This window comes from Cucurbita pepo, unplaced genomic scaffold (assembly GCF_057944985.1).
Source record: "Cucurbita pepo subsp. pepo isolate OVF unplaced genomic scaffold, ASM5794498v1 scafford_48, whole genome shotgun sequence".
NCBI classification, from domain to species: Eukaryota; Viridiplantae; Streptophyta; class Magnoliopsida; order Cucurbitales; family Cucurbitaceae; genus Cucurbita; species Cucurbita pepo.
The window spans coordinates 1-72,089 of record NW_028257953.1 but is presented as its reverse complement, the minus strand read 5'-3'; the positions used below and the strand labels follow the sequence as shown (position 1 = coordinate 72,089).

Sequence of the window (72,089 nt, the reverse complement as noted above, 5' to 3'; positions counted from 1 at the left end):
GAATTAAATTTGAATCATTAAAAATATATCCTAAAGTTATTTTGAAGGTGAGAAAAAAGATTTAAATTATTTTAAAATTATTTTGGATCAAAGTTGTTATTTAATATATTAGGTTGAAGTGAGAAAATTGAACCTCATGAAAAATTTGGTATTTTATTGAATGTATTTGTAGCATTGGGAGCTTGGGGATAAAGGCCGAGGAGGATGGAGTGCATAACGTTACAGTGACATTATCTACTTTCACCGGGACTCAGAATGGAGTAAGGATTAAGTCTTGGGGAAGACCAAGCCGTGGATTTGCTACAAAAGTTTATTTTCAACACATTATTATGGATAATGTGAAAAATCCAATCATAATTGATCAAAATTACTGCCCACATGGGGAAGACTGCCCTGGTCAGGTATATTTTCTCATTAATCTCACACAAGTTAATTGTTTTTCTAATTATATTTAACCTTACATTTGAATAGAACTCAAATTTTTAATTTTATAAACAATCGATTTATTTTATCTTTAATGGCTTGAAATTTGTTTGGTTTAAAATGGGTGCTAAATTATTAGTATTATTTGTTGTTACATTAAATTACACTTATGGGTAATAAATTGTGGACTCGGTTACCCTCACATATCTTAATATGGTACGAAGTTTTTAGGTGGTAAAAAAGTTTATAGATGTCCTTGTTTATCCGTTTTCTTAGCATATTTTGATCGTTATTCTTTATTCTGATTAGGCTTCCGGAGTTAAAGTTAGCGAAGTAACATACGAAGACATCAAGGGAACTTCCGCCACTGAAATAGCAATCAATTTTGATTGTAGCCCAATAAACCATTGCACTGGATTAAGCTTGAAAGACATAAACCTAACTTACGAGAATCAAATCGCTAAAGCTTCATGTAAAAATGCCGAAGGAACGACCTCTGGTGTGGTTGAACCTTCTGGTTGCCTAGCAGACGAATCTAATTTTCCGCTTAACGTGTTGGTACTAAAATTAAAGGATAATAAAAATGCTCTAGAGGGCTTATAAATTAGTTACCAATTCTACCATAAAAATCAAACAACTTTGACAAAATTTTAAACTCAATAAACTTTTTCTTATGGTATGGTATTTAGTGATTTAAAACAATTGCAGTCGTGGAGTAGGTCTAAGTGTTCCCACAAAACGAGAAAATCTCAATGAATTATTTATTCCTATAGTTGTTAAATATTATTCTAGAATAACTCTTATTCCTAGAGTCCTTTTGGTAACTATTAGTTTGCTCAACCACATCATTAACAATCTTAATAAAATCTACCCATTATTTTAGACACAGCAGTTTGTCCTTTTAAGAGTTCAGCTTAATACTGACCCATGCAAATAAATTCCACAGGAGGACAGTCCAAAAGCCACCGCGAGCCTCTATATGAATCTCACATTACGAACCAATGATCGAGACCGTATGATGTATTGTCATGTTTCCTTCTCGCTATTTTGAAAATAGTTCCTACTTATGAAAACTAGGGTAGACTTATTTATTTGCAAGTGAACTCGAACTTAAGACCCACTTTGTTGGCAATAACTTCCCTTTGAGACTTGTGGCCATCTACCCATATTTTTCTTGTTATTTTTAGGGCTTTTCTTAATCATCCGGCATTGGAAAAGACTTCTCTAGAGATGAATTTGGGATTTATGGGCTCAATCTTAGGAACAAAGAAATGAACTATTAAGAAGAGGTGAACCTTTCCTTCATAAAATACTCTCTTTATTGAAATTGACAAACTCTTGATCTTCAGCTTTACGGTGATTGCAACATTTTCATAAAGGACTTAGAATTGAAACACAGTGGATTGATTGATCAAATTTGAATTTCAAATGTCGGTTTTGGGACCACCCCCCCCAAAAAAAAAAAAAAAAAGAGTTTAATCCTAAAAATTTCCTCTCATTTTTGGATAATAAGGTATAAGTCTCGGCTCTTAGTGTTCATAGCAAGGAGGGTGAAATCATAGTGAACTGAGGGATAGAACGTTCAAATGGAAAAAAGTTTCAGTCACCGAAGTTTGGGGTAAGTTTGGTTAACCCCATGATTTTGTGCCTCAATATCTCTTTCTTAGTAATATGTTAATTCTGAAATTGGTACCGACGTGTTCAAGTTCGAGATATCTTGAAGTTTGGTGAAGGAACCAATTCAATCGAGGCCTAGAATGTGCTGATTGAGGGTGATATCAGACTATCTAAGCCTTCCCCACACAAATGTCCGAATGGTCACAAGGTAGAAGATGATCGTGTGGTTAGTTCAGTTGAACTAACAATTAATGGTTGATCTAAACCCCATCCTTTAAACTCTTTAATGTTTTTGTTCAATTTTAACCAAAGGAGGATTGTAAATTGTGGGTTCAACATCCTAGACATGTATATGTCTATCCTAACAACCTGATCACAAAATACCAAACATGTCCAAGTCAATTCATATCAGGATGGTATATATGTATGTTTTTTTTAAAACTTTTTACTGATTTCTCTCTCTTTTCTTTTTTACATGAATTAGGACCTAATTATGATATTTGTAGTGATTTAAGCTTGAGGAATGGGTAAAACCGAGCATGTAAATAGTCAATTCGATTTTTTTTTTTTTTTTAACATTACTGGTAGGAATTGACTTGGGCATGTTTGATATTTTGTGATCAGATTGTTAGGATAGAAATATACATGTCTAGGAAGTTGAATCACAATTTAGGATCCTCCTTTGGTTGAATTAGCGTGATAGGACAAACCAACTATTATTCATGTCTTTATTGAACTGAGCTGCTCAATTCATGTCTTAACATTTATTTCTACACTCCAAAACAACGGGTAAGACTTGATCAACACGTATAAACAAGGTCTCAACAAACAACTTAGGGCTATGTACCAGAAAACTCTACCTTAATTCTTCCAGCCATAGCGAGTAAAATTGTTCTATCATGGCTCGAGGGCGAAAGCTAGTCCAACTTTAGCACTCATATCAACCGCTTGGATGTCTACATCCGCACATACGGTGAAGAATGATTTTGGACGCCACTCGTGCTGGATGAGAGCACTGGCCTTGCCAAAGTTGTTCACTCGAGCCTTCACCGTTGTCAGTGGATCAAGTGAATGCTGGGTGCCAACAGTGATGGTACTCTAAAAAAAGGAGGGTAGCTTCCATAATGTCTTTGTGATATCACTTTGTCCCAAAATCCCACTTTTGGACTCGGGGGGTGTTTTGTAATTGAACCATCGAGGTCGGTGCACATGAGAATGTGTACTCAAGTTATTTGGCTTCATTGGAAGCTGTTATAGTTGGCCACTTGTCAACTTTTTCTCCTTTATAAGACTCGCATTGGATAGTGGCCGCTTTGTCTCTTTTTCACCTGCATCAAAAAGTGGCATTGGTGTTTAGATCTTTCTCTTATTCAACTAGTTGGGGTTATGTTCTTCCCTTTAGAAGTCAATGGGTTGAACTTGTAAGAGTCCCGCTGACCTCTCGGTTGGAAATGAACGTTTAACTAGCGCGCCGAAAGTATTAGAATCGTTCTTGATCCTACTTAGAATTAAACAAAACAAAATGTTAAACAAACTACATTGAAGAAATATGGAGAAACTTCTCGCAGATCTTTAATCTACTTGCTCCAACTTCTCCAATAGATGAATCTCCACCGTAAAGTATTCATCGCTAGGAATCGAACACAAAGTCAAGGCTTGTGGTTGCTTCTTGAAAGAAAATATGCAAGGATGGGAGAATGAGACTTTTAGAGAGAATACTGGAACCGAGGAAACGTGGGATACTTTTTGGGTCAACCCAAGGGTCTTCTCTACCGCTATTTGAGGATATTTACCAAATAATATATTTGAATATCTAACATGGTAGGATATAACATCTTTCCCCAATCATATTTAAATGTCATAAGATATTCTAATATATATTTAACTAATTTAAATCTCGTTCAAATTTCAAATATATATTTTCATTCAATTATCTATATATATGGATTATTTTAACATTTAGTATATCAAAAGCAATAAATATATTTTTCTCCGATTTGAACCGATTAACTTAAATGTATTTTTTTTCTTTATATTTAATATATATAATATATAACTAAATCGATCCTTTTCGTGTTACTATGAGCTGGCAAAGGAACCTTATGACCGTATTGATTATAAGCTGCAATGATGTAAAACTAATTAAATATATTCCTTAATTAATCAACTTTGTTCATTAACTATAGGCCACTCCATTGTAGACCTAGAGTTGCACGCTTATATAGTGTACAACAAGTTTTGACCATTGATATAATCGTTACAAGCTATCACGAGTTGTTCGCAATGTCTTATGCCTTAAGTGCCACTAACTCTCTCATGAACAATTTACTTATGATCAAACCATAAACCAAGTCCTTCCAGGGTCGGTGAGAGAGTGTGACTCCATTGTTCAAGTCCCGAAATCAGCACTGAAGGGAACTACTCGTCTACTTATTCTATATCGGAAAGAGTGAATTTCATCTCGTGAAATTATGTTCCCAGCTCCTTGTTTGGTCAAGTACCCAAAACAGTAGACATATTAAATTTGCTATAAAAGTCATTCTCAACTCCCTTGGGATTGAGATTAAGTCGCATATGGTCAACCTGTAAAATATTAATTTTCTCGATTAATGAATTTGTGAAGCGAGATAAAAAAAATTCGTGGTCCAATCTTATACAAACTCTTTGCAGTATAAGATACACCCACTCACATGTGTCAACATGAACGATTTAGATATAATCATTTGAAACAATTACAGACAGAGTCGTATCAATCATGTTATCAGGATAAGAGACCAAACCTTATCGACATACGATAGACCCTTTAGGTTATTCTTAAACATGATTCTCTTGTATGTCAATCACATGTTGTTTAAGATTACATCAATGATCTAGGACTTTTCATACCATGGATAATGTTAAATTTTAAATAAAATAATCAAATATATTATTAAAATTAAACAATTAATTACAAGACTTTATGGATGAATCTCAATACTCTCCATGTCCAAGATATTCTGACATTGTCCCCACTTTTTTTTTTTTTTTTTTTTTTTTTTTTTTTTTTTGGCCTTTTTGGCCCTTGATCTCACTTTAATTAATTTCAATTAATTAATTGATGTTTTGATGATAACAAACCTACTTTTTAATTATTAACTATTTTCTGTATTTTGAACTGTCCACAGTATAAGGTCGGGAATAACGATTTCAACGACCTTTCAATTACTCAAATCAGAGCTAAAACGAAGAAATTACAATCGAGAAAACATACCCAACGTGATGATGTGTCATCAAAATCAAAATGATGGACAAATCAAAATATATCAAAGTATGACATTTATAATTTTGGGAGAGTAACAAATGGTAGAGTTTTTTTTTTTTTTCTTTTTATTATTATATTTTTAAATAAAGTTATTTTTACAAAATATAAATTTGAATCTAACCGTTACTCACATCGATTATTATTATTATTATATTATTATATTTATAATAAATTTTGAATTTCATTTGATCATTACTCACATTACTTTTTATTATTATTATTATATTATATTACTATTATATTAAAATTTTGAAATAAATGAATTTAGAAAATTTTCTTATTTATTTACTTTTAATCTACACCTTTCATTATTCCTAACACAATCCAGTGGTCAATATTCAATCCTACATTTTGCCACGTTTCTCCTCTATATAAACTCATCTTCCCCACATTTTAAAACACACAACTTACATACATTCTCCAATCCTCATTTGTTCAAAGTCTCCATTGTTTGTTGCTCTCTCCAAGCTTACAAGTTTATTTCGTTTCATCTTATTCTTGGGAGGGATTATTATTGTATGGTGAGGAAATAGTTGTGAGTATCCCAAATTGTAAATCTACTCTTTGAGAGAGTTGTGGTGTGTTATTATCAAACTCAAATACTTGTATCGGTTTGATCCTGCGTCGTGGAAAGGATTGAGTTTGCTCTTGAACTCGTAAAAAGAGCGGTGTAGCGGTTTGGCTCAGATCCGTGGAAAGAGTCGAGAAAATTCTTTATTCAAATTTCCAAGAGGCGCTTGGGGAGTGGAGTAGGTCGAGTTTGACCGAACCACTATAAAACTACAGTGTCATTTTCTCTAATTTTTTCCTATTTAATTTCAAAATTATTATTGTGATTTATTGCATGTTCTACTTGATTATTGTTTTGACTTGAATTACTTTGTTATAGTAATTATCATCTTCTACTTATTTGTAAAAAGTTTCATCATTAGAAAAATTAATCACGTTTAAACACTTTTATCGTTAAAACCCTATTCACCCCCCCTCTAGGGTTGCCATACCGATCCAACAATTGGTATCAGAGCAGGTTGCTCCTATAGATTTTTTATCTAAACTTTATTGTTCGAGCTTATGGCAAACCTACGTGTTAAAAATGGTTTTAGTGAAGGACAATCAACTTCTAGGCTACCTTATTTTGATGGAACAAATTATACATGTTGGAAAGCTAGAATGAAAATTTATTTGCAATCCGTTGATTATCAATTGTGGTTAAATGTTAGTAATGGTCCTTACATTCCAATAAAAATTGTTAATAATATTGAGGTGCCTAAATTAGAAAATGAATTTGATGAGCATGATGTGAAAAAATGTTCTTTGAATGCTAGTGCTATCAATTGTCTGTATTGTGCCTTAAGTAATGATGAATTTAATAGAGTATGTATGTGTTCTTCGGCATATGAAATTTGGAAAACTCTTGAAGTAACTCATGAGGGAACCAATCAAGTTAAAGAAACAAAAATTAGTATGTTAGTTCATAATTATGAACTATTTAAAATGGAGGAAAATGAACCTATCGGTGATATGTTTACTAGATTTACTAATATTTTAAATGATTTTAAAAATCTTGGAAAAGTATATTCTACTTCCGAAAATGTAAGAAAAATTCTTAGGTCTCTGCCTAAAAGTTGGGAGGCAAAAGTGACGGCGATTCAAGAAGTAAAGGATCTCATAAAGCTTCCTTTGGATGAACTCGTTGGTTCTCTCATGACACATGAGATTACCATGAAGGGTCACATGGAAGAAGAATCCAAAAAGAAGAAAAGTATAGCTCTAAAGTCCATCAAAGTTGACTCTGAAGATGAGGACGTCCTTGATGAAGATGATGTCGCCTACTTCACACGTAAGTATAAAAATTTTATTAAAAGGAAGAAACAATTAAAAGAAACATTTCACAAATCAAAAAGAGTCAAAAGGTGAAAAGAGCAAAAACGATGAGGTAATATGTTATGAATGTAAAAAGCCGGGTCATATAAGAACGGATTGTCCTCTCCTCAAATCATCTAAGAAATCCAAGAAGAAAGCAATGAAGGCTACTTGGGATGATAGTGATGAAAGTGCAAGTGGAAGTGATGAAGACGCAGCAAATTTTTGCTTCATGGCTCATAGTGACAAAGAGGATGAACAAGAAGATGAACAAGAAGATGAACAAGAAGATGAGGTAACTCTTGAATCTCTTTCTTATAATGAATTATTTAAACTTGTTGATGAGATGACAATTGATTTAGAAAAACTTAGTTCAAAGTATGTTGTGCTTAAAAAGAAATATAAGTGTAACGCCCCTAATTTTCTTTAACCTAATCAGTGACGTCACCCATGCATACTTATCTCATTAAGCGGAAGCTCATCATAAATAACCTTGAAATAGTCTTTCATAAAAATTCATGAATCCAAAACAAAACCTAAACTCCGAAAATAAACCTTCAATACTGAATTCAAAATAAATCCAAATAAAACGATACTCAATCCTATAACTTAAAACAGTCTAATAAAAGTAAACTCCTAAAAATATCCCGTCTCCAACTTCCATGGTGGCCTCAGCTCCGCCGTCAACCATACATTGGCGCCTTGCCTTTACCTGAAAAATGTAGGTAGCACGTGGCTTGAGTATTTTATGAAATACTCAGTAAGTCACCCCACTGTTGGGGTTAGGAATGCAAACACATGCAACATATGAGCGGGACCTAACTTTTCATAAACTTTTCATAGCCTTGGGCACTTTTCTATTCCGGGTAGGGTTGGATGTGTGGTACTCCTTCACACATGGCCCATGTACGTGTACATGAACCCACCAGGCGGGCTCTTATACGTACCCCCTGGGCCTGACTTGGTCGGGCACAACGTGTTACACGTAGCCGGACACCACAGAACAGAAAAGGGCCCGCATGATATTATGGCGAACATAAATATCGTATTTCATTCTTTTGTATCATAAAGGGGAAGAATCCCGATGCACGTGACATACATATATGCATGAGGTCCCTTAACATATTTAACATGGCATTACATAAGCAGTGCTAACATTGCATTTACGTTTCTTACATCACATGACATCTCACATGACTTACATTACATGACATATTACATAACATTCCAGTTGCATAAACATCTCATAACATGACTCGATAATTCTATGTGTATCTATGGCATCAAACAACATATTCATGGCATACAATACTAACATCTCATTCATGACATAACATAAACAGTCAACAGTCAACACAAGTTCATACGTCACATAACATACACAATCTACGGTCAACACAATCTATACATCACATAATCATATCACATAAAATATGGTGCATGCAGGGGCCACAGGGCACGCACCATCATACAACACGTGGAAAGCTAACTCCAACAGTAAGGTCACTTACCTCGATAGTCTTGGTTGAAGTCACTCACAACGAGCTAATCCCAGAGGTTAAATAAGTTCTATGATAACCACATAAAAATTTAGAACCTTTGCTATTTATCAAATAAACCCTCGACCTAATCTGTCTTTAACGTTTAGGAGCCATACTGACCTCGGATGGTAAAACTAAGGGCAGAAACGGCTTCGGAAGGGCCAAAAACCTTGGAATCGATATATTATAGTGATACCGATTCACCAAGCTGAGCTGCCGAGCCGACCAATTAAGCCGCCGAGCTGAGCTGCGGGATTTGATGGAGCCGAGCTGCCGTACACGTCAAGCCGAGCCGAGAGCACGCGTGCGGAGCTGAGACCAAGGCTGCAGCGCGCGTCCGCGTTGGGCCGAAACGCACAAGGCCCGCGTTCGTTCCGTGGGCTGGTCTAGAGGCCAAACGTGAACCCGACCCGTTTTCCTTCGTCTTCCTTACCCGAAATCTCGCGAAAACCCTAATCGTCGCTGCGCCGCCAACGGCGACGTCACAACCCCGATTCCGACGATGCGACGACACCCCTCGCCTATTCCAACCAACGCGCAACGATATTCAACACCGATAGCCTCGGTCGCTTCTCCCTCCGGCCACTCACCGAAGAAAATCCAGCGAACCACCTCACACGTTTTTCCTGGCTAACCCTCTCGATTTTTCCATACTCTTAGACACCCTCGAAAACCCTAAACGTTTGGAGAGCAAAAGTTGTTTCCAAGGAAGGAGGAGAGTTGTATATGGGAATATAAAAGGTCTTTATGACTTTTCCATTAAGGTAGTAATTTCCTTGCTAGAAATCATACCTTTTCCAGCCATAATAAATGCAGCATAATATCTTTTCGTTTTGGCAGCAAAAATAAAATCTTAGCATAAAATCTAAAATAAATAAAACAAAAATTTGAATCCTTACAATAAGACTTCAATTATTCAAAATAAGTCTTTACTAAATGAAATTTCTTGCTTAAAAGAGAAGTATCATAATATTGTTAAAATTGATGTACCTTGTGAAAAGCATGTATTTGATTGTGATGAGAAAAATGCATTAATTGATAAAGTCAAGTCTCTTGAGCATGATTGTTGTGAAAAAGATAAATTAATTAAATTGCTCAAAGAAAATGAATCAAATAATTTGCAAGAACTTGGTAGGGCTAAGGAGTCTATTAAAATGTTAATAATAGGTGCTCAAAAATTAGATAAAATACTTGAAGGAGGTAAGTCATATGTGATAAAAGAGGATTAGGCTATATTGATGAATGTTCTACACCTTCAAGTTCTAAAACAATATTTGTTAAAGCATCCCCTATCTTGTCTAAATCTAACACATGTAAATTTGTATCTAAGTATGATAAATCTAGATTTGTGCCTATATGTCATTATTGTGGTGTTGAAGGTCATATTAGACCTAAGTGCTTTAAATTGAAAAATTCTCAAAATATTCATTTAGGAAGAAAAGTTTCTCAAAATACAAAGTTTAACAATGTTTTAGAAAATAATTTTTCGAATAAAAATAGAATACACAAATTTAGTCCAAGAAATAAATTCTTGCATAATGTTGTTTGTTTCTCGTGTGGTAAATTTGGACATAAAGATTATTCTTGTTACTTATCCAAATACAATGTCTTTAATATGAATGCAAATATGAAATGGATTCCTAAATTTGTGAATACTAACTTTCTAGGACCCAAACAAGTATGGGTACCAAAATGTCAATTTTGAATATCTTTGTTTTTAGGTTTGTTTGAAAGCCTCCAAGAAAAATAAGTGGTACTTGGATAGTGGTTGCTCAAGACACATGACGGGTAATTCATCCAAGTTTGTGAATCTTTCCAAGAAGGATGGTGGCTTAGTAACCTTTGGTGACAACAAGAAAGGTAAAATAATTGGTAAGAGTTCTATAGGTAATGACTCTTGTACTCTCATTGAAAATGTATTGTTAGTTGATGGTTTAAAGCATGACTTACTTAGCATTAGTCAATTATGTGATAAAGGTTTTAGAGTTGTATTTGATAAGAATAATTGCATAATTGAAAATGCTAGTGATAGAAAAGTTTTGTTTGTAGGAAATAGAGATGATAATGTGTATACTATTGATTTGAATGATTGTCCTACAAATGATAAATGTCTTTTCGGTTTTCCTTGATAACTCTTGGCTATGGCATAGAAGACTAGGACATGCTAGTATGTACTTATCTCAAATATTTCAAAAAATTCATTAGTCAGAGGTCTTCCTCAACTTAAATTTGAAAAAGATAAAATTTCTGACGCTTGTCAAATGGGTAAGCAAACGAAGTCTTCTTTCAAATCTAAAAATATGATTTCTACTACTAGACCTCTTCAACTACTCCATATGGACTTATTTGGCCCTTCTAAAATAGCTAGTTATGGAGGAAATTATTATGCTCTTGTGATAGTGGATGATTTTTCAAGATTTACTTGGGTTTTGATGATAAAACATAAGAATGATGTTTTGAAAAGTTTGCTAGTTTTGTAAAAAGAGTTCAAAATGAAAAAGGGTTTTTAATTACTAAAATTAGGAGTGACCATGGAGGAGAATTTGATAGTGTTGCCTTTGAAAAATTTTGTGTGAAGATAATGGTTTTTCTCACGACTTCTCCTCTTCAAGGACTCCTCAACAAAACTGTGTGGTTGAAAGGAAAAATCGTACTTTACAAGAATTTGCTAGATCAATATTAAATGAGTATGATTTACCTAAATATTTTTTAGCGGAAGCCGTTAATACCGCTTGTTATATTTTAAATAGAGTTTTAATTAAACCTTCATTAAATAAAACTTCTTATGAACTTTGGCATAACAAAATTCTAAATGTTGGGTATTTCAAAGTTTTTGGTTGTAAATGTTTTATTTTGAACAACAATGAAAAGCTTGGAAAGTTTGATTCAAAAACGGATATTGGTATTTTTCTTGGCTATTCATCTACTAGTAAAGCTTATAGAATTTTCAATAAGAGAACTCTAGTTATTGAAGAATCTATGCATATGGTATTTGATGAATCTTGCAATAATATTTCTAATGAGTCTATTTGTTGTGATGATTTAGAAAGAAATTTTGGAGATTTACTCGTTAGTGACAACGGCAAAGAAATTGTTACGAGTAAAGAAGAGGTGAGCTTAAAGGAAGAAGGTTCTTCATCAATGCCAAAAGAATAGAGGTACGCCTTGTCTCATCCCAAGGACTTGATTCTTGGTGATCTCGAACAAGGTGTGAAAACTCGCTCTTCTATTAATTTATTTAATAATCTTGCTTTTGTTTCTCAAATTGAACCAAAAAGTCTTAAGGATGCCGAAAATGATGAGTTTTGGATTTTAGCCGTGCAAGAAGAGCTAAATAAATTTGAAAGGAACAAAGTTTGGGAATTAGTCCCAGGCCCTCTAATACTTCTATTATTGGAACCAAATGGGTTTTTAGAAATAAAATGGATGAAAATGGGAATATCATGAGAAATAAAGCTAGGCTTGTAGCTCAAGGTTATTGTCAAGAGGAAGGCATAGATTATGAAGAAACTTTTGCACCCGTTGCTAGATTAGATGCTATTAGAATGTTACTTGCTTTTGCTTCTTACAAAAATTTTGTATTATATCAAATGGATGTGAAAAGTGCATTTTTGAATGGTTATATTATGGAGGAAGTTTATGTAGAACAACCTCCCGGATTTGAAAATGTAGAATTTCCTCATCATGTTTATAAGTTGAAAAAGGCTCTTTATGGCTTAAAACAAGCTCCAAGAGCTTGGTATGATAGACTTAGTAATTTTCTTATCGGGAATGATTTTAAAATGGGCAAACTCAACACTACACTCTTTATTAAGATTAAAGAAAACGATATGCTATTAGTGCAAATATATGTGGATGATATCATATTTGGTTCTACTAATCCTTCTTTATGTGAAGAATTTTTTAAATGTATGCATGGTGAGTTTGAGATGAGTATGATGGGAGAACTTAGTTTCTTTCTTGGACTTCAAATCAAACAACTCAAGGATGGTATCTTCATCAATCAAGAGAAATACACTAAAGATTTGCTCAAAAGATTCAAGTTCAATAAAGGTAAGATTGCAAGAACTCCCATGAGCACATCCACTAAGCTTGACAAGGATGAAAAAAGTAAAAGTGTGGATATTAAAACTTATTGAGGTATGATTGGATCTTTACTTTACTTGATCGCTAGTAGACCCGATATTAAGTTTAGTGTGTGTCTTTGTGCTAGATTTCAATCTTGTTCTAAGGAATCTCATTTATATGTGGTTAAGAGAATATTTAAATATTTGCTTGGAACTATTGATTTAGGATTGTGGTATCCTAGAAATGTTGAATTTAAATTGGTAGGATATTCTGATGCGGATTTTGCCGGAAGCTTACTTGATCCTAAAAGTACTAATGGAACTTGTCAATTTCTTGGTAGTTCCTTAGTTTCTTGGTTTAGTAAAAAGCAAAATTCGGTTGCCTTATCTACTACCGAAGCGGAATATATTGCGGTTGCTAGTTGTTGTGCTCAAATTCTTTGGATGAAACAAACTCTTTGTGATTTTGGATTAAAGTTTCATAGTGTGCCTATATTTTATGATAATACAAGTGCTATTAATTTAACTAAAAATCCTATTCATCATTCTAGAACTAAACATATTGACATTAGACATCATTTTATTAGAGAGCATGTGCAAAATGGACATATTATTCTTGATTTTGTAAACTCTAATAATCAACTAGCCGATATTTTCACCAAGCCATTCAATGAAGAAAGTTTTTGCAAAAATAGGCTTGAGCTTGGTATTATTCATTCTGATATATCTTGAATTTTATAATTTTTTAATGCATGTTTTTAGGGGAGCCATTATGTCATTCTTAAATGTATTCTCTTTCAATTGTTCTTTTTGATGATTACAAAGGAGGAGAAAATTAACAAAAATATGCTATAAGTTTGTTCTTTTATTATTTATGAATCATTTACTTGTTTGATGTTTCAAAATTTCTTGAGGCATTAATATAGGGGGAGAATATGCTTCAGTAAAATTTATGATGATATATTAGCATGTATTGGTATTATTATATGGATGGTGTATTACCTTGGTTTTTATGAGTTTTTCTTGAAATGGTTTGTCATCATCAAAAAAGGGGGAGATTGTTGGCTTTTTTTGCTCTTGATCTCACTTTAATTAATTTCAATTAATTAATTAATGTTTTGATGATAACAAACCTACTTTTTAATTATTAACTATTTTCAGTATTTTGAACTGTCCACAGTATAAGGTCGGGAATAACGATTTCAACGACCTTTCAATTACTCAAATTAGAGCTAAAACGAAGAAATTACAATCGAGACAACATACCCAACGTGATATGTGTCAGCAAAATCAAAATGATGGACAAATCAAAATATATCAAAGTATGACATTTATAATTTTGGGAGAGTAACAAATGGTGGAGTTTTTTTTTTTTCTTCTTATTATTATATTTTTAAATAAAGTTATTTTTACAAAATATAAATTTGAATCTAACCATTACTCACATCGATTTTTATTATTATTATATTATTATATTTATAATAAATTTTGAATTTCATTTGACCGTTACTCACATAACTTTTTATTATTATTATTATATTATATTACTATTATATTAAAATTTTGAAATAAATGAATTAAGAAAATTTTCTTATTTATTTACTTTTAATCTCCACCTTTCATTGTTCCTAACACAATCCAAGGGTCAATATTCAATCCTACATTTTGCCACTTTTCTCCTCTATATAAACTCATATTCCCCACATTTTAAAACACACAAGTTACATACATTCTCCAATCCTCATTTGTTCAAAGTCTCCATTGTTTGTTGCTCTCTCCAAGCTTACAAGTTTATTTCTTTTCATCTTATTCTTGAGAGGGATTATTATTGTATTGTGAGGAAATAGTTGTGAGTATCCCAAATTGTAAATCTACCCTTTTAGAGAGTTGTGGTGTGTTATTATCAAACTCAAATACTTGTATCGGTTTGATCCTGCGCCGTGGAAAGGATTGAGTTTGCTCTTGAACTCGTAAAAAGAGCAGTGTAGCGGTTTGGCTCAGATCCGTGGAAAGAGTCGAGAAAGTTCTTTATTCAAATTCCCAAGAGGCGCTTGGGGAGTGGAGTAGGTCGAGTTTGACCGAACCACTATAAAACTACGGTGTCATTTTCTCTAACTCTTTCCTATTTAATTTCAAAATTATTATTGTGATTTATTGCATGTTCTACTTGATTATTGTTTTGACTTGAATTACTTTGTTATAGTAATTATCATCTTCTACTTATTTGTAAAAAGTTTCATCATTAGAAAAATTAATCACGTTTAAACACTTTTATCGTTAAAACCCTATTCACCCCCCCTCTAGGGTTGCCATACCGATCCAACATTTTTATGTTACCCTAGTTTACCTGAGTGGCCTGGATCATAGATTGTAGTGTCATGGTATCCAGTTATTCCGACACTTGTTCTTACCGTGCCTTTCCTTATAAGGAATTTGAGCAGGGTCGGTCTCAGTCAAGGCTCTACCTGCTCTACCCCCTCGTCAAGTACCACTTCAGATTTTAGGGCACATAATCTATCATCATGCAATAAAATCTAAGTTATTAGGTACGGTAACCAATTATAACCTAATTAGATCATAAGACGTAGCTAACATATGCATATAATTCACATAAGGAGCGAGATCTTGCCTACTAACCTTACAACTTACACACCTTGTCAAGGCGAGGTGAGCTTCAGTCAAGTTGCAAGGTGTCACGGTCAGGCTTTTTCAAGGCGTGTTGCTTACGGTCGCGTGTCAGGTGTTCCAATGACGATGGTTGTCCAAAACGTATTGTCCATGACCGCATGCCCGTTCCAACCCCTTTACTTGCTTTCATGTTAGATTGGCATTTACTATTCTTGCTGTGTTAGTACGGGGGCATGATCTGTCCACAAAATTATGTCTACACCCTCCATGGCTAAAATGCTCCAAAATGTACTACAGGGTGATGAAACTAGTCGTCAATTCTTCCTACGGGGTTATATGCTATAAAAGTTTAGTTGTTGCTTATTTGCTTTTAGCCTGTAACATTTTTTTCTAGCAAAAAAAAAAAAAAAAAAAAAAAAAAAAGATTCTGCGCATTTTTCTCGCTTACATTTTCTAAAACACTTTCTTTCAAACATGACCAAGGCTCGATTAAACGTACGAATTGTCTACGACTTACAATTTTCATACTGCTGAATTGTTCATCGGGTTAGAATAAGTGTCGCAAAATCGCTATCCCGCTCCACAAGAATGTGATTGTGATAAGTGGGATTACAGCCAAGTTGGCTCCTTGAATCATAGTACACAAACATGTCTGCTGCAAAACAACTGGGCATGTCCCGGGCTAATCAATTGGTAGAGATCGAAGATTAGTTACTCTACGTAAGTCGTTCCTACAAGCAGGATACTTACTAGGTATATTTATAAATTCACCCCGTTTTGTTTTCTTTTTCAGTTGTTCGCAGGTTGCAGAGTCAAGGTGGAGGAGCGTTCGAGAGCTATGCAGTCAGAGAGGGGGTCGTTACGGAACTTCAGTCCTTCTTTTCATTTTGTCAGTCTTGTCTATTTCATTTTCTAGTTGTATCCAAGTCCATTTTCCCCTTTGTAATAAATTGGAAGTCTTGTAATTTTATTTTAATGTGGAATTGCTTAACTTAATTTGATTTTAATTTTACTGCATTTTCTTATTTTATTTTATTTTATTTTACTTATATTTTTATTTGTTTTCGCTTTCGTCTTTTTACTTTCGATCCGAGTTTCGAAGTCTCAGAATTCGTGCCGTGACATCTTGGATTTTCCATACCAGCGATAATATAAAATTACGAATAAAAGAATTATTAAATAATTAATTACAAAACTTTAGAGCATAAATCCCAACAATGGGAGACTTGAAGCAGTAGGAGGAGACTATGAATCCTCCAAAAAATGGGTAGAAATTCATGGCAAGGACTTCACAGCCACAACAACTACAATCAATGGTCCTCGTCCAGCTTCATATACGAGGTGGTCTATCGAGAATCTGAATACCCACAAACAGTGGACCTTCATGCCTTCCGAGCCAAACCGTCGAAAACCCTGCATTGGGGGTCTTAAAGTACCTATTTGCTTTCAAGAAAAGAGCTGTAGAGACAAAATTGTCAATGTCTTATGTACATTGAGGACTAGGTTAACCATAGATCGGCCAAGAGCACAATGGTCGACCCTAGAGCTATGCACAACTTTATGATAGAGACGGAAGAAAAACACTTAAACATTCTCTCGTATAAAGACAGAAATGATGAAAGTTGTCAATGCGATACTTTTATCTACCTCAAGAGTTATAAAGAGAACTTCGATAAGTGAGAGACGGTAAAAGAAAAGTCTTTAATGATAAAAATTTTGTCGATTCATATAAAAACGGCATATCATCGATATAGTCTATCAACGATAGACTTTGAGACTTCGAAAAGTGTAACATCCCTAAATTGTTTCTTTGTGTGGTGCATTTGTAAATTTATTGGATAGTTCCAAATATGACAAACAATTTTGCTTCTCTTTGTTTGTGTGACATCTTTGCAAATAAAAAGTCACCGACTCTATATTACATCACATACTACAAATAAAAAAGACTATGAAAAATACATGATAGTATTTTCTCCATACTATCTTCTAGAATATTTTATTATTTTTATTATAATAGAGAATCCATATAGAATCAATATCTACAAATATAAACACCTAAAAGTATTAGGAAATTGTTATTATTACAGTAGGAGGTTGAGAAGCCCGATCAATGAAACGGATGTTGTTACATTGCATAGTTCTTTAGTTGACACAAACAATTAAAATTAAACATCTTTTTTACAAAATAAGCTGTTGGAAAAATTAGGGTTTTTTTTTTTTTTTTTTGACTTAGATCTCCCCATGTCTTTTTTTAGTTAAATAAAAAATAAAATCATATTGACAAAGAAACTTTTTTTAAATTCAACTAAACTAAAAATGAGAGATGGTCATTAAAATGGCAATGAGTGTCTTATCTTATAAGATAGCCTTCAATTTAAAAAGGTTGGCAGGAGGTAGAGATTTACCCACGTGACATGCCTAATCAAAATTGGTTAAAGGGTGTAAAAACAATAATTGTTAAATAGAACAAGAATAGAATAGTTCTTGAGACGGGTAAGTTCAAATTAGAGTTAGAAGGGTAAGCATTAACCTATAAATATGACTCCACAGCTCTTCCATTTTCCCATCACTTGCTTCCTTTTTCTCTCTCTCATGCTTATCACCAGGCCTTGTATCATTAAGTTTTCTTTCGCTCCTCTCGTAACCTTTCATGTTTTTCTTTCCCTTCTATTTCTGTTTTGTAACCATGCCTTGGCTGCTGAATTAACATTCAATATTATTAGCCTCGGTGCCAAGCCCGATGGAAAGACCGATGCCTCGTCTGTGCTTCAAATGACATGGGCTAAGGCTTGTGACTCGTCTACACCGGCCACTATTTACGTTCCCAAGGGTATATTCTACGTTCGAAGTGTGAGCTTTAATGGGCCTTGTAAGAACAATGTTATTACTGTTCTCATTGATGGAACTCTTGTGGCTTCCTCGGACATTCAAGTTTTAGCTAAGAATAAATCTTGGATTGAGTTTAGTCACATAGATGGGCTTTCCATTACTGGCGGTATTATCGATGGGCAAGAAACTGCGTTATGGAATTGTAAACACTCGGGGAAGAGTTGCCCCACTGGAGCCACGGTATGCAAAATTTGAGTTGGCTAGATAAAAAATAGAATTTGAAAATTTTTCTTTAGCCGAAAGTTGAAAGAAAATGAGTCCATTAATTACAATATTAATTTAAATTTGTACTAATTCTTGCTTTCGATTCTTTTGAATGGACAGAGTCTTCGAATAAATGATGCACGAAACGTGAACATCAATGGATTGTCTTCAATTAACAGCCAAAAGTTCAACATTGTGGTGAGTGGGTGTCAAAACGTGCATATGACAAGAGTGAATGTCTCGGCTGCAGACGATAGTCCAAACACTGATGGCATCCATGTGGAACAATCATCATATGTGACCATCCTCAACTCGAGCATTAGCAACGGCGACGACTGCATCTCAATCAGTCCAGGGACCTCCAACTTGTGGATGGAAAGTATTACATGTGGACCTGGACATGGAATCAGGTAGCTAGATTACGACGAACATGTTTTGAATTTTTTTTTTAAAGGGTTAAATAAATTTGTCGCACTAAATTTTAAAAGATAAACCTAAACGTTGAATTAAATTTGAATCATTAAAAATATATCCTAAAGTTATTTTGAAGGTGAGAAAAAAGATTTAAATTATTTTAAAATTATTTTGGATCAAAGTTGTTATTTAATATATTAGGTTGAAGTGAGAAAATTGAACCTCATGAAAAATTTGGTATTTTATTGAATGTATTTGTAGCATTGGGAGCTTGGGGATAAAGGCCGAGGAGGATGGAGTGCATAACGTTACAGTGACATTATCTACTTTCACCGGGACTCAGAATGGAGTAAGGATTAAGTCTTGGGGAAGACCAAGCCGTGGATTTGCTACAAAAGTTTATTTTCAACACATTATTATGGATAATGTGAAAAATCCAATCATAATTGATCAAAATTACTGCCCACATGGGGAAGACTGCCCTGGTCAGGTATATTTTCTCATTAATCTCACACAAGTTAATTTTTTTTCTAATTATATTTAACCTTACATTTGAATAGAACTCAAATTTTTAATTTTATAAACAATCGATCTATTTTATCTTTAATGGCTTGAAATTTGTTTGGTTTAAAATGGGTGCTAAATTATTAGTATTATTTGTTGTTACATTAAATTACACTTATGGGTAATAAATTGCGGACTCGGTTACCCTCACATATCTTAATATGGTACGAAGTTTTTAGGTGGTAAAAAAGTTTATAGATGTCCTTGTTTATCCGTTTTCTTAGCATATTTTGATCGTTATTCTTTATTCTGATTAGGCTTCCGGAGTTAAAGTTAGCGAAGTAACATACGAAGACATCAAGGGAACTTCCGCCACTGAAATAGCAATCAATTTTGATTGTAGCCCAATAAACCATTGCACTGGATTAAGCTTGAAAGACATAAACCTAACTTACGAGAATCACATCGCTAAAGCTTCATGTAAAAATGCCGAAGGAACGACCTCTGGTGTGGTTGAACCTTCTGGTTGCCTAGCAGACGAATCTAATTTTCCGCTTAACGTGTTGGTACTAAAATTAAAGGATAATAAAAATGCTCTAGAGGGCTTATAAATTAGTTACCAATTCTACCATAAAAATCAAACAACTTTGACAAAATTTTAAACTCAATAAACTTTTTCTTATGGTATGGTATTTAGTGATTTAAAACAATTGCAGTCGTGGAGTAGGTCTAAGTGTTCCCACAAAACGAGAAAATCTCAATGAATTATTTATTCCTATAGTTGTTAAATATTATTCTAGAATAACTCTTATTCCTAGAGTCCTTTTGGTAACTATTAGTTTGCTCAACCACATCATTAACAATCTTAATAAAATCTACCCATTATTTTAGACACAGCAGTTTGTCCTTTTAAGAGTTCAGCTTAATACTGACCCATGCAAATAAATTCCACAGGAGGACAGTCCAAAAGCCACCGCGAGCCTCTATATGAATCTCACATTACGAACCAATGATCGAGACCGTATGATGTATTGTCATGTTTCCTTCTCGCTATTTTGAAAATAGTTCCTACTTATGAAAACTAGGGTAGACTTATTTATTTGCAAGTGAACTCGAACTTAAGACCCACTTTGTTGGCAATAACTTCCCTTTGAGACTTGTGGCCATCTACCCATATTTTTCTTGTTATTTTTAGCGCTTTTCTTAATCATCGGGCATTGGACAAGACTTCTCTAGAGATGAATTTGGGATTTATGGGCTCAATCTTAGGAACAAAGAAATGAACTATTAAGAAGAGGTGAACCTTTCCTTCATGAAATACTCTCTTTATTGAAATTGACAAACTCTTGATCTTCAGCTTTACGGTGATTGCAACATTTTCATAAAGGACTTAGAATTGAAACACAGTGGATTGATTGATCAAATTTGAATTTCAAATGTCGGTTTTGGGACCCCCCCCCCCCCCCCCCCCCCCCCAAAAAAAAAAAAAAAGAGTTTAATCCTAAAAATTTCCTCTCATTTTTGGATAATAAGGTATAAGTCTCGGCTCTTAGTGTTCATAGCAAGGAGGGTGAAATCATAGTGAACTGAGGGATAGAACGTTCAAATGGAAAAAAGTTTCAGTCACCGAAGTTTGGGGTAAGTTTGGTTAACCCCATGATTTTGTGCCTCAATATCTCTTTCTTAGTAATATGTTAATTCTGAAATTGGTACCGACGTGTTCAAGTTCGAGATATCTTGAAGTTTGGTGAAGGAACCAATTCAATCGAGGCCTAGAATGTGCTGATTGAGGGTGATATCAGACTATCTAAGCCTTCCCCACACAAATGTCCGAATGGTCACAAGGTAGAAGATGATCGTGTGGTTAGTTCAGTTGAACTAACAATTAATGGTTGATCTAAACCCCATCCTTTAAACTCTTTAATGTTTTTGTTCAATTTTAACCAAAGGAGGATTGTAAATTGTGGGTTCAACATCCTAGACATGTACATGTCTATCCTAACAACCTGATCACAAAATACCAAACATGTCCAAGTCAATTCATATCAGGATGGTATATATGTATGTTGTTTTTAAAACTTTTTACTGATTTCTCTCTCTTTTCTTTTTTACATGAATTAGGACCTAATTATGATATTTGTAGTGATTTAAGCTTGAGGAATGGGTAAAACCGAGCATGTAAATAGTCAATTCGATTTTTTTTTTTTTAAACATTACTGGTAGGAATTGACTTGGGCATGTTTGATATTTTGTGATCAGATTGTTAGGATAGAAATATACATGTCTAGGAAGTTGAATCACAATTTAGGATCCTCCTATGGTTGAATTAGCGTGATAGGACAAACCAACTATTATTCATGTCTTTATTGAACTGAGCTGCTCAATTCATGTCTTAACATTTATTTCTACACTCCAAAACAACGGGTAAGACTTGATCAACACGTATAAACAAGGTCTCAACAAACAACTTAGGGCTATGTACCAGAAAACTCTACCTTAATTCTTCCAGCCATAGCGAGTAAAATTGTTCTATCATGGCTCGAGGGCGAAAGCTAGTCCAACTTTAGCACTCATATCAACCTCTTGGATGTCTACATCCGCACATACGGTGAAGAATGATTTTGGACGCCACTCGTGCTGGATGAGAGCACTGGCCTTGCCAAAGTTGTTCACTCGAGCCTTCACCGTTGTCAGTGGATCAAGTGAATGCTGGGTGCCAACAGTGATGGTACTCTAAAAAAAGGAGGGTAGCTTCCATAATGTCTTTGTGATATCACTTTGTCCCAAAATCCCACTTTTGGACTCGTGGGGTGTTTTGTAATTGAACCATCGAGGTCGGTGCACATGAGAATGTGTACTCAAGTTATTTGGCTTCATTGGAAGCTGTTATAGTTGGCCACTTGTCAACTTTTTCTCCTTTATAAGACTCGCATTGGATAGTGGCCGCTTTGTCTCTTTTTCACCTGCATCAAAAAGTGGCATTGGTGTTTAGATCTTTCTCTTATTCAACTAGTTGGGGTTATGTTCTTCCCTTTAGAAGTCAATGGGTTGAACTTGTAAGAGTCCCGCTGACCTCTCGGTTGGAAATGAACGTTTAACTAGCGCGCCGAAAGTATTAGAATCGTTCTTGATCCTACTTAGAATTAAACAAAACAAAATGTTAAACAAACTACATTGAAGAAATATGGAGAAACTTCTCGCAGATCTTTAATCTACTTGCTCCAACTTCTCCAATAGATGAATCTCCACCGTAAAGTATTCATCGCTAGGAATCGAACACAAAGTCAAGGCTTGTGGTTGCTTCTTGAAAGAAAATATGCAAGGATGGGAGAATGAGACTTTTAGAGAGAATACTGGAACCGAGGAAACGTTGGATACTTTTTGGGTCAACCCAAGGGTCTTCTCTACCGCTATTTGAGGATATTTACCAAATAATATATTTGAATATCTAACATGGTAGGATATAACATCTTTCCCCAATCATATTTAAATGTCATAAGATATTCTAATATATATTTAACTAATTTAAATCTCGTTCAAATTTCAAATATATATTTTCATTCAATTATCTATATATATGGATTATTTTAACATTTAGTATATCAAAAGCAATAAATATATTTTTCTCCGATTTGAACCCATTAACTTAAATGTATTTTTTTTCTTTATATTTAATATATCTAATATATTAAATTGCAATTTAAACACTCCAAGTTAAATTTATTTTTTCTCTTTCTTGTATTTAATGATCTGATAGGTTAAATATCAATTTGAACACTTCAAATTAAATACTTTTTCTTCTTTCAAATTTTTCTTCAACTAAATCGATCCTTTTCGTGTTACTATGAGCTGGCAAAGGAACCTTATGACCGTATTGATTATAAGCTGCAATGATGTAAAACTAATTAAATATATTCCTTAATTAATCAACTTTGTTCATTAACTATAGGCCACTCCATTGTAGACCTAGAGTTGCACGCTTATATAGTGTACAACAAGTTTTGACCATTGATATAATCGTTACAAGCTATCACGAGTTGTTCGCAATGTCTTATGCCTTAAGTGCCACTAACTCTCTCATGAACAATTTACTTATGATCAAACCATAAACCAAGTCCTTCCAGGGTCGGTGAGAGAGTGTGACTCCATTGTTCAAGTCCCGAAATCAGCACTGAAGGGAACTACTCGTCTACTTATTCTATATCGGAAAGAGTGAATTTCATCTCGTGAAATTATGTTCCCAGCTCCTTGTTTGGTCAAGTACCCAAAACAGTAGACATATTAAATTTGCTATAAAAGTCATTCTCAACTCCCTTGGGATTGAGATTAAGTCGCATATGGTCAACCTGTAAAATATTAATTTTCTCGATTAATGAATTTGTGAAGCGAGATAAAAAAAATTCGTGGTCCAATCTTATACAAACTCTTTGCAGTATAAGATACACCCACTCACATGTGTCAACATGAACGATTTAGATATAATCATTTGAAACAATTACAGACAGAGTCGTATCAATCATGTTATCAGGATAAGAGACCAAACCTTATCGACATACGATAGACCCTTTAGGTTATTCTTAAACATGATTCTCTTGTATGTCAATCACATATTGTTTAAGATTACATCAATGATCTAGGACTTTTCATACCATGGATAATGTTAAATTTTAAATAAAATAATCAAATATATTATTAAAATTAAACAATTAATTACAAGAATTTATGGATGAATCTCAATACTCTCCATGTCCAAGATATTCTGACATTGTCCCCACTTTTTTTTTTTTTTTTTTTTTTTTTTTTTGGCCTTTTTGGCCCTTGATCTCACTTTAATTAATTTCAATTAATTAATTGATGTTTTGATGATAACAAACCTACTTTTTAATTATTAACTATTTTCTGTATTTTGAACTGTCCACAGTATAAGGTCGGGAATAACGATTTCAACGACCTTTCAATTACTCAAATCAGAGCTAAAACGAAGAAATTACAATCGAGAAAACATACCCAACGTGATGATGTGTCATCAAAATCAAAATGATGGACAAATCAAAATATATCAAAGTATGACATTTATAATTTTGGGAGAGTAACAAATGGTAGAGTTTTTTTTTTTTTCTTTTTATTATTATATTTTTAAATAAAGTTATTTTTACAAAATATAAATTTGAATCTAACCGTTACTCACATCGATTATTATTATTATTATATTATTATATTTATAATAAATTTTGAATTTCATTTGATCATTACTCACATTACTTTTTATTATTATTATTATATTATATTACTATTATATTAAAATTTTGAAATAAATGAATTTAGAAAATTTTCTTATTTATTTACTTTTAATCTACACCTTTCATTATTCCTAACACAATCCAGTGGTCAATATTCAATCCTACATTTTGCCACGTTTCTCCTCTATATAAACTCATCTTCCCCACATTTTAAAACACACAACTTACATACATTCTCCAATCCTCATTTGTTCAAAGTCTCCATTGTTTGTTGCTCTCTCCAAGCTTACAAGTTTATTTCTTTTCATCTTATTCTTGGGAGGGATTATTATTGTATGGTGAGGAAATAGTTGTGAGTATCCCAAATTGTAAATCTACTCTTTGAGAGAGTTGTGGTGTGTTATTATCAAACTCAAATACTTGTATCGGTTTGATCCTGCGTCGTGGAAAGGATTGAGTTTGCTCTTGAACTCGTAAAAAGAGCGGTGTAGCGGTTTGGCTCAGATCCGTGGAAAGAGTCGAGAAAATTCTTTATTCAAATTTCCAAGAGGCGCTTGGGGAGTGGAGTAGGTCGAGTTTGACCGAACCACTATAAAACTACGGTGTCATTTTCTCTAATTCTTTCCTATTTAATTTCAAAATTATTATTGTGATTTATTGCATGTTCTACTTGATTATTGTTTTGACTTGAATTACTTTGTTATAGTAATTATCATCTTCTACTTATTTGTAAAAAGTTTCATCATTAGAAAAATTAATCACGTTTAAACACTTTTATCGTTAAAACCCTATTCACCCCCCCTCTAGGGTTGCCATACCGATCCAACAATTGGTATCAGAGCAGGTTGCTCCTATAGATTTTTTATCTAAACTTTATTGTTCGAGCTTATGGCAAACCTACGTGTTAAAAATGGTTTTAGTGAAGGACAATCAACTTCTAGGCTACCTTATTTTGATGGAACAAATTATACATGTTGGAAAGCTAGAATGAAAATTTATTTGCAATCCGTTGATTATCAATTGTGGTTAAATGTTAGTAATGGTCCTTACATTCCAATAAAAATTGTTAATAATATTGAGGTGCCTAAATTAGAAAATGAATTTGATGAGCATGATGTGAAAAAATGTTCTTTGAATGCTAGTGCTATCAATTGTCTGTATTGTGCCTTAAGTAATGATGAATTTAATAGAGTATGTATGTGTTCTTCGGCATATGAAATTTGGAAAACTCTTGAAGTAACTCATGAGGGAACCAATCAAGTTAAAGAAACAAAAATTAGTATGTTAGTTCATAATTATGAACTATTTAAAATGGAGGAAAATGAACCTATCGGTGATATGTTTACTAGATTTACTAATATTTTAAATGATTTTAAAAATCTTGGAAAAGTATATTCTACTTCCGAAAATGTAAGAAAAATTCTTAGGTCTCTGCCTAAAAGTTGGGAGGCAAAAGTGACGGCGATTCAAGAAGTAAAGGATCTCATAAAGCTTCCTTTGGATGAACTCGTTGGTTCTCTCATGACACATGAGATTACCATGAAGGGTCACATGGAAGAAGAATCCAAAAAGAAGAAAAGTATAGCTCTAAAGTCCATCAAAGTTGACTCTGAAGATGAGGACGTCCTTGATGAAGATGATGTCGCCTACTTCACACGTAAGTATAAAAATTTTATTAAAAGGAAGAAACAATTAAAAGAAACATTTCACAAATCAAAAAGAGTCAAAAGGTGAAAAGAGCAAAAACGATGAGGTAATATGTTATGAATGTAAAAAGCCGGGTCATATAAGAACGGATTGTCCTCTCCTCAAATCATCTAAGAAATCCAAGAAGAAAGCAATGAAGGCTACTTGGGATGATAGTGATGAAAGTGCAAGTGGAAGTGATGAAGACGCAGCAAATTTTTGCTTCATGGCTCATAGTGACAAAGAGGATGAACAAGAAGATGAACAAGAAGATGAACAAGAAGATGAGGTAACTCTTGAATCTCTTTCTTATAATGAATTATTTAAACTTGTTGATGAGATGACAATTGATTTAGAAAAACTTAGTTCAAAGTATGTTGTGCTTAAAAAGAAATATAAGTGTAACGCCCCTAATTTTCTTTAACCTAATCAGTGACGTCACCCATGCATACTTATCTCATTAAGCGGAAGCTCATCATAAATAACCTTGAAATAGTCTTTCATAAAAATTCATGAATCCAAAACAAAACCTAAACTCCGAAAATAAACCTTCAATACTGAATTCAAAATAAATCCAAATAAAACGATACTCAATCCTATAACTTAAAACAGTCTAATAAAAGTAAACTCCTAAAAATATCCCGTCTCCAACTTCCATGGTGGCCTCAGCTCCGCCGTCAACCATACATTGGCGCCTTGCCTTTACCTGAAAAATGTAGGTAGCACGTGGCTTGAGTATTTTATGAAATACTCAGTAAGTCACCCCACTGTTGGGGTTAGGAATGCAAACACATGCAACATATGAGCGGGACCTAACTTTTCATAAACTTTTCATAGCCTTGGGCACTTTTCTATTCCGGGTAGGGTTGGATGTGTGGTACTCCTTCACACATGGCCCATGTACGTGTACATGAACCCACCAGGCGGGCTCTTATACGTACCCCCTGGGCCTGACTTGGTCGGGCACAACGTGTTACACGTAGCCGGACACCACAGAACAGAAAAGGGCCCGCATGATATTATGGCGAACATAAATATCGTATTTCATTCTTTTGTATCATAAAGGGGAAGAATCCCGATGCACGTGACATACATATATGCATGAGGTCCCTTAACATATTTAACATGGCATTACATAAGCAGTGCTAACATTGCATTTACGTTTCTTACATCACATGACATCTCACATGACTTACATTACATGACATATTACATAACATTCCAGTTGCATAAACATCTCATAACATGACTCGATAATTCTATGTGTATCTATGGCATCAAACAACATATTCATGGCATACAATACTAACATCTCATTCATGACATAACATAAACAGTCAACAGTCAACACAAGTTCATACGTCACATAACATACACAATCTACGGTCAACACAATCTATACATCACATAATCATATCACATAAAATATGGTGCATGCAGGGGCCACAGGGCACGCACCATCATACAACACGTGGAAAGCTAACTCCAACAGTAAGGTCACTTACCTCGATAGTCTTGGTTGAAGTCACTCACAACGAGCTAATCCCAGCGGTTAAATAAGTTCTATGATAACCACATAAAAATTTAGAACCTTTGCTATTTATCAAATAAACCCTCGACCTAATCTGTCTTTAACGTTTAGGAGCCATACTGACCTCGGATGGTAAAACTAAGGGCAGAAACGGCTTCGGAAGGGCCAAAAACCTTGGAATCGATATATTATAGTGATACCGATTCACCAAGCTGAGCTGCCGAGCCGACCAATTAAGCCGCCGAGCTGAGCTGCGGGATTTGATGGAGCCGAGCTGCCGTACACGTCAAGCCGAGCCGAGAGCACGCGTGCGGAGCTGAGACCAAGGCTACAGCGCGCGTCCGCGTTGGGCCGAAACGCACAAGGCCCGCGTTCGTTCCGTGGGCTGGTCTAGAGGCCAAACGTGAACCCGACCCGTTTTCCTTCGTCTTCCTTACCCGAAATCTCGCGAAAACCCTAATCGTCGCTGCGCCGCCAACGGCGACGTCACAACCCCGATTCCGACGATGCGATGACACCCCTCGCCTATTCCAACCAACGCGCAACGATATTCAACACCGATAGCCTCGGTCGCTTCTCCCTCCGGCCACTCACCGAAGAAAATCCAGCGAACCACCTCACACGTTTTTCCTGGCTAACCCTCTCGATTTTTCCATACTCTTAGACACCCTCGAAAACCCTAAACGTTTGGAGAGCAAAAGTTGTTTCCAAGGAAGGAGGAGAGTTGTATATGGGAATATAAAAGGTCTTTATGACTTTTCCATTAAGGTAGTAATTTCCTTGCTAGAAATCATACCTTTTCCAGCCATAATAAATGCAGCATAATATCTTTTCGTTTTGGCAGCAAAAATAAAATCTTAGCATAAAATCTAAAATAAATAAAACAAAAATTTGAATCCTTACAATAAGACTTCAATTATTCAAAATAAGTCTTTACTAAATGAAATTTCTTGCTTAAAAGAGAAGTATCATAATATTGTTAAAATTGATGTACCTTGTGAAAAGCATGTATTTGATTGTGATGAGAAAAATGCATTAATTGATAAAGTCAAGTCTCTTGAGCATGATTGTTGTGAAAAAGATAAATTAATTAAATTGCTCAAAGAAAATGAATCAAATAATTTGCAAGAACTTGGTAGGGCTAAGGAGTCTATTAAAATGTTAATAATAGGTGCTCAAAAATTAGATAAAATACTTGAAGGAGGTAAGTCATATGTGATAAAAGAGGATTAGGCTATATTGATGAATGTTCTACACCTTCAAGTTCTAAAACAATATTTGTTAAAGCATCCCCTATCTTGTCTAAATCTAACACATGTAAATTTGTATCTAAGTATGATAAATCTAGATTTGTGCCTATATGTCATTATTGTGGTGTTGAAGGTCATATTAGACCTAAGTGCTTTAAATTGAAAAATTCTCAAAATATTCATTTAGGAAGAAAAGTTTCTCAAAATACAAAGTTTAACAATGTTTTAGAAAATAATTTTTCGAATAAAAATAGAATACACAAATTTAGTCCAAGAAATAAATTCTTGCATAATGTTGTTTGTTTCTCGTGTGGTAAATTTGGACATAAAGATTATTCTTGTTACTTATCCAAATACAATGTCTTTAATATGAATGCAAATATGAAATGGATTCCTAAATTTGTGAATACTAACTTTCTAGGACCCAAACAAGTATGGGTACCAAAATGTCAATTTTGAATATCTTTGTTTTTAGGTTTGTTTGAAAGCCTCCAAGAAAAATAAGTGGTACTTGGATAGTGGTTGCTCAAGACACATGACGGGTAATTCATCCAAGTTTGTGAATCTTTCCAAGAAGGATGGTGGCTTAGTAACCTTTGGTGACAACAAGAAAGGTAAAATAATTGGTAAGAGTTCTATAGGTAATGACTCTTGTACTCTCATTGAAAATGTATTGTTAGTTGATGGTTTAAAGCATGACTTACTTAGCATTAGTCAATTATGTGATAAAGGTTTTAGAGTTGTATTTGATAAGAATAATTGCATAATTGAAAATGCTAGTGATAGAAAAGTTTTGTTTGTAGGAAATAGAGATGATAATGTGTATACTATTGATTTGAATGATTGTCCTACAAATGATAAATGTCTTTTCGGTTTTCCTTGATAACTCTTGGCTATGGCATAGAAGACTAGGACATGCTAGTATGTACTTATCTCAAATATTTCAAAAAATTCATTAGTCAGAGGTCTTCCTCAACTTAAATTTGAAAAAGATAAAATTTCTGACGCTTGTCAAATGGGTAAGCAAACGAAGTCTTCTTTCAAATCTAAAAATATGATTTCTACTACTAGACCTCTTCAACTACTCCATATGGACTTATTTGGCCCTTCTAAACTAGCTAGTTATGGAGGAAATTATTATGCTCTTGTGATAGTGGATGATTTTTCAAGATTTACTTGGGTTTTGATGATAAAACATAAGAATGATGTTTTGAAAAGTTTGCTAGTTTTGTAAAAAGAGTTCAAAATGAAAAAGGGTTTTTAATTACTAAAATTAGGAGTGACCATGGAGGAGAATTTGATAGTGTTGCCTTTGAAAAATTTTGTGTGAAGATAATGGTTTTTCTCACGACTTCTCCTCTTCAAGGACTCCTCAACAAAACGGTGTGGTTGAAAGGAAAAATCGTACTTTACAAGAATTTGCTAGATCAATGTTAAATGAGTATGATTTACCTAAATATTTTTTAGCGGAAGCCGTTAATACCGCTTGTTATATTTTAAATAGAGTTTTAATTAAACCTTCATTAAATAAAACTTCTTATGAACTTTGGCATAACAAAATTCTAAATGTTGGGTATTTCAAAGTTTTTGGTTGTAAATGTTTTATTTTGAACAACAATGAAAAGCTTGGAAAGTTTGATTCAAAAACGGATATTGGTATTTTTCTTGGCTATTCATCTACTAGTAAAGCTTATAGAATTTTCAATAAGAGAACTCTAGTTATTGAAGAATCTATGCATATGGTATTTGATGAATCTTGCAATAATATTTCTAATGAGTCTATTTGTTGTGATGATTTAGAAAGAAATTTTGGAGATTTACTCGTTAGTGACAACGGCAAAGAAATTGTTACGAGTAAAGAAGAGGTGAGCTTAAAGGAAGAAGGTTCTTCATCAATGCCAAAAGAATAGAGGTACGCCTTGTCTCATCCCAAGGACTTGATTCTTGGTGATCTCGAACAAGGTGTGAAAACTCGCTCTTCTATTAATTTATTTAATAATCTTGCTTTTGTTTCTCAAATTGAACCAAAAAGTCTTAAGGATGCCGAAAATGATGAGTTTTGGATTTTAGCCGTGCAAGAAGAGCTAAATAAATTTGAAAGGAACAAAGTTTGGGAATTAGTCCCAGGCCCTCTAATACTTCTATTATTGGAACCAAATGGGTTTTTAGAAATAAAATGGATGAAAATGGGAATATCATGAGAAATAAAGCTAGGCTTGTAGCTCAAGGTTATTGTCAAGAGGAAGGCATAGATTATGAAGAAACTTTTGCACCCGTTGCTAGATTAGATGCTATTAGAATGTTACTTGCTTTTGCTTCTTACAAAAATTTTGTATTATATCAAATGGATGTGAAAAGTGCATTTTTGAATGGTTATATTATGGAGGAAGTTTAGGTAGAACAACCTCCCGGATTTGAAAATGTAGAATTTCCTCATCATGTTTATAAGTTGAAAAAGGCTCTTTATGGCTTAAAACAAGCTCCAAGAGCTTGGTATGATAGACTTAGTAATTTTCTTATCGGGAATGATTTTAAAATGGGCAAACTCAACACTACACTCTTTATTAAGATTAAAGAAAACGATATGCTATTAGTGCAAATATATGTGGATGATATCATATTTGGTTCTACTAATCCTTCTTTATGTGAAGAATTTTTTAAATGTATGCATGGTGAGTTTGAGATGAGTATGATGGGAGAACTTAGTTTCTTTCTTGGACTTCAAATCAAACAACTCAAGGATGGTATCTTCATCAATCAAGAGAAATACACTAAAGATTTGCTCAAAAGATTCAAGTTCAATAAAGGTAAGATTGCAAGAACTCCCATGAGCACATCCACTAAGCTTGACAAGGATGAAAAAAGTAAAAGTGTGGATATTAAAACTTATTGAGGTATGATTGGATCTTTACTTTACTTGATCGCTAGTAGACCCGATATTAAGTTTAGTGTGTGTCTTTGTGCTAGATTTCAATCTTGTCCTAAGGAATCTCATTTATATGTGGTTAAGAGAATATTTAAATATTTGCTTGGAACTATTGATTTAGGATTGTGGTATCCTAGAAATGTTGAATTTAAATTGGTAGGATATTCTGATGCGGATTTTGCCGGAAGCTTACTTGATCCTAAAAGTACTAATGGAACTTGTCAATTTCTTGGTAGTTCCTTAGTTTCTTGGTTTAGTAAAAAGCAAAATTCGGTTGCCTTATCTACTACCGAAGCGGAATATATTGCGGTTGCTAGTTGTTGTGCTCAAATTCTTTGGATGAAACAAACTCTTTGTGATTTTGGATTAAAGTTTCATAGTGTGCCTATATTTTATGATAATACAAGTGCTATTAATTTAACTAAAAATCCTATTCATCATTCTAGAACTAAACATATTGACATTAGACATCATTTTATTAGAGAGCATGTGCAAAATGGACATATTATTCTTGATTTTGTAAACTCTAATAATCAACTAGCCGATATTTTCACCAAGCCATTCAATGAAGAAAGTTTTTGCAAAAATAGGCTTGAGCTTGGTATTATTCATTCTGATATATCTTGAATTTTATAATTTTTTAATGCATGTTTTTAGGGGAGCCATTATGTCATTCTTAAATGTATTCTCTTTCAATTGTTCTTTTTGATGATTACAAAGGAGGAGAAAATTAACAAAAATATGCTATAAGTTTGTTCTTTTATTATTTATGAATCATTTACTTGTTTGATGTTTCAAAATTTCTTGAGGCATTAATATAGGGGGAGAATATGCTTCAGTAAAATTTATGATGATATATTAGCATGTATTGGTATTATTATATGGATGGTGTATTACCTTGGTTTTTATGAGTTTTTCTTGAAATGGTTTGTCATCATAAAAAAGGGGGAGATTGTTGGCTTTTTTTGCTCTTGATCTCACTTTAATTAATTTCAATTAATTAATTGATGTTTTGATGATAACAAACCTACTTTTTAATTATTAACTATTTTCAGTATTTTGAACTGTCCACAGTATAAGGTCGGGAATAACGATTTCAACGACCTTTCAATTACTCAAATTAGAGCTAAAACGAAGAAATTACAATCGAGACAACATACCCAACGTGATATGTGTCAGCAAAATCAAAATGATGGACAAATCAAAATATATCAAAGTATGACATTTATAATTTTGGGAGAGTAACAAATGGTGGAGTTTTTTTTTTTTTCTTCTTATTATTATATTTTTAAATAAAGTTATTTTTACAAAATATAAATTTGAATCTAACCATTACTCACATCGATTTTTATTATTATTATATTATTATATTTATAATAAATTTTGAATTTCATTTGACCGTTACTCACATAACTTTTTATTATTATTATTATATTATATTACTATTATATTAAAATTTTGAAATAAATGAATTAAGAAAATTTTCTTATTTATTTACTTTTAATCTCCACCTTTCATTGTTCCTAACACAATCCAAGGGTCAATATTCAATCCTACATTTTGCCACTTTTCTCCTCTATATAAACTCATATTCCCCCCATTTTAAAACACACAACTTACATACATTCTCCAATCCTCATTTGTTCAAAGTCTCCATTGTTTGTTGCTCTCTCCAAGCTTACAAGTTTATTTCTTTTCATCTTATTCTTGAGAGGGATTATTATTGTATTGTGAGGAAATAGTTGTGAGTATCCCAAATTGTAAATCTACCCTTTTAGAGAGTTGTAGTGTGTTATTATCAAACTCAAATACTTGTATCGGTTTGATCCTGCGCCGTGGAAAGGATTGAGTTTGCTCTTGAACTCGTAAAAAGAGCGGTGTAGCGGTTTGGCTCAGATCCGTGGAAAGAGTCGAGAAAGTTCTTTATTCAAATTCCCAAGAGGCGCTTGGGGAGTGGAGTAGGTCGAGTTTGACCGAACCACTATAAAACTACGGTGTCATTTTCTCTAACTCTTTCCTATTTAATTTCAAAATTATTATTGTGATTTATTGCATGTTCTACTTGATTATTGTTTTGACTTGAATTACTTTGTTATAGTAATTATCATCTTCTACTTATTTGTAAAAAGTTTCATCATTAGAAAAATTAATCACGTTTAAACACTTTTATCGTTAAAACCCTATTCACCCCCCTCTAGGGTTGCCATACCGATCCAACATTTTTATGTTACCCTAGTTTACCTGAGTGGCCTGGATCATAGATTGTAGTGTCATGGTATCCAGTTATTCCGACACTTGTTCTTAGCGTGCCTTTCCTTATAAGGAATTTGAGCAGGGTCGGTCTCAGTCAAGGCTCTACCTGCTCTACCCCCTCGTCAAGTACCACTTCAGATTTTAGGGCACATAATCTATCATCATGCAATAAAATCTAAGTTATTAGGTACGGTAACCAATTATAACCTAATTAGATCGTAAGACGTAGCTAACATATGCATATAATTCACATAAGGAGCGAGATCTTGCCTACTAACCTTACAACTTACACACCTTGTCAAGGCGAGGTGAGCTTCAGTCAAGTTGCAAGGTGTCACGGTCAGGCTTTTTCAAGGCGTGTTGCTTACGGTCGCGTGTCAGGTGTTCCAATGACGATGGTTGTCCAAAACGTATTGTCCATGACCGCATGCCCGTTCCAACCCCTTTACTTGCTTTCATGTTAGATTGGCATTTACTATTCTTGTTGTGTTAGTACGGGGGCATGATCTGTCCACAAAATTATGTCTACACCCTCCATGGCTAAAATGCTCCAAAATGTACTACAGGGTGATGAAACTAGTCGTCAATTCTTCCTACGGGGTTATATGCTATAAAAGTTTAGTTGTTGCTTATTTGCTTTTAGCCTGTAACATTTTTTTCTAGCAAAAAAAAAAAAAAAAAAAAAAAGATTCTGCGCATTTTTCTCGCTTACATTTTCTAAAACACTTTCTTTCAAACATGACCAAGGCTCGATTAAACGTACGAATTGTCTACGACTTACAATTTTCATACTGCTGAATTGTTCATCGGGTTAGAATAAGTGTCGCAAAATCGCTATCCCGCTCCACAAGAATGTGATTGTGATAAGTGGGATTACAGCCAAGTTGGCTCCTTGAATCATAGTACACAAACATGTCTGCTGCAAAACAACTGGGCATGTCCCGGGCTAATCAATTGGTAGAGATCGAAGATTAGTTACTCTATGTAAGTCGTTCCTACAAGCAGGATACTTACTAGGTATATTTATAAATTCACCCCGTTTTGTTTTCTTTTTCAGTTGTTCGCAGGTTGCAGAGTCAAGGTGGAGGAGCGTTCGAGAGCTATGCAGTCAGAGAGGGGGTCGTTACGGAACTTCAGTCCTTCTTTTCATTTTGTCAGTCTTGTCTATTTCATTTTCTAGTTGTATCCAAGTCCATTTTCCCCAAATTGGAAGTCTTGTAATTTTATTTTAATGTGGAATTGCTTAACTTAATTTGATTTTAATTTTACTGCATTTTCTTATTTTATTTTATTTTATTTTACTTATATTTTTATTTGTTTTCGCTTTCGTCTTTTTACTTTCGATCCGAGTTTCGAAGTCTCAGAATTCGTGCCGTGACATCTTGGATTTTCCATACCAGCGATAATATAAAATTACGAATAAAAGAATTATTAAATAATTAATTACAAAACTTTAGAGCATAAATCCCAACAATGGGAGACTTGAAGCAGTAGGAGGAGACTATGAATCCTCCAAAAAATGGGTAGAAATCCATGGCAAGGACTTCACAGTCACAACAACTACAATCAATGGTCCTCGTCCAGCTTCATATACGAGGTGGTCTATCGAGAATCTGAATACCCACAAACAGTGGACCTTCATGACTTCCGAGCCAAACCGTCGAAAACCCTGCATTGGGGGTCTTAAAGTACCTATTTGCTTTCAAGAAAAGAGCTGTAGAGACAAAATTGTCAATGTCTTATGTACATTGAGGACTAGGTTAACCATAGATCGGCCAAGAGCACAATGGTCGACCCTAGAGCTATGCACAACTTTATGATAGAGACGGAAGAAAAACACTTAAACATTCTCTAGTATAAAGACAGAAATGATGAAAGTTGTCAATGCGATACTTTTATCTACCTCAAGAGTTATAAAGAGAACTTCGATAAGTGAGAGACGGTAAAAGAAAAGTCTTTAATGATAAAAATTTTGTCGATTCATATAAAAACGGCATATCATCGATATAGTCTATCAACGATAGACTTTGAGACTTCGAAAAGTGTAACATCCCTAAATTGTTTCTTTGTGTGGTGCATTTGTAAATTTATTGGATAGTTCCAAATATGACAAACAATTTTGCTTCTCTTTGTTTGTGTGACATCTTTGCAAATAAAAAGTCACCGACTCTATATTACATCACATACTACAAATAAAAAAGACTATGAAAAATACATGATAGTATTTTCTCCATACTATCTTCTAGAATATTTTATTATTTTTATTATAATAGAGAATCCATATAGAATCAATATCTACAAATATAAACACCTAAAAGTATTAGGAAATTGTTATTATTACAGTAGGAGGTTGAGAAGCCCGATCAATGAAACGGATGTTGTTACATTGCATAGTTCTTTAGTTGACACAAACAATTAAAATTAAACATCTTTTTTACAAAATAAGCGGTTGGAAAACTTAGGGTTTTTTTTTTTTTTTTTTTTTTGGCTTAGATCTCCCCATCTCTTTTTTAGTTAAATAAAAAATAAAATCATATTGACAAAGAAACTTTTTTTAAATTCAACTAAACTAAAAATGAGAGATGGTCATTAAAATGGCAATGAGTGTCTTATCTTATAAGATAGCCTTCAATTTAAAAAGGTTGGCAAGAGGCAGAGATTTACCCACGTGACATGCCTAATCAAAATTGGTTAAAGGGTGTAAAAACAATAATTGTTAAATAGAACAAGAATAGAATAGTTCTTGAGACGGGTAAGTTCAAATTAGAGTTAGAAGGGTAAGCATTAACCTATAAATATGACTCCACAGCTCTTCCATTTTCCCATCACTTGCTTCATTTTTCTCTCTCTCATGCTTATCACCAGGCCTTGTATCATTAAGTTTTCTTTCGCTCCTCTCGTAACCTTTTATGTTTTTCTTTCCCTTCTATTTCTGTTTTGTAACCATGCCTTGGCTGCTGAATTAACATTCAATATTATTAGCCTCGGTGCCAAGCCCGATGGAAAGACCGATGCCTCGTCTGTGCTTCAAATGACATGGGCTAAGGCTTGTGACTCGTCTACACCGGCCACTATTTACGTTCCCAAGGGTATATTCTACGTTCGAAGTGTGAGCTTTAATGGGCCTTGTAAGAACAATGTTATTACTGTTCTCATTGATGGAACTCTTGTGGCTTCCTCGGACATTCAAGTTTTAGCTAAGACTAAATCTTGGATTGAGTTTAGTCACATAGATGGGCTTTCCATTACTGGCGATATTATCGATGGGCAAGGAACTGCGTTATGGAATTGTAAACACTCGGGGAAGAGTTGCCCCACTGGAGCCACGGTATGCAAAATTTGAGTTGGCTAGATAAAAAATAAAATTTGAAAATTTTTCTTTAGCGGAGAGTTGAAAGAAAATGAGTCCATTAATTACAATATTAATTTAAATTTGTACTATATCTTGCTTTGGATTCTTTTGAATGGACAGAGTCTTCGAATATATGATGCACGAAACGTGAACATCAATGGATTGTCTTCAATTAACAGCCAAAAGTTAAACATTGTGGTGAGTGGGTGTCAAAAAGTGCATATGACAAGAGTGAATGTCTCGGCTGCAGACGATAGTCCAAACACTGATGGCATCCATGTGGAATAATCATCATATGTGACCATCCTATTTAGCAACGGCGACGACTGCATCTCAATCAGTCCAGGGACCTCCAACTTGTGGATGGAAAGTATTACATGTGGACCTGGACATGGAATCAGGTAGCTAGATTACGACGAACATGTTTAGAATTTTTTTTTTAAGGGTTAAATAAATTTGTCGCACTAAATTTTAAAAGATAAACCTAAACGTTGAATTAAATTTGAATCATTAAAAATATATCCTAAAGTTATTTTGAAGGTGAGAAAAAAGATTTAAATTATTTTAAAATTATTTTGGATCAAAGTTGTTATTTAATATATTAGGTTGAAGTGAGAAAATTGAACCTCATGAAAAATTTGGTATTTTATTGAATGTATTTGTAGCATTGGGAGCTTGGGGATAAAGGCCGAGGAGGATGGAGCGCATAACGTTACAGTGACATTATCTACTTTCACCGGGACTCAGAATGGAGTAAGGATTAAGTCTTGGGGAAGACCAAGCGGTGGATTTGCTACAAAAGTTTGTTTTCAACACATTATTATGGATAATGTGAAAAATCCAATCATAATTGATCAAAATTACTACCCACATGAGGAAGACTGCCCTGGTCAGGTATATTTTCTCATTAATCTCACAAGTTAATTTTTTTTTCTAATTATATTTAACCTTACATTTGAATAGAACTCAAATTTTTAATTTTATAAATAATCGATTTATTTTATCTTTGATGGCTTGAAATTTGTTTGGTTTAAAATGGGTGCTAAATTATTAGTATTATTTTTTGTTACATTAAATTACACTTATGGGTAATAAATTGCGGACTCGGTTACCCTCACATATCTTAATATGGTACGAAGTTTTTAGGTGGTAAAAAAGTTTATAGATGTCCTTGTTTATCCGTTTTCTTAGCATATTTTGATCGTTATTCTTTATTCTGATTAGGCTTCTGGAGTTAAAGTTAGCGAAGTAACATACGAAGACATCAAGGGAACTTCCGCCACTGAAATAGCAATCAATTTTGATTGTAGCCCAATAAACCATTGCGCTGGATTAAGCTTGAAAGACATAAACCTAACTTACGAGAATCACATCGCTAAAGCTTCATGTAAAAATGCCGAAGGAACAACCTCTGGTGTGGTTGAACCTTCTGGTTGCCTAGCAGACGAATCTAATTTTCCGCTTAACGTGTTGGTACTAAAATTAAAGGATAATAAAAATGCTCTAGAGGGCTTATAAATTAATTACCAATTCTATCTTAAAAATAAAACAACTTTGACAAAATTTTAAACTCAATAAACTTTTTCTTATGGTATGGTATTTAGTGATTTAAAACAATTGCAGTCGTGGAGTAGGTCTAAGTGTTCCCACAAAACGAGAAAATCTCAATGAATTATTATACTAGAATAACTCTTATTCCTATAGTTGTTAAATATTATACTAGAATAACTCTTATTCCTAGAGTCCTTTTGGTAACTTTTAGTTTGCTCAACCACATCATTAACCATCTTAATAAAATCTACCCATTATTTTAGACACAGCAGTTTGTCCTTTTAAGAGTTCAGCTTAATATTGACCCATGCAAATAAATTCCACAGGAGGACAGTCAAAAAGCCACCGTGAGCCTCTATATGAATCTCACATTACGAACCAATGATCGAGACCGTATGATGTATTGTCATGTTTCCTTCTCGCTATTTTGAAAATAGTTCCTTCTTATGAAAACTAGGGTAGACTTATTTATTTGCAAGTGAACTCGAACTTAAGACCCACTTTGTTGGCAATAACTTCCCTTTGAGACTTGTGGCCATCTACCCATATTTTTCTTGTTATTTTTAGGGCTTTTCTTTATCATCCGGCATTGGACAAGACTTCTCTAGAGATGAATTTGGGATTTATGGGCTCAATCTTAGGAACAAAGAAATGAACTATTAAGAAGAGTGAACCTTTCCTTCATGAAATACTCTCTTTATTGAAATTGACAAACTCTTGATCTTCAGCTTTACGGTGATTGCAACATTTTCATAAAGGACTTAGAATTGAAACACAGTGGATTGATCGATCAAATTTGAATTACAAATGTCGGTTTTGGGACCCAAAAAAAAAAAAAAAAAAAAAGAGAGTTTAATCCTAAAAATTTCCTCTCATTTTTGGATAATAAGGTATAATTGACGGCTCTTAGTGTTCATAGCAAAGTGGGTGAAATCATAGTGAACTGAGGGCTAGAACGTTCAAATGGAAAAAAGTTTCAGTCACCGAAGTTTGGGGTAAGTTTGGTTAACCCCATGATTTTGAGCCTCAATATCTCTTTTCTTAGTAATATGTTAATTGCTGAAATTGGTACCGACGTGTTCAAGTTCGAGATATCTTGAAGTTTGGTGAAGGAACCAATTTCAATCGAGGCCTAGAATGTGCTGAACGAGGGTGATATCAGACTATCTAAGCCTTCCCCACACGCATGTCCGAATGGTCACAAGGTAGAAGTTGATCGTGTGGTTAGTTCAGTTGAACTAACAATTAATGGTTGATCTAAACCCCATCCTTTAAACTCTTTAATGTTTTTGTTCAATTTTAACCAAAGGAGGATTGTAAATTGTGGGTTCAACATCCTAGACAAGTATATGTCTATCCTAACAACCTGATCACAAAATACCAAACATGTCCAAGTCAATTCATATCAGGATGGTATATATGTATGTTGTTTTTAAAACTTTTTACTGATTTCTCTCTCTTTTCTTTTTTACATGAATTAGGACCTAATTATGATATTTGTAGTGATTTAAGCTTGAGGAATGGGTAAAACCGAGCATGTAAATAGTCAATTCGAATTTTTTTTTTTTTTTTAAACATTACTGGTAGGAATTGACTTGGCCATGTTTGATATTTTGTGATCAAATTGTTAGGATAGAAATATACATGTCTAGGAAGTTGAATCACAATTTTGGATCCTCCTTTGGTTGAATTAGCGTGATAGGACAAACCAACTATTATTCATGTCTTTATTGAACTGAGCTGCTCAATTCATGTCTTAACATTTATTTCTACAGTCCAAAACAACGGGTAAGACTTGATCAACACGTATAAACAAGGTCTCAACAAACAACTTAGGGCTATGTACCAGAAAACTCTACCTTAATTCTTCCAGCCATAGCGAGTAAAATTGTTCTATCATGGCTCGAGGGCGAAAGCTAGTCCAACTTTAGCACTCATATCAACCGCTTGGATGTCTACATCCGCAGATACGGTGAAGAATGATTTTGGACGCCACTCGTGCTGGATAAGAGCACTGGGCCTTGCCAAAGTTGTTCACTCGAGCCTTCACCGTGGTCAGTGGATCAAGTGTATGTTGGGTGCCAACAGTGATGGTATTCTAAAAAAAGCAGGGTAGCTTCCATAAAGTCTTTGTGATATCTTTTTGTCCCAAAATCCCACTTTTGGACTCGGGGTGTGTTTTGTAATTGGACCATCGAGGTCGGTGCACATGAGAATGTGTACTCAAGTTATTTGGCTTCATTGGAAGCTGTTATAGTTGGCCACTTGTCAACATTTTCTCCTTCACAAGACTCGCATTGGATAGTGGCCGCTTTGTCTCATTTTCACCTACATCAAAAAGTGGCATTGGTGTTTAGATCTTTCTCTTATTCGACGAGTTGGGGTTATGTTCTTCCCTTTAGATGTCAATGGGTTGAACTTGTAAGAGTCCCGCTGACCTCTCGGTTGGAAATGAACGTTTAACTAGCGCGCCAAAAGTATTTGAATCGTTCTTGATCCTACTTAGAATTAAACAAAACAAAATGTTAAACAAACTACATTGAAGAAATATGGAGAAAGTTCTCGCAGATCTTTAATCTACTTGCTCCAACTTCTCCAATAGTTGAATCTCCACCGTAAAATATTAATCGCTAGGAATCGAACACAAAATCAAGGCTTGTGGTTGCTTCTTGAAAGAAAATCTGCAAGGATGGGAGAAGGAGACTTTTAGAGAGAATACTGGGGAAACGTGGGATACTTTTTGGGTCAACCCAAAGGTCTTCTCTACCGCTATTTGAGGATATTTACCAAATAATATATTTGAATATCTAACATGATAGGATATAACATCTTTTCCCAATCATATTTAAATGTCATAAGATATTCTAATATATATTTAACTAATTTAAATCTCGTTCAAATTTCAAATATATATTTTCATTCAATTATCTATATACATGGATTATTTTAACATTAAGTATATCAAAAGCAATAAATATATTTTTGTCCCATTTGAACCCATTAACTTAAATGTATTTTTCTTTCTTTATATTTAATATATCTAATATAATATATTTAACTTGGAGTGTTTAAATTGCAATTTAATATATCTAATATATTAAATTGCAATTTAAACACTCCAAGTTAAATATATTTTTTCTCTTTCTTGTACTTAATGATCTGATATGTTAAATATCAATTTGAACACTTCAAATTAAATACTTTTTCTTCTTTCAAATTTTTCTTCAACTAAATCGATCCTTTTCGTGTTACTATGAGCTGGCAAAGGAACCTTATGACCGTATTGATTATAAGCTGCAATGATGTAAAACTAATTAAATATATTCCTTAATTAATCAACTTTGTTCATTAACTATAGGCCACTCCATTGTAGACCTAGAGTTGCACGCTTATATAGTGTACAACAAGTTTTGACCATTGATATAATCGTTACAAGCTATCACGAGTTGTTCGCAATGTCTTATGCCTTAAGTGCCATAACTCTCTCATGAACAATTTACTTATGATCAAACCATAAACCAAGTCCTTCCAGGGTCGGTGAGAGAGTGTGACTCCATTGTTCAAGTCCCGAAATAAGCACTTAAGGGAACTACTCGTCTACTTATTCTATATCGGAAAGAGTGAATTTCATCTCGTGAAATTATGTTCCCAGCTCCCTGTTTGGTCAAGTTCCCAAAACAGTAGACATATTAAATTTGCTATAAAAGCCATTCTCAACTCCCATGGGATTGAGATTGAGTCGCATATGGTCAACCTGTAAAATATTAATTTTCTCGATTAATGAATTTGTGAAGCGAGATAAAAAAATTTCGTGGTCCAATCTTATACAAACTCTTTGCAGTATAAGATACACCCACTCACATGTGTCAACATGAACGATTTAAATATAATCGTTTGTAACAATTACAGACAGAGTCGTATCAATCATGTTATCAGGATAAGAGACCAAACCTTATCGACATACGATAGACCCTTTAGGTTATTCTTAAACATGATTCTCTTGTATGTCAATCACATGTTGTTTAAGATTACATCAATGATCTAGGACTTTTCATACCATGGATAATGTTAAATTTTAAATAAAATAATCAAATATATTATTAAAATTAAACAATTAATTACAAGGCTTTATGGCATGAATCTCAATACTCTCCATGTCCAAGATATTCTGACATTGTCCCACTTTTTTGTTGGCTTTTTGGCCGTTGATCTCACTTTAATTAATTTCAATTAATTAATTGATGTTTTGATGATAACAAACTACTTTTTAATTATTAACTATTTTCAGTATTTTGAACTGTCCACAGTATAAGGTCGGGAATAACGATTTCAACGACTTTTCAATTACTCAAATCAGAGCTAAAACGAAGAAATTACAATCGAGACAACATACCCAACGTGATGATGTGTCAGCAAAATCAAAATGATGGACAAATCAAAATATATAAAAGTATGACATTTATAATTTTGGGAGAGTAACAAATGGTGGAGTTTATTATTTTTTTTCTTCTTATTATTATATTTTTAAATAAAGTTATTTTTACAAAATATAAATTTGAATCTAACCGTTACTCACATCGATTTTTATTATTATTATATTATTATATTTATAATAAATTTTGAATTTCATTTGACCGTTACTCACATAACTTTTCATTATTATTATTATATTATATTACTATTATATTAAAATTTTTAAATAAATGAATTTAGAAAATTTTCTTATTTATTTACTTTTAATCTCCACCTTTCATTATTCCTAACACAATCCAAAGGTCAACATTCAATCCTACATTTTGCCACTTTTCTCCTCTATATAAACTCATCTTCCCCACATTTTAAAACACACAACTTACATACATTCTCCAATCCTCATTTGTTCAAAGTCTCCATTGTTTGTTGCTCTCTCCAAGCTTACAAGTTTTTTTCTTTTCATCTTATTCTTGAGAGGGATTATTATTGTATTGTGAGGAAATAGTTGTGAGTATCCCAAATTGTAAATCTACGCTTTGAGAGAGTTGTGGTGTGTTATTATCAAACTCAAATACTTGTATCGGTTTGTTCCTGCGCCGTGGAAAGGATTGAGTTTGCTCTTGAACTCGTAAAAAGAGCGGTGTAGCGGTTTGGCTCAGATCCGTGGAAAGAGTCGAGAAAGTTCTTTATTCAAATTCCCAAGAGGCGCTTGGAGAGTGGAGTAGGTTGAGTTTGACTGAACCACTATAACACTACGGTGTCATTTTCTCTAACTCTTTCCTATTTAATTTCAAAATTATTATTGTGATTTATTGCATATTCTACTTGATTATTGTTTTGACTTGAATTACTTTGTTATAGTAATTATCATCTTCTACTTATTTGGAAAAAGTTTCATCATCAGAAAAATTAATCACGTTTAAACACTTTTATCGTTAAAACCCTATTCACCCGCCCCCCCCCCCCCCCTCTAGGGTTGCCATGCCGATCCAACATTTTTATGTTACCCTAGTTTACCTGAGTGGCCTGGATCATAGATTGTAGTGTCATGGTATCCAGTTATTCTGACACTTGTTCTTAGCGTGCCTTTCCTTATAAGGAATTTGAGCAGGGTCGGTCTCAGTCAAGGCTCTACCTGCTCTACCCCCTCGTCAAGTACCACTTCAGATTTTAGGGAACATAATCTATCATCATGCAATAAAATCTAAGTTATTAGGTACGGTAACCAATTATAACCTAATTAGATCGTAAGACGTAGCTAACATATGCATATAATTCACATAAGGAGCGAGATCTTGCCTACTAACCTTACAACTTACACACCTTGTCAAGGCGAGGTGAGCTTCAGTCAAGTTGCAAGGTGTCACGGTCAGGCTTTTTCAAGGCGTGTTGCTTACGGTCGCGTGTCAGGTGTTCCAATGACGATGGTTGTCCAAAACGTATTGTCCACGACCGCATGCCCGTTCCAACCCCTTTACTTGCTTTCATGTTAGATTGGCATTTACTATTCTTGTTGTGTTAGTACGGGGGCATGACCTGTCCACAAAATCATGTCTACGCCCTTCATGGCTAAAATGCTCCAAAATGTACTACAGGGTGATGAAACTAGTCGTCAATTCTTCCTACGGGGTTATATGCTATAAAAGTTTAGTTGTTGCTTATTTGCTTTTAGCCTGTAACATTGTTTTCTAGCAACAAAAAAAAAAAAAAAGATTCTGCGCATTTTTCTCGCTTACATTTTCTAAAACACTTTCTTTCGAACATGACCAAGGCTCGATCAAACGTCCAAATTGTCTACGACTTACAATTTTCATACTGCGGACTTGTTCATCGGGTTAGAATAAGTGTCGCAAAATCGCTATCCCGCTCCACAAGAATGTGATTGTGATAAGTGGTATTACAGCCAAGTTGGCTCCTTGAATCGTAGTACACAAACATGTCTGCTGCAAAACAACTGGGCATGTCCTGGGCTAATCAATTGGTAGAGATCGAAGATTAGTTACTCTACTTAAGTCGTTCCTACAAGCAGGATACTTACTAGGTATATTTATAAATTCACCCCGTTTTGTTTTCTTTTTCAGTTGTTCGCAGGTTGCAGAGTCAAGGTGGAGGAGCGTTCGAGAGCTATGCAGTCAGAGAGGGGGTCGTTACGGAACTTCAGTCCTTCTTTCCATTTTGTCAGTCTTGTCTATTTCATTTTCTAGTTGTATCCAAGTCCATTTTCCCCTTTGTAATAAATTGGAAGTCTTGTAATTTTATTTTAATGTGGAATTGTTTAACTTAATTTGATTTTAATTTTACTCCATTTTCTTATTTTATTTTACTTATGTTTTTATTCGTTTTCGCTTTCGTCTTTTTACTTTCGATCCGAGTTTCGAAGTCTCAGAATTCGTGCCGTGACATCTTGGATTTTCCATACCAGCGATAATATAATATTACGAATAAAAGAATTATGAAATAATTAATTACAAAACTTTAGGGCATAAATCCCAACAATGGGAGACTTGAAGCAGTAGGAGGAGACTATGAATCCTCCAAAAAGATGGGTAGAAATCCATGGCAAGGACTTCACAGCCACAACAACTACAATCAATGGTCCTCGTCCAGCTTCATATACGAGGTGGTCTATCGAGAATCTGAATACCCACAAACAGTGCACCTTCATGCCTTCCGAGCCAAACCGTCGAAAACCCTGCATTGGGGGTCTTAAAGTACCTATTTGCTTTCAAGAAAAGAGCTGTAGAGACAAAATTGTCAATGTCTTATGTACATTGAGGACTAGGTTAACCATAGATCGGCCAAGAGCACAATGGTCGACCCTAGAGCTATGCACAACTTTATGATAGAGACGGAAGAAAAACACTTAAACATTCTCTAGTACAAAGACAGAAATGATGAAAGTTGTCAATGCGATACTTTTATCTACCTCAAGAGTTATAAAGAGAACTCCGATAAGTGAGAGGCGGTAAAAGAAAAGTCTTTAATGATAAAAAATTTGTCGATCCATATAAAAACGGCATATCATCGATATAGTCTATCAACGATAGACTTTGAGACTTCGAAAAGTGTAACATCCCTAAATTGTTTCTTTGTGTGGTGCATTTGTAAATTTATTGGATAGTTCAAAATATGACAAACAATTTTGCTTCTCTTTGTTTGTGTGACATCTTTGCAAATAAAAAGTCACCGACTCTATATTACATCACCAACTACAAATAAAAAAGACTATGAAAAATACATGATAGTGTTTTCTCCATACTATCTTCTAGAATATTTTATTATTTTTATTATAATAGAGAATCCATATAGAATTAATATCTACAAATATAAACACCTAAAAGTATTAGGAAATTGTTATTATTATAGTAGGAGGTTGAGAAGCCCGATCAATGAAACCGATGTTGTTACATTGCATAGTTCTTTAGTTGACACAAACAATTAAAATTAAACATCTTTTTTACAAAATAAGCGGTTGGAAAAATTAGGGTTTTTGTTTTTTTGGCTAAGATCTCCCCATGTCTTTTTTTAGTTAAATAAAAAATAAAATCATATTGACAAAAGAAACTTTTTTTAAATTCAACTAAACTAAAAATGAGAGATGGTCATTAAAATGGCAATGAGTGTCTTATCTTATAAGATAGCCTTCAATTTAAAAAGGTTGGCAGGAGGCAGAGATTTACCTACGTGACATGCCTAATCAAAATTAGTTAAAGGGTGTAAAAACAATAATTGTTAAATAGAACAAGAATAGAATAGTAGTTGAGACGGGTAAGTTCAAATTAGAGTTAGAAGGGTAAGCATTAACCTATAAATATGACTCCACAGCTCTTCCATTTTCCCATCACTTGCTTCCTTTTTCTCTCTCTCATGCTTATCAGGAGGCCTTGTATCATTAAGTTTTCTTTGGCTCCTCTCGTAACCTTTCATGTTTTTCTTTCCCTTCTATTTCTGTTTTGTAACCATGCCTTGGCTGCTGAATTAACATTCAATATTATTAGCCTCGGTGCCAAGCCCGATGGAAAGACCGATGCCTCGTCTGTGCTTCAAATGACATGGGCTAAGGCTTGTGACTCGTCTACACCGGCCACTATTTACGTTCCCAAGGGTATATTCTACGTTCGAAGTGTGAGCTTTAATGGGCCTTGTAAGAACAATGTTATTACTGTTCTCATTGATGGAACTCTTGTGGCTTCCTCGGACATTCAAGTTTTAGCTAAGAATAAATCTTGGATTGAGTTTAGTCACATAGATGGGCTTTCCATTACTGGCGGTATTATCGATGGGCAAGGAACTGCGTTATGGAATTGTAAACACTCGGGGAAGAGTTGCCCCACTGGAGCCACGGTATGCAAAATTTGAGTTGGCTAGATAAAAAATAAAATTTGAAAATTTTTCTTTAGCCGAAAGTTGAAAGAAAATGAGTCCATTAATTACAATATTAATTTAAATTTGTACTAATTCTTGCTTTCGATTCTTTTGAATGGACAGAGTCTTCGAATAAATGATGCACGAAACGTGAACATCAATGGATTGTCTTCAATTAACAGCCAAAAGTTCAACATTGTGGTGAGTGGGTGTCAAAACGTGCATATGACAAGAGTGAATGTCTCGGCTGCAGACGATAGTCCAAACACTGATGGCATCCATGTGGAACAATCATCATATGTGACCATCCTCAACTCGAGCATTAGCAACGGCGACGACTGCATCTCAATCAGTCCAGGGACCTCCAACTTGTGGATGGAAAGTATTACATGTGGACCTGGACATGGAATCAGGTAGCTAGATTACGACGAACATGTTTTGAATTTTTTTTTTAAAGGGTTAAATAAATTTGTCGCACTAAATTTTAAAAGATAAACCTAAACGTTGAATTAAATTTGAATCATTAAAAATATATCCTAAAGTTATTTTGAAGGTGAGAAAAAAGATTTAAATTATTTTAAAATTATTTTGGATCAAAGTTGTTATTTAATATATTAGGTTGAAGTGAGAAAATTGAACCTCATGAAAAATTTGGTATTTTATTGAATGTATTTGTAGCATTGGGAGCTTGGGGATAAAGGCCGAGGAGGATGGAGTGCATAACGTTACAGTGACATTATCTACTTTCACCGGGACTCAGAATGGAGTAAGGATTAAGTCTTGGGGAAGACCAAGCCGTGGATTTGCTACAAAAGTTTATTTTCAACACATTATTATGGATAATGTGAAAAATCCAATCATAATTGATCAAAATTACTGCCCACATGGGGAAGACTGCCCTGGTCAGGTATATTTTCTCATTAATCTCACACAAGTTAATTTTTTTTCTAATTATATTTAACCTTACATTTGAATAGAACTCAAATTTTTAATTTTATAAACAATCGATTTATTTTATCTTTAATGGCTTGAAATTTGTTTGGTTTAAAATGGGTGCTAAATTATTAGTATTATTTTTTGTTACATTAAATTACACTTATGGGTAATAAATTGCGGACTCGGTTACCCTCACATATCTTAATATGGTACGAAGTTTTTAGGTGGTAAAAAAGTTTATAGATGTCCTTGTTTATCCGTTTTCTTAGCATATTTTGATCGTTATTCTTTATTCTGATTAGGCTTCTGGAGTTAAAGTTAGCGAAGTAACATACGAAGACATCAAGGGAACTTCCGCCACTGAAATAGCAATCAATTTTGATTGTAGCCCAATAAACCATTGCACTGGATTAAGCTTGAAAGACATAAACCTAACTTACGAGAATCACATCGCTAAAGCTTCATGTAAAAATGCCGAAGGAACGACCTCTGGTGTGGTTGAACCTTCTGGTTGCCTAGCAGACGAATCTAATTTTCCGCTTAACGTGTTGGTACTAAAATTAAAGGATAATAAAAATGCTCTAGAGGGCTTATAAATTAGTTACCAATTCTACCATAAAAATCAAACAACTTTGACAAAATTTTAAACTCAATAAACTTTTTCTTATGGTATGGTATTTAGTGATTTAAAACAATTGCAGTCGTGGAGTAGGTCTAAGTGTTCCCACAAAACGAGAAAATCTCAATGAATTATTTATTCCTATAGTTGTTAAATATTATTCTAGAATAACTCTTATTCCTAGAGTCCTTTTGGTAACTATTAGTTTGCTCAACCACATCATTAACAATCTTAATAAAATCTACCCATTATTTTAGACACAGCTTAATACTGACCCATGCAAATAAATTCCACAGGAGGACAGTCCAAAAGCCACCGCGAGCCTCTATATGAATCTCACATTACGAACCAATGATCGAGACCGTATGATGTATTGTCATGTTTCCTTCTCGCTATTTTGAAAATAGTTCCTACTTATGAAAACTAGGGTAGACTTATTTATTCGCAAGTGAACTCGAACTTAAGACCCACTTTGTTGGCAATAACTTCCCTTTGAGACTTGTGGCCATCTACCCATATTTTTCTTGTTATTTTTAGGGCTTTTCTTAATCATCGGGCATTGGACAAGACTTCTCTAGAGATGAATTTGGGATTTATGGGCTCAATCTTAGGAACAAAGAAATGAACTATTAAGAAGAGGTGAACCTTTCCTTCATAAAATACTCTCTTTATTGAAATTGACAAACTCTTGATCTTCAGCTTTACGGTGATTGCAACATTTTCATAAAGGACTTAGAATTGAAACACAGTGGATTGATTGATCAAATTTGAATTTCAAATGTCGGTTTTGGGATCCCCCCCCCCCCCCCCCCCCCCAAAAAAAAAAAAAGAGTTTAATCCTAAAATTTTCCTCTCATTTTTGGATAATAAGGTATAAGTCTCGGCTCTTAGTGTTCATAGCAAGGAGGGTGAAATCATAGTGAACTGAGGGATAGAACGTTCAAATGGAAAAAAGTTTCAGTCACCGAAGTATGGGGTAAGTTTGGTTAACCCCATGATTTTGTGCCTCAATATCTCTTTCTTAGTAATATGTTAATTGCTGAAGTTGGTACCGACGTGTTCAAGTTCGAGATATCTTGAAGTTTGGTGAAGGAACCAATTTCAATCGAGGCCTAGAATGTGCTGAACGAGGGTGATATCAGACTATCTAAGCCTTTCCCACACGCATGTCCGAATGGTTCACAAGGTAGAAGATGATCGTGTGGTTAGTTCAGTTGAACTAACAATTAATGGTTGATCTAAACCCCATCCTTTAAACTCTTTAATGTTTTTGTTCAATTTTAACCAAAGGAGGATTGTAAATTGTGGGTTCAACATCCTAGACATGTATATGTCTATCCTAACAACCTGATCACAAAATACCAAACATGTCCAAGTCAATTCATATCAGGATGGTATATATGTATGTTGTTTTTAAAACTTTTTACTGATTTCTCTCTCTTTTCTTTTTTACATGAATTAGGACCTAATTATGATATTTGTAGTGATTTAAGCTTGAGGAATGGGTAAAACCGAGCATGTAAATAGTCAATTCGATTTTTTTTTTGTTTTAAACATTACTGGTAGGAATTGACTTGGGCATGTTTGATATTTTGTGATCAGATTGTTAGGATAGAAATATACATGTCTAGGAAGTTGAATCACAATTTAGGATCCTCCTTTGGTCGAATTAGCGTGATAGGACAAACCAACTATTATTCATGTCTTTATTGAACTGAGCTGCTCAATTCATGTCTTAACGTTTATTTCTACACTCCAAAACAACGGGTAAGACTTGATAAACACGTATAAACAAGGTCTCAACAAAAAACTTAAGGCTATGTACCAGAAAACTCTACCTTAATTCTTCCAGCCATAGCGAGTAAAATTGTTCTATCATGGCTCGAGGGCGAAAGCTAGTCCAACTTTAGCACTCATATCAACCGCTTGGATGTCTACATCTGCAGATACGGTGAAGAATGATTTTGGACGACACTCGTGCTGGATAAGAGCACTGGCCTTGCCAAAGTTGTTCACTCGAGCCTTCACCGTGGTCAGTGGATCAAGTGAATGCTGGGTGCCAACAGTGATGGTACTTTAAAAAAAGTAGGGTAGCTTCCATAAAGTCTTTGTGATATCATTTTGTCACAAAATCCCACTTTTGGACCCGGGGGGTGTTTTGTAATTGAACCATCGAGGTCGGTGCACATGAGAATGTGTACTCAAGTTATTTGGCTTCATTGGAAGCTGTTATAGCTGGCCACTTGTCAACATTTTCTCCTTCACAAGACTCGCATTGGATAGTGGCCGCTTTGTCTCTTTTTCACCTGCATCAAAAAGTGGCATTGGTGTTTAGATCTTTCTCTTATTGGACGAGTTGGGGTTATGTTCTTCCCTTTAGATGTCAATGGGTTGAACTTGTAAGAGTCCCGCTGACCTCTCGGTTGGAAATGAACGTTTAACTAGCGCGCCGAAAGTATTAGAATCGTTCTTGATCCTACTTAGAATTAAACAAAACAAAATGTTAAACAAACTACATTGAAGAAATATGGAGAAAGTTCTCGCAGATCTTTAATCTACTTGCTCCAACTTCTCCAATAGTTGAATCTCCACCCTAAAGTATTCATCGCTAGGAATCGAACACAAAGTCAAGGCTTGTGGTTGCTTCTTGAAAGAAAATCTGCAAGGATGGGAGAAGGAGACTTTTAGAGAGAATACTGGGGAAACGTGGGATACTTTTTGGGTCAACCCAAGGGTCTTCTCTACCGCTATTTGAGGATATTTACCAAATAATATATTTGAATATCTAACATGGTAGGATATAACATCTTTTCCCAATCATATTTAAATGTCATAAGATATTCTAATATATATTTAACTAATTTAAATCTCGTTCAAATTTCAAATATATATTTTCATTCAATTATCTATATACATGGATTATTTTAACATTTAGTATATCAAAAGCAATAAATATATTTTTCTCCGATTTGAACCCATTAACTTAAATGTATTTTTCTTTCTTTATATTTAATATATCTAATATATTAAATTGCAATTTAAACACTCCAAGTTAAATATATTTTTTCTCTTTCTTGTATTTAATGATCTGATATGTTAAATATCAATTTGAACACTTCAAATTAAATACTTTTTCTTTTCAAGCTTATAAGTTTTTTTCTTTTCATCTTATTCTTGAGAGGGATTATTATTGTATTGTGAGGAAATAGTTGTGAGTATCCCAAATTGTAAATCTACGCTTTGAGAGAGTTGTGGTGTGTTATTATCAAACTCAAATACTTGTATCGGTTTGTTCCTGCGCCGTGGAAAGGATTGAGTTTGCTCTTGAACTCGTAAAAAGAGCGGTGTAGCGGTTTGGCTCAGATCCGTGGAAAGAGTCGAGAAAGTTCTTTATTCAAATTCCCAAGAGGCGCTTGGAGAGTGGAGTAGGTTGAGTTTGACCGAACCACTATAACACTACGGTGTCATTTTCTCTAACTCTTTCCTATTTAATTTCAAAATTATTATTGTGATTTATTGCATGTTCTACTTGATTATTGTTTTGACTTGAATTACTTTGTTATAGTAATTATCATCTTCTACTTATTTGGAAAAAGTTTCATCATCAGAAAAATTAATCACGTTTAAACACTTTTATCGTTAAAACCCTATTCACCCCCCCCCCTCTAGGGTTGCCATGCCGATCCAACATTTTTATGTTACCCTAGTTTACCTGAGTGGCCTGGATCATAGATTGTAGTGTCATGGTATCCAGTTATTCTGACACTTGTTCTTAGCGTGCCTTTCCTTATAAGGAATTTGAGCAGGGTCGGTCTCAGTCAAGGCTCTACCTGCTCTACCCCCTCGTCAAGTACCACTTCAGATTTTAGGGAACATAATCTATCATCATGCAATAAAATCTAAGTTATTAGGTACGGTAACCAATTATAACCTAATTAGATCGTAAGACGTAGCTAACATATGCATATAATTCACATAAGGAGCGAGATCTTGCCTACTAACCTTACAACTTACACACCTTGTCAAGGCGAGGTGAGCTTCAGTCAAGTTGCAAGGTGTCACGGTCAGGCTTTTTCAAGGCGTGTTGCTTACGGTCGCGTGTCAGGTGTTCCAATGACGATGGTTGTCCAAAACGTATTGTCCACGACCGCATGCCCGTTCCAACCCCTTTACTTGCTTTCATGTTAGATTGGCATTTACTATTCTTGTTGTGTTAGTACGGGGGCATGACCTGTCCACAAAATCATGTCTACGCCCTTCATGGCTAAAATGCTCCAAAATGTACTACAGGGTGATGAAACTAGTCGTCAATTCTTCCTACGGGGTTATATGCTATAAAAGTTTAGTTGTTGCTTATTTGCTTTTAGCCTGTAACATTGTTTTCTAGCAACAAAAAAAAAAAAAAAGATTCTGCGCATTTTTCTCGCTTACATTTTCTAAAACACTTTCTTTCGAACATGACCAAGGCTCGATCAAACGTCCAAATTGTCTACGACTTACAATTTTCATACTGCGGACTTGTTCATCGGGTTAGAATAAGTGTCGCAAAATCGCTATCCCGCTCCACAAGAATGTGATTGTGATAAGTGGTATTACAGCCAAGTTGGCTCCTTGAATCGTAGTACACAAACATGTCTGCTGCAAAACAACTGGGCATGTCCTGGGCTAATCAATTGGTAGAGATCGAAGATTAGTTACTCTACTTAAGTCGTTCCTACAAGCAGGATACTTACTAGGTATATTTATAAATTCACCCCGTTTTGTTTTCTTTTTCAGTTGTTCGCAGGTTGCAGAGTCAAGGTGGAGGAGCGTTCGAGAGCTATGCAGTCAGAGAGGGGGTCGTTACGGAACTTCAGTCCTTCTTTCCATTTTGTCAGTCTTGTCTATTTCATTTTCTAGTTGTATCCAAGTCCATTTTCCCCTTTGTAATAAATTGGAAGTCTTGTAATTTTATTTTAATGTGGAATTGTTTAACTTAATTTGATTTTAATTTTACTCCATTTTCTTATTTTATTTTACTTATGTTTTTATTCGTTTTCGCTTTCGTCTTTTTACTTTCGATCCGAGTTTCGAAGTCTCAGAATTCGTGCCGTGACATCTTGGATTTTCCATACCAGCGATAATATAAAATTACGAATAAAAGAATTATGAAATAATTAATTACAAAACTTTAGGGCATAAATCCCAACAATGGGAGACTTGAAGCAGTAGGAGGAGACTATGAATCCTCCAAAAAGATGGGTAGAAATCCATGGCAAGGACTTCACAGCCACAACAACTACAATCAATGGTCCTCGTCCAGCTTCATATACGAGGTGGTCTATCGAGAATCTGAATACCCACAAACAGTGCACCTTCATGCCTTCCGAGCCAAACCGTCGAAAACCCTGCATTGGGGGTCTTAAAGTACCTATTTGCTTTCAAGAAAAGAGTTGTAGAGACAAAATTGTCAATGTCTTATGTACATTGAGGACTAGGTTAACCATAGATCGGCCAAGAGCACAATGGTCGACCCTAGAGCTATGCACAACTTTATGATAGAGACGGAAGAAAAACACTTAAACATTCTCTAGTATAAAGATAGAAATGATGAAAGTTGTCAATGCGATACTTTTATCTACCTCAAGAGTTATAAAGAGAACTCCGATAAGTGAGAGGCGGTAAAAGAAAAGTCTTTAATGATAAAAAATTTGTCGATCCATATAAAAACGGCATATCATCGATATAGTCTATCAACGATAGACTTTGAGACTTCGAAAAGTGTAACATCCCTAAATTGTTTCTTTGTGTGGTGCATTTGTAAATTTATTGGATAGTTCAAAATATGACAAACAATTTTGCTTCTCTTTGTTTGTGTGACATCTTTGCAAATAAAAAGTCACCGACTCTATATTACATCACCAACTACAAATAAAAAAGACTATGAAAAATACATGATAGTGTTTTCTCCATACTATCTTCTAGAATATTTTATTATTTTTATTATAATAGAGAATCCATATAGAATTAATATCGACAAATATAAACACCTAAAAGTATTAGGAAATTGTTATTATTATAGTAGGAGGTTGAGAAGCCCGATCAATGAAACCGATGTTGTTACATTGCATAGTTCTTTAGTTGACACAAACAATTAAAATTAAACATCTTTTTTACAAAATAAGCGGTTGGAAAAATTAGGGTTTTTGTTTTTTTGGCTAAGATCTCCCCATGTCTTTTTTTAGTTAAATAAAAAATAAAATCATATTGACAAAAGAAACTTTTTTTAAATTCAACTAAACTAAAAATGAGAGATGGTCATTAAAATGGCAATGAGTGTCTTATCTTATAAGATAGCCTTCAATTTAAAAAGGTTGGCAGGAGGCAGAGATTTACCTACGTGACATGCCTAATCAAAATTAGTTAAAGGGTGTAAAAACAATAATTGTTAAATAGAACAAGAATAGAATAGTAGTTGAGACGGGTAAGTTCAAATTAGAGTTAGAAGGGTAAGCATTAACCTATAAATATGACTCCACAGCTCTTCCATTTTCCCATAACTTGCTTCCTTTTTCTCTCTCTCATGCTTATCACCAGGCCTTGTATCATTAAGTTTTCTTTGGCTCCTCTCGTAACCTTTCATGTTTTTCTTTCCCTTCTATTTCTGTTTTGTAACCATGCCTTGGCTGCTGAATTAACATTCAATATTATTAGCCTCGGTGCCAAGCCCGATGGAAAGACCGATGCCTCGTCTGTGCTTCAAATGACATGGGCTAAGGCTTGTGACTCGTCTACACCGGCCACTATTTACGTTCCCAAGGGTATATTCTACGTTCGAAGTGTGAGCTTTAATGGGCCTTGTAAGAACAATGTTATTACTGTTCTCATTGATGGAACTCTTGTGGCTTCCTCGGACATTCAAGTTTTAGCTAAGAATAAATCTTGGATTGAGTTTAGTCACATAGATGGGCTTTCCATTACTGGCGGTATTATCGATGGGCAAGGAACTGCGTTATGGAATTGTAAACACTCGGGGAAGAGTTGCCCCACTGGAGCCACGGTATGCAAAATTTGAGTTGGCTAGATAAAAAATAAAATTTGAAAATTTTTCTTTAGCCGAAAGTTGAAAGAAAATGAGTCCATTAATTACAATATTAATTTAAATTTGTACTAATTCTTGCTTTCGATTCTTTTGAATGGACAGAGTCTTCGAATAAATGATGCACGAAACGTGAACATCAATGGATTGTCTTCAATTAACAGCCAAAAGTTCAACATTGTGGTGAGTGGGTGTCAAAACGTGCATATGACAAGAGTGAATGTCTCGGCTGCAGACGATAGTCCCAAACACTGATGGCATCCATGTGGAACAATCATCATATGTGACCATCCTCAACTCGAGCATTAGCAACGGCGACGACTGCATCTCAATCAGTCCAGGGACCTCCAACTTGTGGATGGAAAGTATTACATGTGGACCTGGACATGGAATCAGGTAGCTAGATTACGACGAACATGTTTTGAATTTTTTTTTTAAAGGGTTAAATAAATTTGTCGCACTAAATTTTAAAAGATAAACCTAAACGTTGAATTAAATTTGAATCATTAAAAATATATCCTAAAGTTATTTTGAAGGTGAGAAAAAAGATTTAAATTATTTTAAAATTATTTTGGATCAAAGTTGTTATTTAATATATTAGGTTGAAGTGAGAAAATTGAACCTCATGAAAAATTTGGTATTTTATTGAATGTATTTGTAGCATTGGGAGCTTGGGGATAAAGGCCGAGGAGGATGGAGTGCATAACGTTACAGTGACATTATCTACTTTCACCGGGACTCAGAATGGAGTAAGGATTAAGTCTTGGGGAAGACCAAGCCGTGGATTTGCTACAAAAGTTTATTTTCAACACATTATTATGGATAATGTGAAAAATCCAATCATAATTGATCAAAATTACTGCCCACATGGGGAAGACTGCCCTGGTCAGGTATATTTTCTCATTAATCTCACACAAGTTAATTTTTTTTCTAATTATATTTAACCTTACATTTGAATAGAACTCAAATTTTTAATTTTATAAACAATCGGATTTATTTTATCTTTAATGGCTTGAAATTTGTTTGGTTTAAAATGGGTGCTAAATTATTAGTATTATTTTTTGTTACATTAAATTACACTTATGGGTAATAAATTGCGGACTCGGTTACCCTCACATATCTTAATATGGTACGAAGTTTTTAGGTGGTAAAAAAGTTTATAGATGTCCTTGTTTATCCGTTTTCTTAGCATATTTTGATCATTATTCTTTATTCTGATTAGGCTTCCGGAGTTAAAGTTAGCGAAGTAACATACGAAGACATCAAGGGAACTTCCGCCACTGAAATAGCAATCAATTTTGATTGTAGCCCAATAAACCATTGCACTGGATTAAGCTTGAAAGACATAAACCTAACTTACGAGAATCACATCGCTAAAGCTTCATGTAAAAATGCCGAAGGAACGACCTCTGGTGTGGTTGAACCTTCTGGTTGCCTAGCAGACGAATCTAATTTTCCGCTTAACGTGTTGGTACTAAAATTAAAGGATAATAAAAATGCTCTAGAGGGCTTATAAATTAGTTACCAATTCTACCATAAAAATCGAACAACTTTGACAAAATTTTAAACTCAATAAACTTTTTCTTATGGTATGGTATTTAGTGATTTAAAACAATTGCTGTCGTGGAGTAGGTCTAAGTGTTCCCACAAAACGAGAAAATCTCAATGAATTATTTATTCCTATAGTTGTTAAATATTATTCTAGAATAACTCTTATTCCTAGAGTCCTTTTGGTAACTATTAGTTTGCTCAACCACATCATTAACAATCTTAATAAAATCTACCCATTATTTTAGACACAGCAGTTTGTCCTTTTAAGAGTTCAGCTTAATACTGACCCATGCAAATAAATTCCACAGGAGGACAGTCCAAAAGCCACCGCGATCCTCTATATGAATCTCACATTACGAACCAATGATCCAGACCGTATGATGTATTGTCATGTTTCCTTCTCGCTATTTTGAAAATAGTTCCTACTTATGAAAACTAGGGTAGACTTATTTATTTGCAAGTGAACTCGAACTTAAGACCCACTTTGTTGGCAATAACTTCCCTTTGAGACTTGTGGCCATCTACCCATATTTTTCTTGTTATTTTTAGGGCTTTTCTTAATCATGGGGCATTGGACAAGACTTCTCTAGAGATGAATTTGGGATTTATGGGCTCAATCTTAGGAACAAAGAAATGAACTATTAAGAAGAGGTGAACCTTTCCTTCATAAAATACTCTCTTTATTGAAATTGACAAACTCTTGATCTTCAGCTTTACGGTGATTGCAACATTTTCATAAAGGACTTAGAATTGAAACACAGTGGATTGATTGATCAAATTTGAATTTCAAATGTCGGTTTTGGGACCCCCCCCCCCCACATTTTTGGATAATAAGGTATAAGTCTCGGCTCTTAGTGTTCATAGCAAGGAGGGTGAAATCATAGTGAACTGAGGGATAGAACGTTCAAATGGAAAAAAGTTTCAGTCACCGAAGTATGGGGTAAGTTTGGTTAACCCCATGATTTTGTGCCTCAATATCTCTTTCTTAGTAATATGTTAATTGCTGAAGTTGGTACCGACGTGTTCAAGTTCGAGATATCTTGAAGTTTGGTGAAGGAACCAATTTCAATCGAGGCCTAGAATGTGCTGAACGAGGGTGATATCAGACTATCTAAGCCTTCCCCACACGCATGTCCGAATGGTTCACAAGGTAGAAGATGATCGTGTGGTTAGTTCAGTTGAACTAACAATTAATGGTTGATCTAAACCCCATCCTTTAAACTCTTTAATGTTTTTGTTCAATTTTAACCAAAGGAGGATTGTAAATTGTGGGTTCAACATCCTAGACATGTATATGTCTATCCTAACAACCTGATCACAAAATACCAAACATGTCCAAGTCAATTCATATTAGGATGGTATATATGTATGTTGTTTTTAAAACTTTTTACTGATTTCTCTCTCTTTTCTTTTTTACATGAATTAGGACCTAATTATGATATTTGTAGTGATTTAAGCTTGAGGAATGGGTAAAACCGAGCATGTAAATAGTCAATTCGATTTTTTTTTGTTTTAAACATTACTGGTAGGAATTGACTTGGGCATGTTTGATATTTTGTGATCAGATTGTTAGGATAGAAATATACATGTCTAGGAAGTTGAATCACAATTTAGGATCCTCCTTTGGTCGAATTAGCGTGATAGGACAAACCAACTATTATTCATGTCTTTATTGAACTGAGCTGCTCAATTCATGTCTTAACGTTTATTTCTACACTCCAAAACAACGGGTAAGACTTGATCAACACGTATAAACAAGGTCTCAACAAACAACTTAAGGCTATGTACCAGAAAACTCTACCTTAATTCTTCCAGCCATAGCGAGTAAAATTGTTCTATCATGGCTCGAGGGCGAAAGCTAGTCCAACTTTAGCACTCATATCAACCGCTTGGATGTCTACATCTGCAGATACGGTGAAGAATGATTTTGGACGACACTCGTGCTGGATAAGAGCACTGGCCTTGCCAAAGTTGTTCACTCGAGCCTTCACCGTGGTCAGTGGATCAAGTGAATGCTGGGTGCCAACAGTGATGGTACTTTAAAAAAAGTAGGGTAGCTTCCATAAAGTCTTTGTGATATCATTTTGTCACAAAATCCCACTTTTGGACCCGGGGGGTGTTTTGTAATTGAACCATCGAGGTCGGTGCACATGAGAATGTGTACTCAAGTTATTTGGCTTCATTGGAAGCTGTTATAGCTGGCCACTTGTCAACATTTTCTCCTTCACAAGACTCGCATTGGATAGTGGCCGCTTTGTCTCTTTTTCACCTGCATCAAAAAGTGGCATTGGTGTTTAGATCTTTCTCTTATTGGACGAGTTGGGGTTATGTTCTTCCCTTTAGATGTCAATGGGTTGAACTTGTAAGAGTCCCGCTGACCTCTCGGTTGGAAATGAACGTTTAACTAGCGCGCCGAAAGTATTAGAATCGTTCTTGATCCTACTTAGAATTAAACAAAACAAAATGTTAAACAAACTACATTGAAGAAATATGGAGAAAGTTCTCGCAGATCTTTAATCTACTTGCTCCAACTTCTCCAATAGTTGAATCTCCACCCTAAAGTATTCATCGCTAGGAATCGAACACAAAGTCAAGGCTTGTGGTTGCTTCTTGAAAGAAAATCTGCAAGGATGGGAGAAGGAGACTTTTAGAGAGAATACTGGGGAAACGTGTGATACTTTTTGGGTCAACCCAAGGGTCTTCTCTACCGCTATTTGAGGATATTTACCAAATAATATATTTGAATATCTAACATGGTAGGATATAACATCTTTTCCCAATCATATTTAAATGTCATAAGATATTCTAATATATATTTAACTAATTTAAATCTCGTTCAAATTTCAAATATATATTTTCATTCAATTATCTATATACATGGATTATTTTAACATTTAGTATATCAAAAGCAATAAATATATTTTTCTCCGATTTGAACCCATTAACTTAAATGTATTTTTCTTTCTTTATATTTAATATATCTAATATATTAAATTGCAATTTAAACACTCCAAGTTAAATATATTTTTTCTCTTTCTTGTATTTAATGATCTGATATGTTAAATATCAATTTGAACACTTCAAATTAAATACTTTTTCTTTTCAAGCTTATAAGTTTTTTTCTTTTCATCTTATTCTTGAGAGGGATTATTATTGTATTGTGAGGAAATAGTTGTGAGTATCCCAAATTGTAAATCTACGCTTTGAGAGAGTTGTGGTGTGTTATTATCAAACTCAAATACTTGTATCGGTTTGTTCCTGCGCCGTGGAAAGGATTGAGTTTGCTCTTGAACTCGTAAAAAGAGCGGTGTAGCGGTTTGGCTCAGATCCGTGGAAAGAGTCGAGAAAGTTCTTTATTCAAATTCCCAAGAGGCGCTTGGAGAGTGGAGTAGGTTGAGTTTGACCGAACCACTATAACACTACGGTGTCATTTTCTCTAACTCTTTCCTATTTAATTTCAAAATTATTATTGTGATTTATTGCATGTTCTACTTGATTATTGTTTTGACTTGAATTACTTTGTTATAGTAATTATCATCTTCTACTTATTTGGAAAAAGTTTCATCATCAGAAAAATTAATCACGTTTAAACACTTTTATCGTTAAAACCCTATTCACCCCCCCCCCCCCTCTAGGGTTGCCATGCCGATCCAACATTTTTATGTTACCCTAGTTTACCTGAGTGGCCTGGATCATAGATTGTAGTGTCATGGTATCCAGTTATTCTGACACTTGTTCTTAGCGTGCCTTTCCTTATAAGGAATTTGAGCAGGGTCGGTCTCAGTCAAGGCTCTACCTGCTCTACCCCCTCGTCAAGTACCACTTCAGATTTTAGGGAACATAATCTATCATCATGCAATAAAATCTAAGTTATTAGGTACGGTAACCAATTATAACCTAATTAGATCGTAAGACGTAGCTAACATATGCATATAATTCACATAAGGAGCGAGATCTTGCCTACTAACCTTACAACTTACACACCTTGTCAAGGCGAGGTGAGCTTCAGTCAAGTTGCAAGGTGTCACGGTCAGGCTTTTTCAAGGCGTGTTGCTTACGGTCGCGTGTCAGGTGTTCCAATGACGATGGTTGTCCAAAACGTATTGTCCACGACCGCATGCCCGTTCCAACCCCTTTACTTGCTTTCATGTTAGATTGGCATTTACTATTCTTGTTGTGTTAGTACGGGGGCATGACCTGTCCACAAAATCATGTCTACGCCCTTCATGGCTAAAATGCTCCAAAATGTACTACAGGGTGATGAAACTAGTCGTCAATTCTTCCTACGGGGTTATATGCTATAAAAGTTTAGTTGTTGCTTATTTGCTTTTAGCCTGTAACATTGTTTTCTAGCAACAAAAAAAAAAAAAAAGATTCTGCGCATTTTTCTCGCTTACATTTTCTAAAACACTTTCTTTCGAACATGACCAAGGCTCGATCAAACGTCCAAATTGTCTACGACTTACAATTTTCATACTGCGGACTTGTTCATCGGGTTAGAATAAGTGTCGCAAAATCGCTATCCCGCTCCACAAGAATGTGATTGTGATAAGTGGTATTACAGCCAAGTTGGCTCCTTGAATCGTAGTACACAAACATGTCTGCTGCAAAACAACTGGGCATGTCCTGGGCTAATCAATTGGTAGAGATCGAAGATTAGTTACTCTACTTAAGTCGTTCCTACAAGCAGGATACTTACTAGGTATATTTATAAATTCACCCCGTTTTGTTTTCTTTTTCAGTTGTTCGCAGGTTGCAGAGTCAAGGTGGAGGAGCGTTCGAGAGCTATGCAGTCAGAGAGGGGGTCGTTACGGAACTTCAGTCCTTCTTTCCATTTTGTCAGTCTTGTCTATTTCATTTTCTAGTTGTATCCAAGTCCATTTTCCCCTTTGTAATAAATTGGAAGTCTTGTAATTTTATTTTAATGTGGAATTGTTTAACTTAATTTGATTTTAATTTTACTCCATTTTCTTATTTTATTTTACTTATGTTTTTATTCGTTTTCGCTTTCGTCTTTTTACTTTCGATCCGAGTTTCGAAGTCTCAGAATTCGTGCCGTGACATCTTGGATTTTCCATACCAGCGATAATATAAAATTACGAATAAAAGAATTATGAAATAATTAATTACAAAACTTTAGGGCATAAATCCCAACAATGGGAGACTTGAAGCAGTAGGAGGAGACTATGAATCCTCCAAAAAGATGGGTAGAAATCCATGGCAAGGACTTCACAGCCACAACAACTACAATCAATGGTCCTCGTCCAGCTTCATATACGAGGTGGTCTATCGAGAATCTGAATACCCACAAACAGTGCACCTTCATGCCTTCCGAGCCAAACCGTCGAAAACCCTGCATTGGGGGTCTTAAAGTACCTATTTGCTTTCAAGAAAAGAGTTGTAGAGACAAAATTGTCAATGTCTTATGTACATTGAGGACTAGGTTAACCATAGATCGGCCAAGAGCACAATGGTCGACCCTAGAGCTATGCACAACTTTATGATAGAGACGGAAGAAAAACACTTAAACATTCTCTAGTATAAAGATAGAAATGATGAAAGTTGTCAATGCGATACTTTTATCTACCTCAAGAGTTATAAAGAGAACTCCGATAAGTGAGAGGCGGTAAAAGAAAAGTCTTTAATGATAAAAAATTTGTCGATCCATATAAAAACGGCATATCATCGATATAGTCTATCAACGATAGACTTTGAGACTTCGAAAAGTGTAACATCCCTAAATTGTTTCTTTGTGTGGTGCATTTGTAAATTTATTGGATAGTTCAAAATATGACAAACAATTTTGCTTCTCTTTGTTTGTGTGACATCTTTGCAAATAAAAAGTCACCGACTCTATATTACATCACCAACTACAAATAAAAAAGACTATGAAAAATACATGATAGTGTTTTCTCCATACTATCTTCTAGAATATTTTATTATTTTTATTATAATAGAGAATCCATATAGAATTAATATCTACAAATATAAACACCTAAAAGTATTAGGAAATTGTTATTATTATAGTAGGAGGTTGAGAAGCCCGATCAATGAAACCGATGTTGTTACATTGCATAGTTCTTTAGTTGACACAAACAATTAAAATTAAACATCTTTTTTACAAAATAAGCGGTTGGAAAAATTAGGGTTTTTGTTTTTTTGGCTAAGATCTCCCCATGTCTTTTTTTAGTTAAATAAAAAATAAAATCATATTGACAAAAGAAACTTTTTTTAAATTCAACTAAACTAAAAATGAGAGATGGTCATTAAAATGGCAATGAGTGTCTTATCTTATAAGATAGCCTTCAATTTAAAAAGGTTGGCAGGAGGCAGAGATTTACCTACGTGACATGCCTAATCAAAATTAGTTAAAGGGTGTAAAAACAATAATTGTTAAATAGAACAAGAATAGAATAGTAGTTGAGACGGGTAAGTTCAAATTAGAGTTAGAAGGGTAAGCATTAACCTATAAATATGACTCCACAGCTCTTCCATTTTCCCATCACTTGCTTCCTTTTTCTCTCTCTCATGCTTATCAGGAGGCCTTGTATCATTAAGTTTTCTTTGGCTCCTCTCGTAACCTTTCATGTTTTTCTTTCCCTTCTATTTCTGTTTTGTAACCATGCCTTGGCTGCTGAATTAACATTCAATATTATTAGCCTCGGTGCCAAGCCCGATGGAAAGACCGATGCCTCGTCTGTGCTTCAAATGACATGGGCTAAGGCTTGTGACTCGTCTACACCGGCCACTATTTACGTTCCCAAGGGTATATTCTACGTTCGAAGTGTGAGCTTTAATGGGCCTTGTAAGAACAATGTTATTACTGTTCTCATTGATGGAACTCTTGTGGCTTCCTCGGACATTCAAGTTTTAGCTAAGAATAAATCTTGGATTGAGTTTAGTCACATAGATGGGCTTTCCATTACTGGCGGTATTATCGATGGGCAAGGAACTGCGTTATGGAATTGTAAACACTCGGGGAAGAGTTGCCCCACTGGAGCCACGGTATGCAAAATTTGAGTTGGCTAGATAAAAAATAAAATTTGAAAATTTTTCTTTAGCCGAAAGTTGAAAGAAAATGAGTCCATTAATTACAATATTAATTTAAATTTGTACTAATTCTTGCTTTCGATTCTTTTGAATGGACAGAGTCTTCGAATAAATGATGCACGAAACGTGAACATCAATGGATTGTCTTCAATTAACAGCCAAAAGTTCAACATTGTGGTGAGTGGGTGTCAAAACGTGCATATGACAAGAGTGAATGTCTCGGCTGCAGACGATAGTCCCAAACACTGATGGCATCCATGTGGAACAATCATCATATGTGACCATCCTCAACTCGAGCATTAGCAACGGCGACGACTGCATCTCAATCAGTCCAGGGACCTCCAACTTGTGGATGGAAAGTATTACATGTGGACCTGGACATGGAATCAGGTAGCTAGATTACGACGAACATGTTTTGAATTTTTTTTTTAAAGGGTTAAATAAATTTGTCGCACTAAATTTTAAAAGATAAACCTAAACGTTGAATTAAATTTGAATCATTAAAAATATATCCTAAAGTTATTTTGAAGGTGAGAAAAAAGATTTAAATTATTTTAAAATTATTTTGGATCAAAGTTGTTATTTAATATATTAGGTTGAAGTGAGAAAATTGAACCTCATGAAAAATTTGGTATTTTATTGAATGTATTTGTAGCATTGGGAGCTTGGGGATAAAGGCCGAGGAGGATGGAGTGCATAACGTTACAGTGACATTATCTACTTTCACCGGGACTCAGAATGGAGTAAGGATTAAGTCTTGGGGAAGACCAAGCCGTGGATTTGCTACAAAAGTTTATTTTCAACACATTATTATGGATAATGTGAAAAATCCAATCATAATTGATCAAAATTACTGCCCACATGGGGAAGACTGCCCTGGTCAGGTATATTTTCTCATTAATCTCACACAAGTTAATTTTTTTTCTAATTATATTTAACCTTACATTTGAATAGAACTCAAATTTTTAATTTTATAAACAATCGATTTATTTTATCTTTAATGGCTTGAAATTTGTTTGGTTTAAAATGGGTGCTAAATTATTAGTATTATTTTTTGTTACATTAAATTACACTTATGGGTAATAAATTGCGGACTCGGTTACCCTCACATATCTTAATATGGTACGAAGTTTTTAGGTGGTAAAAAAGTTTATAGATGTCCTTGTTTATCCGTTTTCTTAGCATATTTTGATCGTTATTCTTTATTCTGATTAGGCTTCTGGAGTTAAAGTTAGCGAAGTAACATACGAAGACATCAAGGGAACTTCCGCCACTGAAATAGCAATCAATTTTGATTGTAGCCCAATAAACCATTGCACTGGATTAAGCTTGAAAGACATAAACCTAACTTACGAGAATCACATCGCTAAAGCTTCATGTAAAAATGCCGAAGGAACGACCTCTGGTGTGGTTGAACCTTCTGGTTGCCTAGCAGACGAATCTAATTTTCCGCTTAATGTGTTGGTACTAAAATTAAAGGATAATAAAAATGCTCTAGAGGGCTTATAAATTAGTTACCAATTCTACCATAAAAATCGAACAACTTTGACAAAATTTTAAACTCAATAAACTTTTTCTTATGGTATGGTATTTAGTGATTTAAAACAATTGCAGTCGTGGAGTAGGTCTAAGTGTTCCCACAAAACGAGAAAATCTCAATGAATTATTTATTCCTATAGTTGTTAAATATTATTCTAGAATAACTCTTATTCCTAGAGTCCTTTTGGTAACTATTAGTTTGCTCAACCACATCATTAACAATCTTAATAAAATCTACCCATTATTTTAGACACAGCTTAATACTGACCCATGCAAATAAATTCCACAGGAGGACAGTCCAAAAGCCACCGCGAGCCTCTATATGAATCTCACATTACGAACCAATGATCGAGACCGTATGATGTATTGTCATGTTTCCTTCTCGCTATTTTGAAAATAGTTCCTACTTATGAAAACTAGGGTAGACTTATTTATTTGCAAGTGAACTCGAACTTAAGACCCACTTTGTTGGCAATAACTTCCCTTTGAGACTTGTGGCCATCTACCCATATTTTTCTTGTTATTTTTAGGGCTTTTCTTAATCATCGGGCATTGGACAAGACTTCTCTAGAGATGAATTTGGGATTTATGGGCTCAATCTTAGGAACAAAGAAATGAACTATTAAGAAGAGGTGAACCTTTCCTTCATAAAATACTCTCTTTATTGAAATTGACAAACTCTTGATCTTCAGCTTTACGGTGATTGCAACATTTTCATAAAGGACTTAGAATTGAAACACAGTGGATTGATTGATCAAATTTGAATTTCAAATGTCGGTTTTGGGACCCCCCCCCCCCCCCACATTTTTGGATAATAAGGTATAAGTCTCGGCTCTTAGTGTTCATAGCAAGGAGGGTGAAATCATAGTGAACTGAGGGATAGAACGTTCAAATGGAAAAAAGTTTCAGTCACCGAAGTATGGGGTAAGTTTGGTTAACCCCATGATTTTGTGCCTCAATATCTCTTTCTTAGTAATATGTTAATTGCTGAAGTTGGTACCGACGTGTTCAAGTTCGAGATATCTTGAAGTTTGGTGAAGGAACCAATTTCAATCGAGGCCTAGAATGTGCTGAACGAGGGTGATATCAGACTATCTAAGCCTTCCCCACACGCATGTCCGAATGGTTCACAAGGTAGAAGATGATCGTGTGGTTAGTTCAGTTGAACTAACAATTAATGGTTGATCTAAACCCCATCCTTTAAACTCTTTAATGTTTTTGTTCAATTTTAACCAAAGGAGGATTGTAAATTGTGGGTTCAACATCCTAGACATGTATATGTCTATCCTAACAACCTGATCACAAAATACCAAACATGTCCAAGTCAATTCATATTAGGATGGTATATATGTATGTTGTTTTTAAAACTTTTTACTGATTTCTCTCTCTTTTCTTTTTTACATGAATTAGGACCTAATTATGATATTTGTAGTGATTTAAGCTTGAGGAATGGGAAAAACCGAGCATGTAAATAGTCAATTCGATTTTTTTTTGTTTTAAACATTACTGGTAGGAATTGACTTGGGCATGTTTGATATTTTGTGATCAGATTGTTAGGATAGAAATATACATGTCTAGGAAGTTGAATCACAATTTAGGATCCTCCTTTGGTCGAATTAGCGTGATAGGACAAACCAACTATTATTCATGTCTTTATTGAACTGAGCTGCTCAATTCATGTCTTAACGTTTATTTCTACACTCCAAACAACGGGTAAGACTTGATCAACACGTATAAACAAGGTCTCAACAAACAACTTAAGGCTATGTACCAGAAAACTCTACCTTAATTCTTCCAGCCATAGCGAGTAAAATTGTTCTATCATGGCTCGAGGGCGAAAGCTAGTCCAACTTTAGCACTCATATCAACCGCTTGGATGTCTACATCTGCAGATACGGTGAAGAATGATTTTGGACGACACTCGTGCTGGATAAGAGCACTGGCCTTGCCAAAGTTGTTCACTCGAGCCTTCACCGTGGTCAGTGGATCAAGTGAATGATGGGTGCCAACAGTGATGGTACTCTAAAAAAAGCAGGGTAGCTTCCATAAAGTCTTTGTGATATCATTTTGTCACAAAATCCCACTTTTGGACCCGGGGGTGTTTTGTAATTGAACCATCGAGGTCGGTGCACATGAGAATGTGTACTCAAGTTATTTGGCTTCATTGGAAGCTGTTATAGCTGGCCACTTGTCAACATTTTCTCCTTCACAAGACTCGCATTGGACAGTGGCCGCTTTGTCTCTTTTTCACCTGCATCAAAAAGTGGCATTGGTGTTTAGATCTTTCTCTTATTGGACGAGTTGGGGTTATGTTCTTCCCTTTAGATGTCAATGGGTTGAACTTGTAAGAGTCCCGCTGACCTCTCGGTTGGAAATGAACGTTTAACTAGCGCGCCGAAAGTATTAGAATCGTTCTTGATCCTACTTAGAATTAAACAAAACAAAATGTTAAACAAACTACATTGAAGAAATATGGAGAAAGTTCTCGCAGATCTTTAATCTACTTTCTCCAACTTCTCCAATAGTTGAATCTCCACCGTAAAGTATTCATCGCTAGGAATCGAACACAAAGTCAAGGCTTGTGGTTGCTTCTTGAAAGAAAATCTGCAAGGATGGGAGAAGGAGACTTTTAGAGAGAATACTGGGGAAACGTGGGATACTTTTTGGGTCAACCCAAGGGTCTTCTCTACCGCTATTTGAGGATATTTACCAAATAATATATTTGAATATCTAACATGGTAGGATATAACATCTTTTCCCAATCATATTTAAATGTCATAAGATATTCTAATATATATTTAACTAATTTAAATCTCGTTCAAATTTCAAATATATATTTTCATTCAATTATCTATATACATGGATTATTTTAACATTTAGTATATCAAAAGCAATAAATATATTTTTCTCCGATTTGAACCCATTAACTTAAATGTATTTTTCTTTCTTTATATTTAATATATCTAATATAATATATTTAACCTGGAGTGTTTAAATTGCAATTTAATATATCTAATATATTAAATTGCAATTTAAACACTCCAAGTTAAATATATTTTTTCTCTTTCTTGTATTTAATGATTTGATATGTTAAATATCAATTTGAACACTTCAAATTAAATACTTTTTCTTCTTTCAAATTTTTCTTCAACTAAATCGATCCTTTTCGTGTTACTATGAGCTGGCAAAGGAACCTTATGACCGTATTGATTATAAGCTGCAATGATGTAAAACTAATTAAATATATTCCTTAATTAATCAACTTTGTTCATTAACTATAGGCCACTCCATTGTAGACCTAGAGTTGCACGCTTATATAGTGTACAACAAGTTTTGACCATTGATATAATCGTTACAAGCTATCATGAGTTGTTCGCAATGTCTTATGCCTTAAGTGCCATAACTCTCTCATGAACAATTTACTTATGATCAAACCATAAACCAAGTCCTTCCAGGGTCGGTGAGAGAGTGTGACTCCATTGTTCAAGTCCCGAAATAAGCACTTAAGGGAACTACTCGTCTACTTATTCTATATCGGAAAGAGTGAATTTCATCTCGTGAAATTATGTTCCCAGCTCCCTGTTTGGTCAAGTTCCCAAAACAGTAGACATATTAAATTTGCTATAAAAGCCATTCTCAACTCCCATGGGATTGAGATTGAGTCGCATATGGTCAACCTGTAAAATATTAATTTTCTCGATTAATGAATTTGTGAAGCGAGATAAAAAAATTTCGTGGTCCAATCTTATACAAACTCTTTGCAGTATAAGATACACCCACTCACATGTGTCAACATGAACGATTTAAATATAATCGTTTGTAACAATTACAGACAGAGTCGTATCAATCATGTTATCAGGATAAGAGACCAAACCTTATCGACATACGATAGACCCTTTAGGTTATTCTTAAACATGATTCTCTTGTATGTCAATCACATGTTGTTTAAGATTACATCAATGATCTAGGACTTTTCATACCATGGATAATGTTAAATTTTAAATAAAATAATCAAATATATTATTAAAATTAAACAATTAATTACAAGGCTTTATGGCATGAATCTCAATACTCTCCATGTCCAAGATATTCTGACATTGTCCCCACTTTTTTGTTGGCTTTTTGGCCGTTGATCTCACTTTAATTAATTTCAATTAATTAATTGATGTTTTGATGATAACAAACTACTTTTTAATTATTAACTATTTTCAGTATTTTGAACTGTCCACAGTATAAGGTCGGGAATAACGATTTCAACGACTTTTCAATTACTCAAATCAGAGCTAAAACGAAGAAATTACAATCGAGACAACATACCCAACGTGATGATGTGTCAGCAAAATCAAAATGATGGACAAATCAAAATATATCAAAGTATGACATTTATAATTTTGGGAGAGTAACAAATGGTGGAGTTTATTATTTTTTTTTCTTCTTATTATTATATTTTTAAATAAAGTTATTTTTACAAAATATAAATTTGAATCTAACCGTTACTCACATCGATTTTTATTATTATTATATTATTATATTTATAATAAATTTTGAATTTCATTTGACCGTTACTCACATAACTTTTTATTATTATTATTATATTATATTACTATTATATTAAAATTTTTAAATAAATGAATTTAGAAAATTTTCTTATTTATTTACTTTTAATCTCCACCCTTCATTATTCCTAACACAATCCAAAGGTCAACATTCAATCCTACATTTTGCCACTTTTCTCCTCTATATAAACTCATCTTCCCCACATTTTAAAACACACAATTTACATACATTCTCCAATCCTCATTTGTTCAAAGTCTCCATTGTTTGTTGCTCTCTCCAAGCTTACAAGTTTATTTCTTTTCATCTTATTCTTGAGAGGGATTATTATTGTATTGTGAGGAAATAGTTGTGAGTATCCCAAATTGTAAATCTACGCTTTGAGAGAGTTGTGGTGTGTTATTATCAAACTCAAATACTTGTATCGGTTTGATCCTGCGCCGTGGAAAGGATTGAGTTTGCTCTTGAACTCGTAAAAAGAGCGGTGTAGCGGTTTGGCTCAGATCCGTTGAAAGAGTCGAGAAAGTTCTTTATTCAAATTCCCAAGAGGCGCTTGGAGAGTGGAGTAGGTTGAGTTTGACCGAACCACTATAACACTACGGTGTCATTTTCTCTAACTCTTTCCTATTTAATTTCAAAATTATTATTGTGATTTATTAGATTATTGTTTTGACTTGAATTACT

The 72,089-nt window shown here is 34.4% G+C and overlaps 3 protein-coding genes and 2 pseudogenes across 3 annotated transcripts in view; all 5 read left to right on the top strand.

Moving 5' to 3' along the window:
• Positions 1-11,901, top strand: part of LOC147783939 (polygalacturonase-like) — a 14,246-nt gene extending 2,345 nt beyond the window's left edge. The window contains exons 4-7 of the mRNA XM_087120978.1: positions 173-401; positions 733-981; positions 10,467-10,605; positions 11,792-11,901. Coding sequence (XP_086977104.1) covers positions 173-401; positions 733-981; positions 10,467-10,605; positions 11,792-11,901 — 727 coding nt within the window. The remainder of the gene's footprint in view (positions 1-172; positions 402-732; positions 982-10,466; positions 10,606-11,791) is intronic.
• A 6,191-nt stretch (positions 11,902-18,092) lies between these two features.
• LOC147783938 (polygalacturonase-like) lies at positions 18,093-37,977 on the top strand. The gene is made up of 6 exons (XM_087120977.1): positions 18,093-18,509; positions 18,654-18,943; positions 19,209-19,437; positions 19,769-20,013; positions 37,320-37,665; positions 37,810-37,977. Exons 1-6 carry the CDS (start codon positions 18,213-18,215, stop codon positions 37,975-37,977), a joined length of 1,575 nt encoding a protein of 524 aa, XP_086977103.1. The 5' UTR covers positions 18,093-18,212.
• Positions 37,978-38,511: 534 nt separating this feature from the next.
• Positions 38,512-49,744, top strand: LOC147783937 (polygalacturonase-like). Its single transcript, XM_087120976.1, has 6 exons — positions 38,512-38,583; positions 38,914-39,158; positions 47,592-48,057; positions 48,202-48,491; positions 48,757-48,985; positions 49,317-49,744. Exons 1-6 carry the CDS (start codon positions 38,512-38,514, stop codon positions 49,608-49,610), a joined length of 1,596 nt encoding a protein of 531 aa, XP_086977102.1. The 3' UTR covers positions 49,611-49,744.
• A 6,397-nt stretch (positions 49,745-56,141) lies between these two features.
• Positions 56,142-58,237, top strand: LOC147783936 (polygalacturonase-like; annotated as a pseudogene).
• Positions 58,238-64,736: 6,499 nt separating this feature from the next.
• Positions 64,737-66,776, top strand: LOC147783935 (polygalacturonase-like; annotated as a pseudogene).
• The last annotated feature ends 5,313 nt before the right edge of the window (positions 66,777-72,089 follow it).

Coding starts and splice junctions, on each gene's coding strand:
- LOC147783938 (XM_087120977.1), top strand. CDS start 18,213: ATGACATGGGCTAAGGCTTGTGACTCGTCTACACCGGCCACTATTTAC. Junction 18,944..19,208: donor GGACCTGGACATGGAATCAG/GTAGCTAGATTA, acceptor ATGTATTTGTAG/CATTGGGAGCTTGGGGATAA. Junction 20,014..37,319: donor TCTAATTTTCCGCTTAACGT/GTTGGTACTAAA, acceptor CAATATTATTAG/CCTCGGTGCCAAGCCCGATG.
- LOC147783937 (XM_087120976.1), top strand. CDS start 38,512: ATGGATAATGTGAAAAATCCAATCATAATTGATCAAAATTACTACCCA. Junction 38,584..38,913: donor AGGAAGACTGCCCTGGTCAG/GTATATTTTCTC, acceptor TATTCTGATTAG/GCTTCTGGAGTTAAAGTTAG. Junction 48,492..48,756: donor GGACCTGGACATGGAATCAG/GTAGCTAGATTA, acceptor ATGTATTTGTAG/CATTGGGAGCTTGGGGATAA.